Here is a 72,089-nt window from a genome sequence, read left to right as displayed (position 1 = left end):
GGAGAATGTAAAATTCTATTTGTATCCTCCCAGAGTCAGTTAAACACCAATATGATACAAAATGTTATCAAATCGGGGTCCGTGTCCTAATGCATATCAAACTGGATACACACACGCACACATGCGCGCACACACACACACACACACACACACACACACACACATGCGCGAGCGCGCTGCAACCAAAACGAAATGTCACTGTTTGAATGTTTTGCTATTTGCACGCTGCACAATTAAGGCTCATTTTATAACGTTGAGAATCACTGGACTAAATCAATATCATATACCTCATATACATCATAGTATGCATCGCTTGCTGACAAGAACTGATCTCATCAGTAGCCTGCTGCCTAACTAATAACCTGCTTCTGAACCTCCCTACCTCAATATGTAACTGCTATTTTAGAAAAATCGTAAAAATGCGGCACAAATCTTTGAATATATATTCTTTCAGAGCGAACCCATAAAAGATTGAAAAGCTTGAAATATAACTTGATATGCACAGATGACCTATGGATAAGATGGCAGGGATTGCATTTTAGTTTTGTTTTAATTTACACAATAAATGTTAAAATAAAATACTTGTTTATCCTGATCCATGTTTTCCGTGAGCACACATACATATTTTGCATTAGCCTAGCTTCTTCATCCGGCTTCTTCCATGTCATGTTTACTGCTGTTTTCAGTAATTTGAACACCAATATTGAATTGAATTTTAAATGTATTTTATATTTTATTGCGATAGTTACTAGTACTGTACTGTAGTACTGTAATGTTATTACTTTACCCAGTAGAGAGTAAGTACCGGTAAGTAAGGTATTATTTTGCCAAAACAGTAATATTATACCATATTACTTTTTTGTTTTTGTTTTGTTGGCTGCCATTTGAAAACATTTAATTTAAAAGGTCGAGAGAGATTGCTGCATTATTTTATAACCTTTTTGGCAGATTGGCGACTCTTCTTCTTAATATTATTATTCAAAACAATTGGATTCACTTCGTTGTTGTTGTTGTACATCATTTCTTTTGCGCGTGGGAGGGGGGGGTTCTAAAGTAATATGCAATATTATATGATATGTCTTGAGTAATATACATAATAAGTAACATATAACTCTCTTGAGTAATATTGCCCAACACGGCACCTGACCCACTGACCCAGCCAGGCCAGCACAACACCACCAATACTAGACTAATTTTGACTGGACAAGTTTGAGTGAGTTACCACAGTTAGACCACAAGATGGCGCTTGCAGTTCGCAGAGCAATCTGAAACGATCGACTATAGATCTCTGTGATCCTTTCACCTTTGCCATACCTTTGATAGTTTTTCTTTGCTGTTAAATAATTTATTGTTGTATATTAATCCTAGACTAGCAAGCACGTACGTTGCTCATGTTGTCAGGAGATCATCTTACTGTTCTTTTTTTTACACTATGGGTTTTTTAAATCTCATTTCGTGCTTTTGCGGATATGCACTTTTGTTTGTGTCTGTTTTTATTTTCGTGGCATTTATCCGGCTTTGTTTTCTTATAAAACACAGTCATTGGAAGTATGATCACATACCAGGACCACCAAGAGACAGGTAGGCTAGACGTTTATTGTTCTCGCCTTCTTGCTACAAAATACAATAGGCCTACAGTAATCATTTTATTTACATGTGATGTAATACAATTCTCCCTGAACAGTTTTCTCCTCGGACATACGCCAACTATTGTGAGGGAAACGAAAAGCGGCAGAGTAGTACACGACAAATTCCTGGAATGGTGAGAACTAATTTTAAAATAGCTTAATTAATTGACTCTTCGTTGTATTGGTATTAATTAATGTGCGTATATAATTTTGATCCCTGCTCAAAATGTTTATCATAAACCTAACCTAACAAACATAGGCCTACATTTAAATGGTGTCATTCTTTAGTGCCGGATTTGTGCTGAATTGTGCCGTAAATTTCATAATTTGCTGCTGGTATCAATTTTGAGATATATTTTAAGTTTATGTTATGTGATATGGTAGTTTAATTGTGCCCCCTCTCGGCCAGGCTCCGTAATATAATGACAGTCCTTAACATGTCTTGTTGAAGTTGTAGCCTACGTATTACGTAACACACAACATAACAATTTATATCAAAATATCAAAATAGCACAATTGTTAATTGTTGATGGGACAAATTAGAGAACAAACAATATTTTGTTCAATTTGGAGTGGACCCAAGAAATGGGGGGCTCAGCAAACATGGCTATATCTCAAAAATGATACCAGCATGAGATTTACATTACAATTCAGCATAAATCCAGCACTAAAGAATGACACCATTTTATTCGTGTTTCCATCATTGGGGTGCCAAGAAGCCTCTGGAGGAGTCTCTCCAGACATAAAAACAAACAACATTTGGGGCAGAACTTAAGACAATAAATAAAAAATAAAAACAATCAATGAAATGAAAAGCTGCACCCACACAAATTAATACAACTTAGACAAATTGTTGCAATGTTATCTAATAATACTATTGAATATCATTTCATATTTAATAGGATACCATATAGACCACAATGGAAACAAGCCTTTATGCCTATATTGTACCACACTGTAGCCTACTATTTGCAAAGAACTTTTAATAAAGTATTCAATCAATCAAAATGAATGAATGTACCAGCTATACTGTGACCTGACTTCATCTACAACTGATTGTGAACCAGGGACCACCACCCTGACTTATAGAATCAACCTGGGGACCACTGTTGTGTTGTGTTGGGGATATGGGCTAAGATTAGTGTTTTTGTAACACTTGCTACAGTATGCTTCAAATGTGTATACATCCCACTGTTTCTCAACCAATGGTCCACTGAGTACTACTACTTTCCTAATAATACTGACCAGTGGCGTATCTACAATAAGGCGAGGACAGGCGGCCAAATCCATTTCTGCCTGGCCAAAGTCCATACACTGAGAATAAATGGAGGGAGACGACGACAACAACACATCTTGTCTGCCCAACATTCCTAAATTCCTGAAAGCGCCTCTGATACTGACTCAACCAGACTGACTCAACCAGACAAGACAAGAACAAGATTCCTTTACAGGATCTCCTCAAAGGTCAACAAAAACACCTTGAAGACCCTAACGGAAGCCCTCGTACAAGGTTTCTTTGACTATGCATGCACCTCTTGGGTCTTGGTACCACAGCACCTCAAAGGCCCTTAAAACAAGGCTCCAGACTTCCCAAAACAAACTGGTCAGGCTCACCCCCCAAACCCACCTCACCCCTGCCCACTTTGGTAGGCTGGAATGAGTACAGCATCTTGCAATGGCCAATGGGTCTGGTCCACAAGATTCGATACACCACCAAGATACCCATGTACCTGTCTAAATACTTAATGTTAACGAAGTCCACACCCACAACACCAAAGGGAGTGCAAACAGTCTATGAGTGCAACAAACCATGTGCAACCCAGATTCGGCACAAACAAGGGACTAAATTATTTTCGCTCCTATGCCACCAAAATGTGTCATTAAGACATGCAAATCCCTTGACTCCTTCAAAACCGCTCTCAAAGGGCACCTACGGACGGCTGCAATTCGAAACTGGCCCCCTTAAAATCGGTGCACTTCCCCCTCTTGAGATTCTAACTCTAGTTCTTGACCTACAACTTGTGGTAGACTACATCATAAGTCACCCGGTCACTCACTTCACAGTTTCTCAACTAGTGGAAAGAAAATTAATAAAATAAATAAATAAACAAATCAGGGACCACATGCAATACCTCCACGGACCACCAGTGGTCCACGGACCACCTGTTGAAAACCCCCGATCTACAATAAACCACACCAAACACCATGTTTGTGGTGAGGAACTGCCAATGCCATCCCCTGGCATGGACATTTTTAATGGACCTTGCTTTTTAATCACATAATCTCTGCTCTCAGGTCTCAGATCTATGGACCAGTGTGCAGGGTCAATGGTTTGAATGCTGTTTTCCTGCTTGTGACCTGTCCAGAGGCTACCAAGGTAAATAAAACCTTGTTGTGACCTGTCCAGACAGTATACCGAGGTAAATAAAACCTTGTTGTGACCTGTCCAGATGCTACCAAGGTAAATACAGTACAACCTTGTTGTGACCTGTCCAGACAGAGGCTACCAAGGTAAATACAACCTTGGCTGCAGGTTTGCACTGAATTTGCATTGGATTATGAGTGACCTGCTGCTAACACATGAAAAGCAAACACTGAACAGGATTATCAATCATTTATTTTGTTGTTATTTGTATGTAAATCTAAATTTGTCCAGTCTCTCAGGGGGGAGTCCGAGGGACTGGGAGAGGGTGGGTGGGTTACTTTTACTTATTATTGTTTATTGCTGTAGTTTTTTATTTATTTACTGACATTGAATTTGATGATTGCCTTCTGGTTGTTGGTATTAGCTTTTATTTGATGTACATTGATGTATACTGAATAAAATCATTTTAATATAATGTTTCAAAGGCCAAAAACAGTCTTTGGATTGGCCCTCTTTTATTGTTCTTTGTTGCAGGAAATCCTCATGTCCACAAAGTACCCCAAAGATAAGATGGTATACCAGCGGTTGTTCAGTCTGTTTGGGCAGAGGTACAGTAATTTACTAGTCCAGGAACTCTCAAAGACAGCCTTGTTGAAGTATTACAAATAGCACAATTTGAAGAGCAGTGCTGGAACGTTGGTTTCTTCACTCTGCGTCCTAATAAATAATCAGCACTTTGGCTATCAGTGTGTGCGGCCACGCTTTTGTCTTTTTTGTCTTAAGACTTAACTGTTTCTGCCGTGAGCTGGCACCACTATTAAGACTGGTGTGCGTATAGCATCCTCCTGCACAGTGTTGGAACTATCACATATAAATAATTTCCTTAGTTTGTCTTTAAACTGTGTGAGGAAAACAGAATCTTCTCATTTATCTTTTCTGTACTTCTCCTTGTATCCAAATGTATGCTCTGTCACACTACGCAGAATAAATCAGGCTTTACCCTCGACTCTGATCACTATAGTGCTACTGTACATAGAGTGATTCCTGGGTGGGGTCCTGGTCACTATGCCCTGACTGTGGACACTGGGCGCGGAGGGCAACGTTTTAATTGTGTAATAGAGGCGGTTTAGACAACAATGTCATAAATATTGTTGTTACACCACTTATGTTACATAAGTTAGGCAGGTTTGTAGTCATGGCGTGGGCGATAAGAGTTTCTCTGCCTCAGAGCCTGACTATTATATCTCTCCACAAGGTTCCTTGGCAGTGGCCTGGTCACATCACAGAACCATGACCAATGGTACAAACAGCGACGCATTATGGACCCTGCCTTCAGCAGCCTGTAAGACATCTCTGCAATTCACTTAGTTCTGGATACCTGGCTGAAAGTAATGTTTGTAAATGATCTTAAAGATGGGGTGCTGTGATTTTTGTACTTTGTACACACCCCAGGTGTGGTTAGAATATTGAACTATGTCTTCCCTGTGTATTTTTGGTTTCTTCCTGAAAGCTGAAAGCCAATATCATCCCCCTAACCCCTCCCCCTTTATCATGAAAAAGCTTTGTATGCGGCTTCAGTTCAGGTGGATCACCACCCACCACCATGCCGATTACAACATTTGTACCCTCTGTAATTCACATTATACTGATAATTATAATGATGCTGAGCTATTGCTGCTTTTTTTCCTAGATACCTTAGAGGTTTGACAGGCACCTTCAATGACACGGCAGAGAGGTTCATGGATAAACTTGAGGAAGTTGCAGATGGCAAAACAGAAGTCAAGATGCTACATCTAATCAACGGTGTTACCCTTGATGTTATTACTAAGGTAAGGTGCCACATGTATATAATCGGGATTAAACAATATACCGTTTTACGGTATACCATGGTATATTCAAACAGCCACGTTATTTCATGGCAGGGAATCTAGCAAACCTCCTTCAGTTACTACAGCACTCATCTGCGCGATATTGTCGTCGGGAGTTTGTCAGTATCAGAAAATATCACCGCAATTGGTTGTTTTACTAGTGGCTTACAATTTGCAATAATTTTCATTGATCAAAACATTTCCTATAGACTATAGAGCAACAATCTGACATCAATATTGGTAGAGGGCGCTAAATCCACGGGTTCGTGTACATTTTTATTTGCATTCTAATCCCCATAGGGGGATTTTAGGTCGCCTCATATAAGAACTGTGTTATTAATCCCGGCCGTTTCACTCATATGGATATGAAGCAACTGACTGTGAGAAAACGCTCTATTACATTGCCATAATGCCAAATTATACTTCATCCTATGATCCTTTCAACAAGCGTCACTGTACAGTAATTTAAACGTGTTATGACGACGCTCACTCAATGTAATTTCGGAGTCGTACAATGAATAATAAATTCCTTATGTGTGCTCATGAAAAAATGAAGGTTGCGTTTGGGGTGGATTTAGACCTGCTGAAGAAAGCTGAGTCACCATTCCCCAAAGCTATCGAGATGTGCCTCAGCGGGATGGTTTACTATATCCGAGACATGTTTTTTCAGGTATGCATTCACGGTACATTTACCTGAAGTTAATGGAAAAGATAATCATTTATCAGTGTACCATATTCATGAGTTTGAACCCTAAAACGATGGCCTTTCCAGTACAACCCAAAGAACTGGGCATTTGTCAATGAGGTGAGACAGGCATGCCAGTTACTGCGGACAACAGGAGCAAAGTGGATTAACGACAGAAAGGTCGCCATACACAGTGGTGAAGATGTGCCCAAGGACATCCTCACACAGATCATTAAAACTGCTGGCAAAGGTTGCACATCTTTAATTTACATTCAGTACTTCCACATGAAATTAAACATGTTTTTCTTAAAACTAGATTGTGGCTTCTACAGCAGGATAGCATTATTTTACAACCAAGAGCCTAGTGATAAGATTGGATTGTTACGACATTATAGCTGATAATGAAATCCTCTATGGAGGAAATGGTTGGGATTTATACTTCCGTAAACTCGCTTACCTCACCCATTAAAGCTGCAATCCTTAACTTTTATGTCCGATTCCTAACCGGGCATCGAACCCGGGTCTCCTGTACCAGTGCTGAAATTGTAACTGTTATAACAGAAAGCAACTTCATGCAATACCTCTAGTGGTCCTACCTGACCACAGGATCTACATTTCTCAATAGAAGAGCAGGGAGACCACCTTTAACCTCTGAACTTGAGGAGTTAAACAGATTGATCGAAATGTAACATTGTATTCACTAAAGACATTATGGATTGCAGCTTATCTCACTTTGTTTTTCATTACAGAGGAAAGCATGGATAAAGAGGATGAAGAACTGATGATTGACAACTTTGTGACATTTTTCATTGCAGGTGAGTCTATAATACTATAATATTGAATTATCACTTCGCAATGCTGTGAGCTATAGGTGCCGTTTTCGCAATTTTTGAAAATATTTGAAAATTGTATATATATATTTATATTGTAAATTGTATTTATATATATATTTCTTTCTTCAAAAAGTGGCAGTGACTTGGAGGTAGATCGGCCACCATGGAACTGAAACGTTCCTGGCTTGATCCCAGGCTCCTCCTTGTTTCATATATTTGTTTATATTCTTGAGCAAAACAATGCACCCGGGGCGCCTGCTGGCCAGGTGGTCCAGCCGCATGCCACATATAGGCTATGGCCTGACAGCGCATCGTGTGTTCGAGTCCCGTTCATGACGACCTTTGCTGCATGTCTCTCCCATTCTCTCTCTCCCTCTTACCTGTCTATCTTCACTTGATACTATCAATAAAAAGTAAAAACAGAAAATCCAAAAACAAATCTTTAAAAAATCTATTAAAAAAAATGCACCTCTAGCTGCTCGCAGGTGCAGTTTGTGGCCAACTCCGTTGTATGTGTGTGAAGAACGTGTAGAACATTGTAAAGTGCGTGGGTTCTATATTAGTTGACTTAAAATGCACTATATAAATGTATTTACAATTTGAAATTTTGACTATTTTTACCTACAGCATAATGACATCCCTAAAATAGGGTTAAGTGTTAGTCTAATATTATGAATTAAAGTATTACGATTTCATCTTTTTCAGGACAAGAAACAACTGCTAATCAACTTGGCTTTTGCATCATGGAGCTAGGAAGACATCCTGACATACTAGACAAGTAAGAAATAATAATTGAAATGTATTGGGGCAATGTTTAATTTCTGACAGCCATATTCCAATCCCTCCTGCCTGCTCGCTCGCTCCTTCTGCATGTCATGTTGTATGTAGATGCTGCTGTATTTCTCATAAAGTATATGAGCTGTTTGACATGCATTCTATCCCCCACCATGTACAACAAACAGCACAATTGTAAAAAGTAAATGTCAACCCGTTATTTCATTTGTTCCTTCAGTAGCTTTGATCACTGTTACTAAGAATTATTATATATATTACCGAATTATGCCTGCCAAATTAAGGACACCAGGATGTGGTTTAATTGTGTCATTTCTCAGAGTAAAGAAAGAGGTGGATGATGTTATCGGAATGAAGCATGAGATTACCTACGATGACCTGGGCAAACTGACCTACCTCTCACAGGTACATATCACAAATTTACCACCTATACTCTCCCCTTCGTTCCTCTAATAATAGCACTAGTTCATTACCTGTTCTATTTATAGTCAATGAAGAGCATATTTGCACGTCTCAGGATTTGAAGCAATAATTGCCTCACGTCTGTTCCTTACAACTCCCCAGGTACTAAAAGAAACTCTCAGACTATATCCCACAGCTCCAGGGACATCTCGTGACATAATGGAAGACATTGTCATCAATGGAATAACCATTCCTGGAGGTGTCACCTGCTTTGTGAGTCTCTTATCCATTAATGCTAGTTCCTGTAAAGCAGTATGCGTTCAACGGAACGAAGGTTATTGAAGCTAAATGGGTCACTACTGGGCACAGGCCTCTTTCTGATGGGTTCGCTTGGAATGCGACTGAATTAAATACCATCGTTTAAATTATATAGAAAGGTGTCAACTTGATTTCCCTGAAATTTACAGTTCAGTTCCTATGTGGCCGGGAGAATGGAAAGTTTTTTCAAGGATTCACTGACGTTTGATCCGGACAGATTCCACCCAGATGCTCCCAAGTAAGCCATTAGCAATCAAAATGTGTACATGATAAATGTGAGCTACCAATTAAGCAATATTTTATACTTTCTATTAAAATTGTTTTGTGAACAAAATAGACAATCTACAGTATAAACTCACATAACATTGCGATGCAACACATTGTGAGCTAGACTGTCTATTTTTGCAATTATTTGACGTTTTTGAACATTTACCTAGTAATGACATACATAAAATATAGATTTTTTTTAGTCATTATGCCAATTATTTCCTCCCCACACACATGTCTGTGTGTTGTCACTGCTGTTGTATAATCCTACTGACCTACCAGTGAGGGCCCCCCACCAGATTACGTGCAGTAATAATTATCATCCTCCCTGCCCCGAACACGGGCCAGTTGTGTTCGTTTTAGTCACTCGATAAAGCCAGATGCACCATGGTGGATTTGAACACCCAAACTCCATGGTGGTTTGATTGATTGAAGTATTTATTAACAGTATGCAGAATACTGTAGGTACATTTCAAACGAAAGCACAACTCAACAGCAGCTACTTTACTATTGCGCCACGCGAGCACCTCTAGATTGAAAGTGTGATACAGCTCTAGCCTTGGAACAAGACTGTCATATATTCCTTTTTGAGATTTAGTATCCTTCTATACACCCCCATATCACTGTGTCACTTTAGGTAAAAATTCTCTGTACATAACAAGTGTGTATTATCTGTTTTACAAGGCCTTACTACTGCTACTATCCCTTTGCTCTGGGACCACGATCATGTCTGGGACAGAATTTTGCACAGGTGTGGACACACACACACACACACACACACACACACACACACACACACACACACACACACAACCGTACTATACTATAGTATATAGAGGGTATGCGCATGCAAGTGAATGGGAAATCGAGTGGCAAAGTGAGTTTAACGTCGTTTAATGCAATCAGATAGGACTTTTCTGTTTGGATGTATGGGCTATCAAGGCTAGAAATGTAGTTTATTTTGCCACTCAGTAGGCATAACTTCCGGGTATTATGATGATGTCATGCGCATACCCTCTATTGAGAATGTTAAAAGTGTGGGTTTTGTGGTGTGCAAAAGCTTTTAAACAGTGTCATGTTGTTGGTTTCGATCCCATTGGTTTGTTGGCTTTCAGATGGAGGCCAAGCTGGTGATGGCAAAACTGCTGCAGAGATTTGACTTCACCCTGGTTCCTGGACAGTCCTTCGACATCCTGGACAACGCCACCCTCAGGCCTAAGAGTGGAGTACTGTGCACCATCAGTCACAGAAAGGACTAGATCACCGCTTCACAGTACAATGGGGTCTGGGGACCCCCAGCAGTCCTTATAGGGGGTTTCAGGGCGTCTCCTTTTAAATGATTTACAGTTAGTAACCAAATGGACACCATGAGATACATGTATGAGCCTACTTATCAAATAGGGTGTCCTAGAAATGAAAAATGTTGAGAATAACTGCTGTAGTGGAATGCAGGTGTTGTCTCTGTAGTGAGTGGGACAGGCCGTGAAAGGATCTTGGAACTAAAGCACACATGTATACAGTACTGTCCCATTTACTGTAATAATCTGGCACACTTTGTATTTGCTGTTTTCCTGAGAAGAATGTTTTGCTATTTGCACACTGCACAATAAGGCTGGTTTAAAAAGGTTGAGAACCACTGGCCCAAATTAAAGTCATAGAATCAAGCCTCATTTATACATCATAGTAGTATGTATAGTATGTATCACTTGTAGGGATATGGGACAATCGTTATGATTGTTTATTGTGATAAAACTGTGAACTGAACAGTGCAACTATACTTGTATTATGATAGTTACTGTACTGTACTGTACTGTACTGTACTGTACTGTACTGTACTGTACTGTACTGTACTGTCTGGGGTTCTGTACTCTGTACTGTACTGTACTCAGTACTGTACTGAATGTATTTTTTATTATTATATAGGGGGATTATTCATTATGTGAGTTTAAAATATGTTAAAGAAAATATGACATGTACATGTACAAAATCAACTAGAATCGATCAAGAGAATGAGAATATTTTAGGTAATGATTTATGTTACTATTTTTAGCAAACGTTCTCCATAGGGATGCTGGGGATTCAAGTGCTTAACCAAAGTGCCATTTTAAGTTTCAAGCATATGTTGATCATTGCGATAATATCGTTGATCGCAATTATTTTTGCGACAATAATCGTGACCCCATCCCTAATTGCTTGCCGACAAGAACTGATCCTGTCAGTAACTCAGTTTATGGACAGTTAATTTTGCTTACTTATGTTATGTATAATAACTTCTTATTACTACTAAATTAAAAGACTGCAGGGAATTGCCCGGCCTTTACCCATGTTAAATGTCTTCATATTTGGAATTATAGCTACTTATTTTATGAATATTGAATAATGATACTAATACAGTCTTGCACAGTGCACACAACAACTGGAACTTGACAACTTATTACTGTGTGTAAAACCCTATGATAAAACCAGTTTCTTTAGTGAGTTTCCGAAGTTTAACCACAAGATGGCGCTTGCAGTTCGCATAGGAATCTGGCTTTACCTTTGCCAATTGCCATCCATTTGATAACTTGACATTTTGTTGAATCATGTTTGTATTGTGATACAGCAGGGCTTATTGCAACCGCAAGTAATGGAAAGACTCAAAAAGCAAATCACACCGTTCTCTAGTTGTCTCAGGATTTGTTTTACTGTGTTTTTTGTTTTGTTTTGCAATAAACTTAAAATGTTAAATATGAATCTGGTATAGGAATGCTATCCCCGCCCGGGTTGTAATTGGAAAACGAATGTGCTGTGCTATGTTTATTGTTATTTTGGTATATTTTAAGTGCATATGGCCTACATTACATATGATATCTACTAATAAGTGTTATCCTTATCACGTATTAGTAGAGTAGAGTCGCTGTTGCTTTAAGTGGGCCGAGCCACTGCGTTGTGGTGGTTCTGTGCCGAGTGGAATAGTAAGAGAGTGGCGACACGCTTTGATCTCGCCGCAAAGCGGGTGCCTATGGGCTATAGTTCCACACATTGGAACTATCCCATTGAGATAGATTGAGCACTTCCGCATTCCATTTGTTACAATGGGAGTCAACGCTAGTGTCGCCACTCTCTTAATAGATTACTCTGTGTTCTGTGTACCTGCTGCTGAGCACTCCTCTACGTCTTGATTGGACGTCTGGGCTGGAATCCTCTTGAATGATTTCAAACCACAGTGTGTTCGCAGGAGGAGGAGGAGGGAGCTGTTGGCTTGAAGGACTGAATCCTTTTACTAGTCCACCACCACCAGACGGTGAAAGAGGCTTATCCAGCATGGTCGATCGTACAGGCGTTCTGTTGTTTTATGCTGCTGGTGGTGTAGTGTTTCATTTTAAACAAGCCCTTTTTATGTAGAATAAAGATTTTGTTTTTGCACAGGCCGCCTACAGGTTGCTGTGTTCTATTTTCTCGTCATTTGAACGGAGGAATGCCAAGCGAAGACATGTATAGGAGGACGATGATAGGAGCACTGAACATTGGTGTTGACAGGTCTCTGGGCGAGGAGGAACCATGAGCTGATTGGAAACACCTTCTGATTTTTATCGGTATAAAAAAAAACAATCGCATTTTCTTACTACTTTCGGGATGTGAATACTATGTAATACCATGTAAATACTATTTTCTGAACGCATCTTTTTAAACGGAATTTAGCTTTTGATCAAATATCAGTGTGTGTGAGTGTGCGCTCCGCCAGCCAATGCACGGGGTTGCCACAACACCACATTAATATTTGGGTTTTCATCAAAGGCCCCTATAGTGTGGTGGGGTAGGTCTTTAAAACCCCGGACAATCAATGTATCCGTATGTGTTTCAATTCCGCAATTGAGGCTTGGTTAAACGAGGCTTTATAGTTAATTACTTGACGACTTTGAGGAACTGATATCGGCGCAGGATAGCGCAGATCAGGGGAGTCATGCAGGCTAAAAGCCCGTCCGAGGGACCCAGAGATGACTTGGGCAAGCTGGGTGACGAGGACCTCCTGCGGTGCAGCAAAGAGGACCTGGTCAGGACATTACGGAGGGTCGACGGCGAGAAGATGAACCTGATGATCGAGCACGGGAACATGATGAAGGACGTCAACCGGCGGATGCAGGTGCACCTGCACGAGGTACACATGACAACAGTTTTAGATAGTTTTCTTCAGGGGTTTGTTTTTTTATTTTATATAGAAACTGGAACAGTTGAATGATAGAATGCAAGACATCACAGTGTTTTCCCTGGCTAGTAGGCTATGCACTATGCAGTAACATGATTGAAATATTATTTCACAAATTACGATTAAGCCTATGTGATGTTGACAGTGAAATGTAATGCATTGAAAGTTCAATATTGAGAATAGTTGTTAACTTGTTTTGATATAATAAATCACAGTAGGCTATATATAGCACAGTGGTTCACAACCTGTGGGTCCCCACATGATTTTTTTTGGGGAGGGGGTTCCCCCAGATGTCAGTAAAGTGACAATTTAAGGATTTAAGCCCTTTAATCTTAACCCGCTCACGATTTTTGAACAATTTTGCATATTTCTTACATTTCGTACATTTCAGTAAAGTAAAGTTTGTGTGTTCCTGATAACCAGCATTCCACATTAGAGGGCATCACATCATGAGATTTGTAGTTGAGTGATTTCTGAACCATAAAGAGAGACTAAAGTAATTTCAGACATTGTTGACATTTGAGTGGCTGGAATTGTGACAATACTGAAAAGATTCCACAACTTCACATCATCAACAATGGTGGAAAACACATGAAAATATCTTGCTAATCATTGACCTGCATTTTATTTGTATAATCGTTGGCCATTAGATCCGGAGCCTGAAGGAGATAAACCAGAAGCTCCAGGACGACAATCACGAGCTCCGCGAGCTCTGCTGCTTCCTGGACGACGACCGGCAGAAGGGCAAGAAGCTGTCCCGGGAGTGGCAGCGCTTCGGCCGTTTCACGGCCAGCGCCATGTGGAAGGAGGTGGGCACCTACATGCTGAAGCTCAAGGAGCTGGAGGCCAACCAGGACCTGGTGGTGCGGGAGAACTCTGAGCTGAAGGAGATCGTCCTGATGCTGGACGAGGAGAGGAGCGGCGCCGGCTCGCGGAGCTCCATAGACAGTCAGTCCAGCCTAAGCAACCTGAACGGGGGCACCGGCACCGTCAGGGACGTCGGGGACGGTAGTAGCACCTCGAGCACTGGCAGCGGCGGCAGCCCCGACCACCACAATCACAGCCACGGCCACACGCACAACAAGCCCGGCGCGGAGAGCGGTAAGCTGGGCACCATGACGAGGAGGTCCATGGATGATCTGTCGGCGCCTCACCACCACAGGAGCATCCCTAATGGACTCAATGGTAAGTTCACATACAGATATCTTAACACCTGTAGGCCCAATAGGCCACGGCCAGTGATCGTAACTTTGTTATGCATTATTAGGCCACGGACCCCCATTAGACGCGTCCCATGTTCAAGGATACCTGGGGGTCCACTGTGGTGTGAAGACATGTGATGCCGGTCCCATATATACTCTCATCCATGCACACAGGCACAGTCTCAGCTGTTGGCCCAGGTGTGACATTTGAAATTGACACGTTTGTTTATCTCATGTTGAGTTCGAAATGTCAGTTGGAGATGATTGGCAGGGGAGATTTGGCACACTGGAATGTTGTCTGGCGACTGGTCTGGAAGTAATGCGGTGTGTAAGTAACACACCGTGTTGCATTGCAAGTTGTAACATTTATAAAACGTATTTAGTAATGACTAATAAGTGAGTGCGTTTATAAACAAAAGCTTTCAGTGTAGTTGCTGCTGCCCTCGTGTCCCCTGTGTGAGATGTCGGATACATAGTGAGGTTGGTCTTTTGTTTTGTGGTTGTACACTGTCACTGTTGATCTTAAATCTTTTCCATTCTTTGGAATGCAGCACTGGCTCATTGCTTAAAGGACAACTTTATCCATTTTCAACTTATCTTATCTTCATATAATTGGTCCACACTAATGCTCATTATAATAATGGTAACATTTTTTCACGGAGGAGGGCTGTAGACTGTTCAGAAACCCGCCTACCTACCAGTGACATCGTCGAAATCTATTCGTGGAAAGTTAGCATGCTATAATGGAAGCCATTGTTCTCACGTTAATAATAATATAAATACATTTTATAATAAACCTGCCTAATGATGATGTCACTGGTAGTGGTAGGTGGGTTTCTGAAGTGACCGCGGCCCTCCTCTGAGACACAGACCAACTAGGAAAATTGACCGACTGCATGTTGTTATTGTTTTGTCAAGCTGACAATTCTATAAACCCACACCAACAAATGAGTATTTCTGGTAGCACATATACGTGTAGCAGAGTTTTGAGCTTGTAGATCAGCTATTTTGCAATTTTTTAAAACCCCTCTACTATGACCACAATAGGGGCACCAGTGTGCCTTAACTAATGGTGTTTTAAATAAAACAAAACACCACTGGAGCAGAGCCTGTGTGCGGACTTTCTTCATTCACAATAGGGATACCACTTTGAAAGTGGTTAACAAAACATTGGCTGCATAATTGCCAATTAAAAAAAAAAAAGTATAATAATGGCTGATACTGTATGTTAAACACTGCATGAGGATGCTAAACGCACACCAGTCTTAAATAGTGGTGCCAGCTCACGGCAGAAACATCTAAAAAAGACGAAAGAGTGGCCGCACACGCTGATAGCCAAAGTGCCGATTATTTATTAGGACGCAGAGTAGGAACCAACGTTTGATACTGTATGTTAGCCAAAGCCATTATATTGGTCTGGCTGTACAGTACACACACACACACACACACACACACACACACACACACACACACACACACACACACACACACACACAGAGAGAAACATGCTAGATGCCTAATAACCTGCCGCATGGTCATTGGTCATAGATGAAGATCGTACAGTAGGCTGGTCTGTGATGACAACAAACACCATATGCTGATGAAAATAAATGCTACGGATTAGAGTGAGGTCTCAGCTTATCCTCAGTCACTAAGTCTTGATTGGGGTGCTTATGACACACACACACACACACACACACACACACACACACACACACACACACACAAAAGCATGCTTAAGTGGCCTTGTCAATACCTCACTCGCCAAATCAGAGGAATCTGTTGTGATTTAGGTCACTGCTCTTGCGGTTCTTGAGGAAGAGGGCTTATCTTAATTAGTTTTAGATGGGCTCGCAGAAATTGATTTTTGGAGTTGTCCAATGATTATTGTCTTTGTCTTCGGCTGTGGAGGAGCGTGGAGGCCACACGAGCCATGTGTCATTTAAAAGAATCGTATGCACTGCACGGGACCAGAAATCAATGTCCCTGTTTCAGAAGAGAGGGAGAGAGATGAAAACGCTGCAATGGAACAGGAATCTAGCACTCTAAGCCTCAGATTAGCCAGCACATGGACCAATAACTCACCATGATCTGTTGGGTAGGGTGGGAAATAAATAATTCCATGTCATCATGCTAGCAAAACCTCTCATAGGTGGAAGATTTTTAGAGTTTAATTGGCTCTGCAAGAGGCTAGCCATCTATGATGAGAGGTTCTCTGTGTGATGGGAGGTTCCCTGCCTGGAGCTGCTCAGCTCTGGGGCATCTGTGGCAATGTCTGGGCAGTGTCTGGGCATATACTTAAGCAATATTGTGCATGTAGTGCCCCATCACCTCTCTAATCAGCTAGTTGTCTAGACTAGAGGTGTCTTTTTTTGTGACATTGTGTGTCCCTGAAACTCTAGCTCTTGGTGTTCAATCATTGTCAACATTCGGATGGATGCTGTGAACGCACGCAGCTGGAAATGGAAAAGCCCCATTCTCTTGAGATTGGGTTCATTTTGAGGACAAACTACCCTGAGACTGATGCCATCTATGCCTCCCCAGAAAACACAAGCTTTAGCATGAGCAAACAATTTCTGCAGGGGGAATAAGCTTAGCTGGCAAATTGAAACTAACGACTAAAAGACAAAAGAGACTTAAGTGAGTGCACAGGCTGGGCAAACTATGAATACAGCATTACCACAGCACTGTAAGGACACCCACAAACTCCAAAATCAAACCACCATTGCCTCACTCTTGAGTTTTTGGTGAGCTTTTTATTTGTCTGCCATGACTGCCAGTCTGTGTGGAATTCTGTAGGCCAGGCTCCTGCTAGATTGTTCTCACAGGCCCTAATAAAGTCCAAACCCTCTATATTATTGGTCACCAGAGGCTGTAACAAATGAAAGCATAAACTGAGCTTTATTCATTGAACCACACAAGCCCTATTCCAAAATGTGCAAAAAGCATACAACGCATTTCAACGTGGCGCTTTGCGAGCGTAGGGGCTCCTACTTCTGCTGGGGTGACATGTTTTCTACAGAAGCGGTCCTACAGTATGTGGGGTCGAGAAGACTGGCTACACGGCAGCCCAAATGCCAGTGGTTCCCCTGGGTATTTAGCAGGCATACTCAAGAATCGCCGTTTGAGTGCTAAATGAACAGCATCTGTGTGGGTGGATTTCTTTTTTAAATAAAGGCACCAGGCTGTTTGTGATTTGAGGTTTTAATTTCTACTGTATAAACTTCTCCTCACACCTGTAATTCAATGCTTCATTTTTATCGACCATCCTTTTTAGACAGATACACATCCCACCCACACTTTGTTTTTCTTCCCAAAAACGTCCATCTCCCAAGTTCCATGCCTCCCCCCCCCCCCCCCCCCCCACACACACACACACACACACAAGCACACTCAAAGGGAGAGGGATGTTATGCTGAGCTTAACAAAAGACCCTCAAAGTGGCTTGGTAGTGTTTGGGGGAGTGACTGAAATGGTGGTAGGGGGTTGGCTGGGAGGTTGGGGGGGGCCGTATATTGTGCCAGGAGGAGGTTGGGTTTTGGACACATCCCGCTGCACTCTCTTTAATTTTATTTGTTGCGCGTTGACACTGTTGAACGCGCCTTAGCCACACCCCAGCATTTCCGTCCATTGGGCTGTGCACGTGTGTTGCTCATACAGTATGTAATGCTATTGTACGATCTGCCCAGCGTGACTTTAACAAGTGACTCAACACAGCACATAATGCACACAGAGCGCTGCTGTTTTTAATAAGCTACATTAGTTCTTTCTTTCTCGTTCTGTTTCCAGATGTCTCAATGTCTGCATTCACTTTCGGTGGTCCTGGAACCCGATTCCAGTCAAAAGACCCACTGAAATACGATGCTGTCACAGAGGCTTCACTTGCCTTGTAGAGAGAACTGACATCTGGTGTGGCTTGGCCTGAGTATAGCGAGGATATATGATCAGACTAAGTTGCAACTGACTTTTCACATGAAGGGGGAAAATGTCTATTATATCCTATAGTTTAGGAGTACTGTACCCACTGTCCATCAAACGGTAAACACACTTTAGCAGCTATATTTAAGATGGAGTGACAATGATGCCCACAAATCTCCCCACGACCATCACTGTACAATTTGTGAATGAGCTACTGTGAACTACGAGTTGAGCAGCACCATTTCAGTTGAGTAACTAGCCTAACGTGCTGCTTTGACATAATGTAAGACAGATGAGCTGATAAGACTCTCTTTTAAAAAAAAAAAAAGAAGAAAAAAAGGCCTGTTGACCTTAAACAGACCTCACACATTCCCCTGCCTTCTAACTGCCAGAAGCCACAGAGGACAATGTTTCTGCACTGAGGTGTTTGAAATATGCAGCCCGTTCCGCAAAGATTCCTTTCATTCCTTTTGGGGGAAACAAACAAAAAAATCTGACCTGGAATAACCATAACCATATTTTACCACTCATATTGCTTTGGAACAAAAAGAAACGGGGCTGGGACCCATTTGTTCTCCAACCAATTTTTATAAGTCGTGTTTCTCAAGCTGTGGGTTGAGATTCTAAACTTTAAACAAGGCTTTCTATTTTGGTTGTGGACCATAAACAACTTTGGCAGGGTAATGCTGTAATGCGGTAATGAGTCACTCTTGACTTTATGGTTAATACTTGTTTTAGAAACTCTGTGTGGAAGTGGAATTTGCATGTTCTCCCCATGACCCCTAGGGTAGATAGTGGTACCCTCACAAAAAACATGCAGTAATCCTGGTCTCTATACTGCCTCCCCCTGGCCTGTCAGGGCACCTGATGAAGGGGAAAGGAAGTGGTTGGAAATAACGTGTTCCTTCCATGCGCTACGTCCGACCGGAGAAACTCCCCCCTGTCAGGTGAAAAGAAGCGGCTTGGACTCCTCATGCATAGAAGGAAGCATGAGGTCGGTCCATTGCTCTCCCCAGGTTGGCAGAGGGAGTGTAGCGCCCAGGATTACATTACATTACAATTGACACTGGCTGGAAAAAATAAATAAAACTATAGGCACCAGCAAAAGTCTTAACTCATCATCATAACATTTTCAGGATGTTACTATGTAGAATGATTACATACATGCAGCCGTTCGAGAATAAATTAAAACTTCTATAAACCTTGAATCCTCTAATGTATTAAATCAACCTTGATGGCACAATTGAGGCTGTAACACATAAGCATGTACAGCCATATAATATCTCAGTCCAGCTGTCCCGTCATATTTGGCTATAATCCAAATAAGAGGAAAGGAACTATTTACTGTAGGAATGTTGTAGTTAATCCACCCTGCTCACATGAGCTGGTGTGTGTACTGTATGTATGTATGTACTATGTCTACTAGCAGCTATACTGTAGCTTCAGGAAAACCACAAATGTTCTCGCGGGGATAGAATGCTGGTGGTTATTTTGAAGCTATAGCTGTGCTCTCTTTTCAAAATGGCTATTTTAGGATTAGGGCATATAGTTTTCAGGTTGGAAATGGGGTTAGGCTAGTCGGGGTGAGAGTTATGGGAATGAAATGAGTCAATGGAAAGACCAGCATTAATGCGTCTGTCCATGTAAACATGCACGTACAATATGCATGCATGCCACAGGCCAGAGAGTAGTCCATAGTAGTCCAGTGACTTTTGTTGAACACAGGAGACCGTGGGCTAAAATGACACTGATGGATAGCTTGTACAGTAACCCCCCCCCCCCCCCCCCCCCTCTGTCCTATATTATTCTTCTGACTGCGTTACCATGGAGTCTGTCGTTGATATGCAATTCGATGCAATCTCCCTTGGAAAGAAAGTGAAACCAGAGATATGTGTGATGCACAGAACAGAAGAATGAGGTGTAGGGCTTTAGTGTGACACAGGTTAACCATGAATTGGATCTACGTCTGTATATGATATTTTGTTATGACATCAAAGGAAAGGGCTCACAATGACCTTGTGAGAATTGTGCCATGTCCCAGTGTGGATTCCTACATTTAGTCACTCTGTTGAATCAGCCCATAAATCCAACCACGTGGGCACAAATTGGGCTCAAATTAGTCCCAATTAGACTAACTGAGAAGTCATAAAATAGAGTCTGTTTTAACGCTGTGACCTTTACACTTTAGTAGCAGTTTTATTGGCTGTGTACAACGTGTGCATGTTGTAGACCTATGAGGTGCCACAGTGACCTCCCCCCCCCACCACCACCACCACCCAATATGGGGTGGGGAGTTTCACTTTCACAGTGCAACTATGGAATGTTTGTTTTGTTGCTAACATTAGTCAGTAAGTTCGTTAAAAATCGCTGCTTATTTTCATTTGGAGCCCAGGAAAATCTTCTATGTTCCTTCTTGGAAGACCGTGATTTTTCAATATCGCTTACGCCCCGCATAAACAAACAACTAATCAAACACAGCCAGGCAGCCAAAAGTCAGCCTTGGGTTACTCCGTGTTGGCAGTGTTCACAGTTCAAAGGAAACCAGCGGATCAACAGCACAATGCTGCTTTCCTCTCCGCTGTGGTGGAGTCGGTGTCAGCGGGCCAGCGGGGCTAAAAAAGGGCTTCTATCAGGAATAGGATGTTTCTCTTGCTGATATCCTGTTAGTGAACACAATTGAAACAGTCTGTGTCTGTGTCCTAAGGCGCTTGCTGGCTTAGTTTTCATAGACGGAACAGTTTGCCCTTCAGTTAGTTTAGAAAGTTAGTCATAAAACCTCTCACAAAGACCTGAATGAAACAATTTCAATCTGAAAGTTAACTTTCACCAACTTCTAACATGAGGCAGACGTACTTTGTTTCAAATGTCTTTATTGTGAAGCATTAATACAGAGCTTCCTTTTTGCATAAGTCGCATAAGGCAGACATTTGAAATGGCTTATCAGCCAAAAAGGCTTTGCTGATTCTGCCATCTAATTTCTTCCGTCTTTGGAGGAAACCCTGGAAATCCAGTTCATGTTGAATGGATCTACTCTAGTGACTGAGCTGTATCAGGTATTGTGTTGAGAGTTTCCCCAGGGGTGTGGCTGGGATGGGATGGCCTGCCTCTGTTTGTGTTTCTCTTTAACACTTTCTGGGTTGTGTTTCCCAGCACCCTGTCTGCCTGCCTGTGTGAGTCCAGGCCTGGCTGACTGATAATCCAGATAACACACGCACGCATGCACACACACACACACACACACACACACACACACACACACACACAGGACTGCTTTAGAGGGACAGCCACAGGGGTAACTCTTAGCTGTGTATTGTCAATGAAAAGCCAGCCTGTCAGGACGCCCCACATTCCTGGAGAAAACAAATGCAAAAATGGGTCTCTTCGTTTAGTGCAGCCGCAGGAAAACAAATGCATGGAGAGAGAACGAGGAAATGGAACAAAGTGAAGGGGACTACCCCCACCATACCCATCCCTCTCGGACTACTCTCTCTCTCTCTCTCTCTCCCACTATCCGTTCATCATTTCCTTCCTCACAGTTTCCTTTCGTTCCGTCCTTACTCTCTTGGAGACGAGCAGGCTTATCTTTCCCTTCTCCTCCACCTCCCTCCCTCCCTCCGTCTCTGCCTCTGTCCGCTCCCATCACTGTTGTGTGGTCGTCCATCTCTCCATTACCCCCTCCATCGTTCCCTCTCTCTCTCCATCCTGTCTGATCTGCTGTCCGTTCGTGTTCGTTCCCAGCAGCGCACCGTTTGTCCCGACAGAATGAGGTTATACTGTAGATGCTGTAAAATCTAAACGCTTTGCTCCTTTAAGATTGTCACAGCAATAATTTGCAGTCTCTTTCTGCATGCTATATTTGATGGTATATTGGTACCCAAATGTATTAGTTGATCCATAAAGCCTTTTTATAAATATGTCAAACAAAGTCCATTTCTTTCTATAGTTAACTACGCATGTATAACCCTATGCTGCTCCACTTTAGTCAGTGCAGAGTTTATGTTGACCTAGATGTTATAATGTACTCAATGTACTAGTACTGGAGGTGATCACAGCATGGTGAGAGTTGGATAGAACACAGCTTGTGCAGTGGTAATCCGGAGCTGTGCTGTACTGCATGTATGCTGGCAGCTAATTCTATACAAGCTCTTTTGTTTTTTTTTCTCTATGGGCTGCATAGAAATGTTGTCTATCATGTCATTCAAAGGATGTAGGGTCTAGCATGTTATTCAAAGGATGTAGGGACTCTGGCAGTTTGAGTCCCCCCCCCCTCTCTTGTCTCTGTGTGTTTCTCTTTGCCTATATATCTTGTCTGCCTGTCGCCCTCTCTGCCCTCCCCCCTCTCTAAATGCATGCCATTCTTCTGATCACTGGGCAGTGGGCTGCTGCTAAAGGGGCTGGGTCCCTCGGTCGCCCCGGCAACCACAATGATCACTCAGGCGGGCGAGTGCACGGCACCCAGGCTCGGCCTCAGAGTCACTGATGCGGAGGGAAGTGGAGGATGGATGGGGGCTGGAGGGTAGGGTTTGGGCATGGAGGGAAGTGGAGGATGGATGGGGGCTGTAGGGTAGGGTTTGGGCATGGTCGGCCCGCATGGCGGGTGACCCGTGCACAATGATGCCAGCCACAGTGAGGTCAACTGTGCATGTTAGTGCGTGATGTACTGCTTGCTGTCCCCAAATAACATTAACATGTGTTATTATTATTATTATTACTCCTATTATTATTTCAATGATGTCATTGAGCACCTTTCCTTCTCTTCTGTCTGCTCTGTGAATACTTCCCATGAAAGCCGTGTGGTTCACATTGAATACGGGGTGCAAATTAAGTTCACGGACGCAAGATAAAAGATAATGAAGTTAATTAAACGTGGTTGCAGGAGAGACAGCCTGTGGCGTTATTGAAAGACGTTTGAGGTGGCCTACGATTTCCAACCCACTTCCAGTATGCACGCCCTCCTCGTCCTCACACTATATGCATTACCATACTAACTGTCCCCTACTGTAACCAACAATAGTTGATAACCTAAATGTAACCGAAACAACATGCTCCCCCTACTGAGAGTTGAAAGAATCAAAGAGCACTTTGATCACGAAGTCAAATCACTGACACTACAACACACCATCCCACCCAATACATATTTGGCCTCTAATGTCTTAATCTAAACTGAATCGGCTATAAGCTATAGATTGGCCCCCGACCAATCAAATGGCGTAGGGAACCAGGCACCGTGCCTCTGAAGGTTTTCCAAATAACCAATAAGTTAAATAAGTCCAGACACCGGTCCAGAGTGTCTCTCGTCGTGTTGTCCTCTGTTCTGAATCTGATCCTGGACTTTGCTGACCATACAAGATTTTTTTAAGAGTGGCACAGCAAGCCTGGCAGCTACCTTATTGTTATTGATCTACACTTCTACAGTATGTCATTTATGAGATGCAAATAGTTGATGAAGAAGCAAAAAGTGTGTGTGTGTGTGTGTGTGTGTATGTGTGTGTGTGTGTGTACGCACTGACGGACTGCTGTGTTAGTCAGTTTTACCAAGGGGCAAGATGACAAAAACTCTGTAAATTTCAGCATCAGCAATTTGATTCTGTCTGCACAACATGACCTTCACCAGGTGGACAGTGTCCCAGGGGTCGCTAGAAGTCAGCAACTCCTCGACCGACGTCCTCTTCAGAGGCTCCTCTGGAGGCTTAGACAGGGCGAGGGCTCATCTGGACCTTTCTGCCCGTCAGCTGTTTCCCTTTTGGTCATCACTATCATCGGAGACCGGAGTCAGCATGTGGCTGCTTCACCCTGGCTGCATTTTAGACTGCACAGTCTGTCAGCTGTCGCCGACCTTGACTCGAACTGATATCGATTATAGTTTTCTCTGACACTCGGAGTATATAAAAATATATGGGTTGGAAGTCCAAATGCTTCTAGTTTGAGTTCATGCTTTGCATCGCTGAAAGGTTTGAAAAATGGGGATGCCAGGGTCAAAGAGCAGGGTTCTTTTTTTTCTGTGGGAATGGTGCATTTCATTATCTTTGAAGAGTCGATGTGTCTGTAGAAAGGTTGTGCGGCACATACAGCTTTGTTAAATATTGTGATTAGTTGAATAGAATAGATGGTCAAAAGTTCACAAACCAAACCAGAGGTCAAACGTAACCACTGGGCCACTAAAGCACAAGCGGCACAGGAGAAAAGAATGTGAACTATGACTTGCTTGCTGCCCCTCCCAGTTAGATGGATGAGATAATGTGTTTGAGTTTGTGCAGCGATCGGAACATCTGGAGTGAGTTGTCCGAGCCTGAACACTGTTGCTCCATCTTTTGGGAAGTGTTTTCGGAGCGGTTTTAGGTAACCTTGCTCCACTTTACTGACAACTAATTTCCTTTTGCAGGCCAGGCCCAGTGCCGTCGTCTCTCCCCTCTTGTCCGTTGCCAAGTCTGGACTGGGAGACTTTGGGGAGGACGGGGGGGGGGGGGGGGGGGGGGGGGACATGTTTCAGTTTTGCCTTGGGCTGGGCCTCGATGCAGACCTTTTCTCGTCTAAAAGCTTTTGTGTTACTGGAAAAGCCTGGAAAAAAAGCCAGTCGTGTGCTGATTCAGCTGGGAAGAGGGTGGGGGGGGGGGATTCTGTGTACTTGTGCGTAGTACAGCACACGTAGTGTGTGTGCGCGGGAGAGTGATATCAGAGTGTGGGAATGTCAAAGAAATTGTGGCTCTGAAAAAAAATCTGCAGGTCCAGGTTGAGACGTGCGTGCTGGAGTTTTGCTTTGGTTGGCGGAGTGGGGAGGGGGGAGGCATAGAAAGGGGGAGGAGTAGAGGGCAGGGGTACAGCTTTAGTGGTCTGCTGGGGTCTTCATTACAGTGAAGGAGGTTAGGAGTTTGGGAGGTCAAGCTGTGGAGACCCCCGGCCCCCAACCCCTGCACCCCTCTTAGCATCAAGAATGCTGTGGCCATCTGTCTACTACTGTTGTCCGAATCCAAGTTGTGCATTTGTGTCTCGTGACTGTGTGTGTGTCTGTGTGTGTTTGTGTGTGAGAGCGCGAGAGAGGGAGGGAGGGAGATAAATGCCCATTCATTCCCTCTGAACAGAATAGATCAGTTGGGGGTCTTTCTATTATAATGGAAGCCGTGAGTATTGACTGCATAGCAAATGACAAAATTAAAGTTTGGGAGGGGGGGTGTTGGGTTATTCATGCTGTTCATTATTCAGCTGAGAAAAAAAACCCTCCCCTCAGCATTTCACAACATACATACAGCTGTAGGCATTTAGGGTGATATTCTTTAAAACTGCAATCCCAACTCATCTCCTACTATACTCTCTTACCAGGGATTCAAACAAGCGTTGAAATGTCTAATGTAGCCATAGCCGAGAGCTCGTTTGGGAAGGCGAGATTATGAAAGTTATTTTTGTTTTCATTTCAGTTCATTTCGATAATTTCATAGTTATTTTTTTTTAGCCGTTTGGGGATAGACTTCCAAAAATGTGGGGCCCACTTTTGCAAATTGACCGGAAAGTAAACAGTAACGGTTGCCAGGGGAATCCTGGTGGACTGAGGACTTTGTCTGCTCCATTGCCTGATCATCAGTTAGTCAGTTTGAAGCCTGGTTTACTTTATTTATACTTTATCGTTCAGCGATGTCGCTCGTCTACAATCGGCGGTCGGCGGTCTACAAGCCCACAATGTGGCTCGATTGTGAGCTTGAAGATGAGCCGTTTATTGCGAGCTACACCCTCGCACGACCAATTATATATAAAGTAAGCGTTACAGTCATCCGTCTGAGAGGTATTGGAAGTCTTTCAGACTGCTGCCAGCTCTATCTGGTGGTGCTCTGGGACTCTATTAGACACAGCCATTCAAAATGTCTTATCAAGGCACTGTAATCCATGTAGTGTTGGGAGACGTGGGTGGGTTTGTGTGTGTGCGCGTGTGTTCTTGTGAGTGTGTTTGTTTGCACTTGATGCAGCCTACCAACGCGAGGCTAAGTTTGCGTATCATGTCCACAAATGTCCCTCTCTATCTCTGTTGGGAATGAGGTGAGCTCTCAGTAGTCAGTAGACGCCACGGTATGTGAAAGGATATTGCATTTTGTGTCCCTGTTCTGGGGGGCGAACGTTCGTCAGAAATGGCCGATCTACAAGCTCACAAGTTGTGGTATTTTCGGTGAAGATATTTGGGAGAATACCTGGTATGTAGAGCCCCTGGGTCAACCAAGTATAGGGTTATGTCTTCCTGCTTCTGCAAATTATCAACCATTTATGTTTAAATGCATACAAATACAATACCACTGCAAATGTCCAACTTCTCCAATAAATTAAATGATAATGATTAATGAAACATTTCCAGCCTTAAATCATCAAGTTATTCATTTATACCTCTCGTTCATTTGTACGTTCTATGCCAGTCATCAAAATAGCTCGTAATGTGTGTCAAGATGCGATTGTGAGCTTGTAGATCTGCTACTTGTCGACATGTGACATGTCATACGATACGACAAAGTAGACATCGGGCGTAATTTGTCCTATGTGGGCAACAATTTGTGCTCTTGTTATAACAACAGAGGAAGTCAAGTGCATAAGATGAAAGCAGTGTTTTGGTGGTAACGGGTCAAACACATTTGAAACGGAATCACACAAATCTGTGAATATCACTGCTGTTAGGGAGGGGGGGAGCGTGATGTAAACTAAACACGACTCCCTTTGACATTTACAGCCTTTTGCTGGTAATTCAGATCAGAACAAAGAAATAATATCATTTCTGTGCGTATAGTGCTCTCCAGTCTTTCTGTTCCGTGTGGGAGCTCAGCACTATACAATGCAGTGCTGAAAGCCAGAGAATCGACAGAGATGTCATGGCAATAAAATAAACATCTTGAACCTTGACATGCACCAATGTTTATGCGGCAGAATGACACTGGTTGTACAAAGTACAATAGACATTCACCAACTTCGAAGTGTGTGAGTTACCGTAGTTCAGTTTATATGACACACACAGTGACAATCTGGCACCTCTTCCAAACTCCAATAAAACATAGAAACGATTTTAAGGCCACCACATCCCACTTACCCGCGCTTGACTGTAAATCACATCGGCTCAGGTATGCACTGATGACTGAGCGTTTGATCCCTCTGATGTGACTGCGTGGCCATTGTGTAAAGAGCTTAGGTGACGGCCAATAACATGAAAATGCAGGACAGACAGCACTTGTAGAAATGCATTGTGTCGTTTCATTTGCAATGTACTCTACTGTACTCTCAACATTGCAGCGCTAGACTGCAGTCATGGCAGCTATAGTGCTCCTCGGCTCGAGCGCCACGGGACGTCCACGCGGCATTGCTTTTTATTTTGAAGTTAACTTGTGCCCCCCATCCCCCTACAGCCCCCCGTCTTTAACCACTATCGGAGACAGCCATGGGTTTCAGCAGAAGCACAGATCATGTCTGGTCACACGCAGGCTGCCGCTGCTTGTCTCTGGAGCCACTCTGTCTTGCCACAGCGTTGGCTTTTAAGCGCAATGTGATAGATTGATGGATGTTAGGATGGAAGTGAGCGATGATGAAAGAGCACAGAGAAGGATTTGGTTCATGGGAGTTTTTGAAGCGCATGCATGCATGGTATCCATTAGAGGATGACACAAGGAGGCAGAGAATGGAAGAGATGGAATATAGTAGTTTGTTTGCTTTAACCCATTTTGGGCAGGAACCCCTTTTGGTGTTTTAAAGCATTATGTTATACTTCAGCTATTGAAAAATAGATCTACAAGCTCATAGTGCGGCGAGCTTGTAGGTCTGCTATTTTTTTTAATTCGTGAAAATGTGGCGCAAATCTTTGAACAAATTCTTTCAGACTTTCAGGGGTCCCTGGAATAACATATTTTCAGATGGGAGTCGGCCGCCAATTACATATATTTTTGGGGGTTCTTGTCTTCTTGACATGGAAATGTTTGAGAACCACTGACCTAGAAACATGTTTTTTTTTTTAGAAAACTGTCAGGATGTAGAAGACATTTTGTAGAATCGGTCTCGGTCGAAATGGGTTAAAGCTGCTATCCGTAACTTTCCGTGTCTCCGCTCTTCCAAGAAGGCAGCTATTGCACTATAAGCGGTTCTCAAACCTTTTCATGTCAAGGACCCCCAAATTGACACTAATTAGCCCGCGAACCCCCATTTGAAAAGATATGCCTTGAATTGGTTAACCACTTAAACCCTACTGTATGTACTTCGTTGACCAGGGTATCCTAGGGCTCTGCACTTGCTCTGCTTGTTTTTCTTTCCCTCCGTGCCAAATCTTTTAGCTGAAATTACTCGATAAGCTCGCAACGCATTGAAGATTTGGCTATTTTTGCCAAACGTTCACGGCCACAGATCAGGGACTCCACGGTATTCATGGGGTTTAAGATGTTATTCGTCAACATTTTCTTATTGCAACTTTAAATGTGCTGCAAGTGATAGTTTATTCTTAAAAAGCTCTATATTCAGATTCCAGTAATTCCAGTAATGCTATTGTTTGTTCAGTATCCCCATCATCTCCACAGCTCTTTATTAAACAGAAAGCTCATTTTCACATGTGTTAAAAATGTCATCTAATTAGGAAGGAGAGAAAAGTCTCTCACAAAAAAGATTTATCAGCTTCATCAAGCATTTTACGCTCATGTTTTGAGCGTACCGTGATTTCCGACCATTTCTACGTTACGTGTGGCATTCATCTTTTTTTTTTGGCAGCGACTTTGGCCGCACAGTCCGGTCATTTTCACGTCAGCTCTGAGGCTGACTTATCAAGGATCAAAGCTTGTGTATAATATATGTACAGTATTTAGAATGCTTGTCGTCATGCTGAATCAATTATAATTGTCCCAAACCTCAAATAAAATATGTATGTGCCCAACATTTCTCAACATATGCTGCCTCATTGGGCACACTTGCGCTCTCATTTTGTCATTGTTATTTGTAATTTATAATGGGCCACTGTAGGCTACTGTATATTGATAATCATCCAAAATTAGCTATCGCCGTGATACGCACAGATGAAGGCAGGTATGCCACGTTTGATGAATGGCACGAGAGATTGTGCGTACCGAAAAGTCACACTCCTTTAGTCACTTTATTTATCGAAATGTTTGTCTTCCCATTTAGTTTCCCGACCTAAAAGTAATTTTCTCTTAACTAAAAAACTACAGAGATGTGGAAACCCCTGTTACATGGGAATATAGTACCATTTAACACGTATGTTAAGGGAGGAGTTGCAGCACATAAGAAAATATTGAGTCAAACTAGCAAAAATGGAGATGCAGAGATAAAATACTACACACACACACACACACACACACACACACACACACACACACACTCGTTGGGGTGGGGATTTCCAACTCTGAGTATGGTATTAGGGTAAGATGGCCACCTCGGGAATCCAGGAATATGGTCATTCAGAGTTTCTGGGAGTATGTGGGACATACAGTACTACATAGATCTAGCCTGAGTTCTGGGTATCAGATAAAGTCCCTTATTCACCCTCAGAAGGAATCAGCCTCTGCTCACTCACATGCTGAAGGAAGATGACACTCTGACAGCCAATTATATAGCCAGCTCATCTCTCGGCTCCCAGGCACAAATTGCCTCCCTCTTGATGCCGCTTTGCTCAGCTTCTGTTTTCTTTTTTGTTTTCTTTAGAGGGAGTTCAGAAAACGAACACAGAGTCCATCTATTTGCAAATGGATGAAAATCTGTACCGCATTACTTGAAGGGTTGCTTTTTCTTGAAGTGTTGGTTTTAAGTTGTCATAAGCACACTCCACGCTTTAAGTCATGAGAGTCTGATTGATAATATTTGGGTCAGCCACCTATTGCCAATGTTTTGACCAATATTTTGTCAAAAAGATTTCTTTCCTCATTAATTGGGACACAATTAAAGTTTCTATTTCAGAAAATTAATTTTAACATGGTGACATTTTACATTCAACTTAAATAACTAAACATGTTGCCTTAAATTCTTTATTTTAAAGTCTTTCCTTCAAACCTTTGTGGCCAGTCCTAGTATAAGACTAGCCATGGCGTTACAATAATCAATAAGTCTTTCAGCCCACCTGTGATTTGCCTCACACTAACTCAGTGTGTATTTAAGAACCAGACTGGCAGTGAAGCAACTTTGATGAATTCTCTCTCTCTGTCTCAGGGTGCACACCCATTGATGTTCCAGCACTACTGAGTCTCTCTCTCTCTCTCTCTCTCTCTCTGAGGCATGGCCTTGAGTCTGGTGGGGTTTCCATCAAAATGATTTGAATAGACGGATCCAGTAGGATCTCCGCCTGCTGCTCTTTTAAAATCCACGGCACGTAGTTCTGCGTCTGATATGCACCGTGTGAAACCAAGAACTCTCTCTCTCTCTCTTAAGAGGGTTTAAGGGAGTGGGGCAGAGGTGGCGTACACACAGAGGGTATCGCCCTTTTATAAGTATGCGACAGGGCGTCCCGTAAGAGGCAATTAAAGGAAGTACTGTAGAAGTGGGTGCACGCCAGGAGATAACCGGATAGTACGTATAGGCCATATAACTGCATCGCTCCCCGGTGCGATTCTGGATATCGACAAAAGATCACTATCAATATTTTTCTGACCAAATACGGTACCTCAGTATCAATATTGTGATGATATTGTTGTGCCAATGACACTATTGGAGCTTTCACACAATATTATACACTGAGATGTTTGATAGAAAATGACTAATGCCTATAGTCTATATTGTGAAATATCACAATATTAGGATCCCAGATGATATCTATTCTCAACATCAAAATTATATCACTATTTTGCACAGCTGTAATTCCACTCTAGACCCGCCTGTGTAGCGTTTCTTCTGTCTCCTGTGACTCTATTGTCCTGTCTAAATAATGGAGAAAAAACGGACTAAAGTATCATCTTAGAAAAATAATAGCTAAAAGAGAGGCACAGACAGTTGAAAAGTGTCAACTAGAAAGCCGGAAGGCTCAAGGTTGGACACCCAGGAGTCCAGGAATGACTGAGACACTTGTCCTCTGTCTCCCACTTGTTGCTATAGGGCAGGGGTCTTCTACATTTCTAAGGCCAAGGGCCCCTTAGCTGAGAGGAGAGATGAAGCAGGGACCTCCAAATTATTGTACACTACAAGTACACAGATGACTTGACAGCACTGTCAAACAAGACAATTGTGTTAAGATTCATGTTAATTAATTTGTTCACCACTTAAACCCTCAATACTTCGAAAACCTCTTTGCCAAAAATAGCCGATCTACAAGCCGGCTATACAAGTCACAGCGTAGCACAAGGCGTTGTGGGATTGTGGAAAAGGGATGTGAGGGTTAAAGTCAAAGTTTTTCTCTAGTCCTTCCGTGTTATGGAGTGTGCTCTCCTGGCTGCGTGCCAGCCAGGAGTCTCCTGTTGTATCTCTTTCTGTGTATTGCTGCCTCTCTCTAGTCTCTATCCGGCCTTTGACAAGTTTCTCCTGTCACTTTCCGTTCTTTCTCGCTGTGTGACTTCTGTAAACCAGTTGAGTCTTGCAGAAGAAGAGCGTGCAAGCAGAGCTGCATGGGTCTCCCTGCCAAAGGCGGCTTGGGTGCAATGGCATCCTTTTGGTTTGGTAAAAAAAGAAAACGAAATGAGGGCAAGGCCATGCAGCCTCAGTGAAAGCTGAGGTATCTGTATTGTAGGCATGGTTTGATTCAGTTCACCGTACTGAACACTACAGTAAATGCAGGTGCAAGGAAATTACAATTTGCAACACTTGATTCAATGCACAAAAGGAAATGAATATATATATAAATAATATTTAAATAAAATACATGCAGGAATTGTTAGATTTACATAGTCAAATGTAATAATAGTTTATTATGGTTTCCTGTTGATACAATATAAAGATATATATATTTAAGATATAAAGATTGTTAGAGTCTAGATAACCACGAGGCTCTATAGACCATGTATGCTGCTACTTGAGACGGGATCAAAACGATGTCATTGGTTTCCTTGGGTTTCTTTTTGGAAAGTTATGGTTGAGACGAATGAGCTTGTGGTCCATCGTAAACGTCATGTAAAATGAACGCGGCGGCAGCTGCGTCCGTTCCTATTGTGTTGACTTTGACTTTAACGCGGTGTGGTTAACCAGACGCATGGAAAGGGTGACAGATGGAGTTGATATGGAGCCCACCGTCAGGCTGCCGTCATCTGGTGGCGATGTTGGTGGGAGTGTGCAAAGGAAGGAGAAGGGTGGCGAGGACACGAGTAAAGCAGTGAGGAAGAGAGAGAGAGAGATTGAGGAGGATAGAAGGGAAAAGTGGAGGGAGTGGGGAACAGAGAATGAGAAGGAAGGATGAAGTGAAATAACAAAGGTGACTACCGTGCTACAATGCAGACTAATTTGGCCAATCGGGCAAAGGTTAGACTAGGAAAACATTTCCAAGACTCTCATCCTGTGTGGACAGTTGACAGATTGTTTTGTTTTATTAAAAGACAAGAATGTTGTGAACGACAGTTTCATATAATGAAAATGTAAAATGTTTTAGGGTAGTCGTTTGGTGTACACTGTACAGTAGCTTGGTGTACACTGTACAGTAGCTTGCAATATTCCGAAACCCTCTTAGTGATAGTGTCCAGTTCTCCCGATGATTCGGCTGGTTTCCAATAGGGGCAAAAGCGGTGAAAAACTTGGGTATTATATTCCTTAAAAAAAAGAAGATAATGGAGTTGAGAGCTGGTCCAGCGGAAAAAAGAAGGGTGTATGGGATTTTTCTCTATCACTCTATAACTAAACACGGGTGAACTTCACCCGAACACCTGCCTATAGAAAAACAGGGATGTGGGCAGGGAAACAAACCTACCTTCTATGATATAACTGAGCATCATGAAGGTACTGAAAGGACGCGCCCACCTCAGACATCAGCAACATTATGAAAATTTAAAAAAATATATAATTGTCTGGGTGAAAATCACCCGTGTTTAGTGTTCTAGGTAATGCAACGTGTTATAAGCAAGTCGTCTTCGCCAAAGTTCAACTTCCTGTCGTTACTAGATTCCCAGTTAGTGGCCAATCAGAATGCAAGGTCAGCAGAGTGGATAGAGGGGAAGAGGAGAAAGGATGAGCGATGTAGCATTAGCCAGCGAGTCGGACCCAGCTGGAGACTGGCCATCCTAGAATCTATACATCTACTATACATCCTGGCTGTGAGCATTTTAGTCAATAGCAATTGAACCCATCAATGAGCCAAAGCTCTACAGAATGCATTGTAAGCAAATCCATGCATGGTTGTGAGATTCAAAAAATGGGATTGATTCGTGTGATTCCATGACATGTTATTTCACAAGATTTTCATCCTCTTTCTTTACCCAGCTAGCAGCGTGTCCAGGAAAACCATTCATTTTCCTCTGTAACGTAATTTTTTTTGTCGCACAAAGATTTAGAAAGAACATTTAGAAAATAAGAGCGTAAAACGGAAGGGTCCATTTGGTTTCATTTTACGCTCTCAAGAGTTAAATGATTGTTAAACATTTGCATTACTTAATTTACAAGAAGTCTACAAAATGACATTCCAGAGAATGTCAAATAATTGTTATTTTGAGTTATGGTACCAACAACAATACAGTATGGAATTGTGGGAAAGAAATCCAACAGTAACAACATATTTTTCCGTTTTGGGTCGGAGAGTCTAAATGTCATCAAATAATAATAATAAATAATGGGCCTTGATATGAGAGGTTAAAAACCTCTGATCTATAATGACATGAATTGGAGCAATAAAAGATTATTTTACTAATTGATTGAATTGAATAGTTCGATTAACTGTTGCACGCCTAATAGTGTACAATGAAATGTAACGTTGACCGTGTTATTATTATAGTCCTAAATATGAGAAATCAGATGTATGTAGTTGTGATTAGTGAAGGCGTTTAGCTCCTAATAGCCCTTGGGTGGGTGTGGCCCCTCGTGTGAAATTCCTTCTGCGCAGAGCAATAAGATGAACACTGACAGGAACTTGGACGAGAGGTGCTGAAAACAGCATCTTGTCATCATATGTCTGTCTGTCGCAACAAAAACCCGGAGGCAAGTTTCATAAATTCTGCGTCTGTGTGTTTGTGAGCATGTTGCTTTGCTGAACACTAGCGGTCACGTGTGCAAAGATGGGAGCACTCCGAAGAATGTACAAATGGAACCCAATGGACGGCTCCAATTGGGTACCATTTATACACTCTTCTTCTTCTGCAGGTCACTTAAAGAACCACTTCACCACTGTTCAACGTATCTTCATATAATAGGTCCTCACTAATAATCATGATAAAATGGCACAATGTTTTTCTACTCAGTCTGTGTCTCATAGGATTGCATTGCAACTTTTCAGGACTAGAAAGCCTGCAGTTTTTATTGGCTTGTATTCCCCATCGATGATGTCACTGGAAGACGGTTTCTGAACTGCCCACAGCCCTCCTATGAGACACAGACCGAGTAGAAAAGAATTGTGCCATTTCTTTTCATGATTATTAGTGAGGACCCATTATACGAAGATAGGTTGAAAAGTGGTCCTGTAGTGGAAAGTTGCCTGTTCAGTTAAGTATTGGGATATGGATGATTACCTAGATTGATTCTGTGAGATGTGTCATCACAGGCTTCGTGATGGATAATGTGTTGCAGGACGCTAGAATTAGGCTCGCAGAAATATAATTATGAAGGTATGCACTATGCAGACTGGGTGTTGACGATGCATATAAATAAAGCCTCCAAGATTCAGCCAACACAGAAAGACAGAATGTGCTGTGTGTTTAGTTTAACAGCCTTTAATGTATAATTAAAAACCCTTGAATTTGCTGGTCATTCAGAACGCTTCTTTCCGGTCATCCTGTTGTACAGACCGCTGCTCCTAGGCCATAGCCAGGAAGAGAGCCGGCGAGGACATAATCCTTTTGTAACTGTCGCACACACTGGTTGCGTGCATAGACGGATTAACACTCAAGGAGGCCCCTGGGCAATTATATTGTAGCCCCCCCACACCTCCACCCCCCCCCCCCCCCCCCCCCCCCACACACACACACACACACACACACACCCAGCCGGCCCCACACTACCCACAATGGGCACACCAAACGCATTACTGTGTCGATTTTATCATACAGGATACAAAATCTTAAAAATGTTGTTGCTGTAAGTCCCTGTGACATTCTAGCGCCATGTGTCCAGCGAGGTGTTCTTGTACATCATGACTGGTGATGTACTTGTACTTCAAGCCGCCTCATGGTGCTACAGAAACAGGACATGGGCTCCTGAGTCCTGACCTACTCATGGCTCAGAAACCATTGGTTCCCAACTGTACATGCGACTCCGAGCCTGTGCGTACTGCGTAGCCATAGGTCCTCAGACAGGAAGAAGTGTGACTCTGGAACGTCCTGCCTGAGGAGCTCGGGCTTGCTAAATCACCACAAAAAGTACAGAAGGCAGAGGTTTATGGCAGGTGTGGAATTTATTAATATAAATTTCAACGCATCGCGTTCAGGTTTACAGTCACACACAGCACTATACACCAGACCTCCATTTGGTCGCCAGTGCCTCCTCTCTCTCTCCCCGGCTCCATTGGTGATTAACTGTTGACCTCACCTGCCCCTCTCTGCCATGGGACTGTAATTATGTTGCAGTGAGTCACAGTGGCCACCTGGTCACCACTGGCCCATACCCATCCCTGTCAGTCACCACTAATGTGTTCTGACGCACAGACTCCCGCGGGACGGGCCAGCTCAGCCTGCAGACGGAGGGAGGCCACAACGTCTCTGACCCGACTCTTGAGGGAAAACAATGAATTAATAAATAACACGGAAGTCAGATGGGGCTGTAAGATGTTATTCTTGCCTTGAGTATGCAATTTCAAATATGTCTGCCTGGTTGAGCGGCACTTGATTTAGTTCTGCTGATGCTGGAAAAGAGCCTCCACTTGAAGGTGAATGCATCACTTGTAAGATGAGATAAGCATTTCTTGCATTTGACTGACCGCGCCTGCCTGTAAAAATCACACCGTCAGAAATATTGGACGAGCAAGCTGATTAATTCACTCCTCATTAATCAGCGTTGTCATGTTTCACATCAGCTGTGATTGTAGTGTCAATGTTTGATTATGTTTTGCTCGTGTACTGAAAGAAATGTAGATTATCTTGATTGAATTGATTGAACCAGTATGGCCGTATAGTTACAAAAGCTATTCTAAAACTAAATGATTTCGAAAACACAGGACATGATGTTAAGTCCAAAGTGCCTATAGGGACTCTGCAAGGCAGGGGCGTCCTACTCCCTGAGCCATGCTTGCACTTGGCACAAAAAGCTTGTTTCCATTGTGGTCCATTGTACTCAATTCATGGGAGACATCACATTTCTCTTTTGGGTCTCAAACTAAAAGGGTTGTGACCCACTGCTCTAGGGGCAAGATGGTAGGGGATAAAAGTCCAATTATAATTTGAGGACAGCCATGTTTTTTGATGAGGTTGGCGCATGGTAGTAAATGGCAGCAAATCGAAATTATTCACACTTGAGCACTACTTGTTTAGGCTTCCAGAACACTTTCTTTTAAGCCTGGCACCACTTCGCTAGGGTTGACCGGCTTGAGCCCAAATTATGTCCTGCAATGACAGCCAATAGTGTAATTGGATCTCACCATAATAGTATACAATTTACATATAGTGGTTAAAAATAAGATGAACAATATAGCCTATTGTTCATTGAGCCAGGTTGGATACATATGAACTACTGTGTTGAACATTTGTTCATCCACCATGAAACTTGTCTTGATATATTTTTTTCCCGACCATTATTTTCCGATTAACTTGTGGCTACATCTGCTATTCAAAAATAGCAGATGTAGCTACAAGCTTATCGTGCCACGCCGTTTTTGTGTAATTTTGCTACTGATTTAGAAGGCATTTGTAGAATCGGCCTCTGGTCTTACGGGTTAAAACATAGTAGTCCGTCTCTGCATCAGACCCAGGTTGATGCTGATAACTATAGCAGAACACGGCTACGCTTTTAACATACAAACCTCAAGTATTCTATTCCAGTTTCTCGGCAGTTTTCAAACTTTGGAATGCGATGACAGGAGCATGTATCCCATAACTTGGAGCAAGTTCTAAACTTTCCAGTCAAAACAGAAAATCAGCTCGTTTTATAAGTTCAGTAACAGTGTTCCATGTCCCTGTCATCCAAAATTGATGCCTCTACAACACCCAGGCTGTTTAAAAAAAAAACCTGCCTTAGGAGACTTTGGCTCGCTGATTGACTATCAGGACTTATCAAGTCTCACTGTGTCTATGGATCTGGCCTGCTGTATAAAGGACAGTCTTGCATCACCAAGGGAGATAGTACGTGTCAGTTGGCCGTGAGACGATGGGGTGTGAAGGAGGTCTTATATAATGAAATGACCGGTTGATGAGATTCCATTAGGTTTTATGAGGCCTGTGTGTGCATGTACACGTGTGTTGCTAGAGTGCTACTGTATTCTTCATCAGATTGATTTAGGGCAGGTTAACCATCTGGCTATAAAGCCTCTCATCTCACTTGCTAATGGAATTTGTCCCCATCACTCTCCCCTTGGTGCGCGTGCGACCGTGTGTGCGTCCATGCGTGCTTTTGTGTGTGTGTGTGTGTATGTGCTGTGTGCTTTTGTGTGTGTATATACTGTACATGCACGTGTGTGTGTGTACTTTCTCTCCTGTATGCAAGCAACACTAATAAACCTAATGGCTATGAAGTCAAATGGGGGGGGGGGGGGCTATACCTCATAAACGGAGGGGGCCTTTTGCTACTGTTGTGGGTTTATGTCATTAGAACCCTAGTATGATATATCACTATACTGTCGACCAATATTTGAAACCCTTCCCTCCTGCACTAGTCTCTGTGTGAAATACGCTGCCATAATCCACGTAATCATCCAGTGATATCAATTATAATGCTGTATAATTATAGCTTGTTTGACACGGATGAACACTGATCATAAATGTCTGTGGAGTGTCGACTGTATTTTAGGGTGGGAACAAGGGGAAAAAAAATCTTTGTGTGATTTATCATTGCCATGATGAGGGCGGAACAATGTTGACTTTAAATTAAGCCATTTTACATTTCTGCATTTTGGATATTCAGTCCATGCAGACTGCAGAGGAAGATTTGAAAAGTAAAGTTTTTCATTTCACATTGGACAGAAATTTGTCAAGTGAAAGAATCGCTGTCTCCGTTGTGTTCTTGTCTCCGTTGTGTGTCCCCCCCCCCCCCCCCGGCTTAACCCGCCGCGCAAGTCGGAAGCCACGGGTGATTTTTAACCCGCAGCACGGGTGAGTCTTAACCGGCCACGCAGGTCTGACTAACGGGATGTCTGGCTTACGGGCATTGGGCAGTCCCCATCATCACATGATCCCCCCTTTGATTCCGGCTGGAGGCCTGTTTTCACCACTTCCTATCTGATGTCAGATTGTGTCTTTCGACTATCTCACATTATGCTTGGCTCTAGTTTCAATCCCTCTGCCTCTTGTGCATGCCTCTGAATGCTGTCCTCACATGTGAGACATGTGAGAGTTTTTTTTTTAATCATCTTATCAGGCTTCTTTAGTGCCGAAGTAGAGTCAAATGAGCCGGATAAATGGTACAAGATGAGACACCCCGGTAGCACTTTGGCAGGACCAAGACAACAGAGACGCGTTGTTGAGAAGAGCCTATAGCTGCTCTGGGTGCAGCCCGTCTGTCAACAAATGCAGGCATGGATAGGTCCTATTATAATGGCTGTCGGCATGTCAGGACGCGAATGGTATTGTATTGTTGGTCTTCACTTTATTGTAAAATGGTGCGGAAGTATCGCAGCTTGTAGGAAAAAATGTTACCTCAATCACTTCGACTTGACTTTTGCGCACACACGAGACACACCACACAGGTATGGGTGGGGGTCACACTTAAGAACGAATGCATGCCTGCGTAATATCCAAACGAGGGCACACTCTTCTTTCTTTCTTTTTGTCTGTCTGTCTCCATATATTTCTGAAGTTGTATGCATCCTGTCATATCCGCAAGGAATATCAAAACTGTGTGTGTGTGTGTGTGTGTGTGTGTGTGTGTGTGCGTGTGTGTGTCAGCATTGGATATACAGTAGCTCTCAGACTGTTCTGTCTCACGACAAGGGATGAGTGTCTGGGCTCAGAGCCGAAGACATTGGCCACTTCTCCTCATCCAAGTGATTACCAGAGGGTATTTCAGTATTAACCCATTTAGACCTGAGCACGATGCTATAAAATGTTTTCTAAATCCTGACAGTTTTCTGAAAAATCTATGTCAGTGGTTCTCTAAAACTTTCATGTCGAGGACCCCCCAAAAATTATATGTAATTGGCCGCCGACCCCCATCTGAAAATATGTTGTTCCAGGGACCCCCCAGAGGCAAAGATATGAGTTCAAAACATTCGCTCTGAAAGAATATAGTCAAAGATGTGCGCCACATTTTCACGATTTTTCAAAAATAGCAGACGTAGCGCTGCACTCGGTGCCGCGCTTTGAGCTTGTAGATCTGGTATTTTTCAATAGCTTAAAACACCAAAGAGGTTCCCGCCCAGAATGGGTTAAAGGGGAATACCACTCATTTCCCACATTTTACTATGTCATTTATATACCTTAGAGGAGTCCCAACCATTCTGTGCTACATGATTTATAGTTGCCATATTAAGCCATTAAATAAAATCTAAAATGACACGGATGCTTTCCTCGGTTGTAATGCATTGATTAATGCGACTTGTATCCACATTGCACAATCCGTACTGTACAGTATGTGATTTGCCCACATTACATTTACTGTACACCTATTATCTAAAAGACGTCTCCGGGAATAGCCAGATATAAAGTCATGCTCATGATGATTCCTCTTAACTGAATGTACTTTTTATCCATCCTTCCTGTCTGTCATTAAGCCTCATAATAGGAGCGTAATATAATTCCCTTGGCCATTATGTCTGTTTATGTCCTGTCTGCACTGTATCTTTGTCTCTCTGACTCTCCATCTATTCCTCTGTCTCTCTCTCCCTCTCCCCACCACCTCCTCTCCTGTAATGGCCTTTTCATCCTGACCAGTGGGGAGTATCGCGACGTCGCCCCGACTTAACTTCACCCGCGTCTCTTGGACATAGTTGCAGAGGCGAGTCAAAGGCTGCAGAACCCTTTGGTCCGACACAAATCCAATTTTAGCTGCAGTGGAGTGAGATAAGTGTCCGAGAACTTGTCTGAACCACTCTTACATAAGACCACCCCCCCATCCTTTGTAGCAATTACTCTGCCAGTAGCTCTCAAAATTTCTCTTTCATGTCCGTCGTCATTGGTCAAAGCTCTGCCTGGCTTTGACGAATGGAGAGGCTGTTTGTTTACACAAGCTGCCCCTCATTTTCCACCAGTATTTCCCTCCGACAATTATACATATTGGTACCTTTGTCTTTGGCTAATTATAGTGGAAAACATATTATGGTAGAATATTATTAAGGGTGTTTGGGCTGCCGTCGTGATTGTCCCAGGTGATGCGTGGGTGTCTGGATGTTGTGCAGTCACCCAGTATCCTGGATAAAACAGGTCTGTCAAACCCTTGTCTGCACATGTCTTTGTCAACTCACTCTATTCTCGATCTCTTTTTTGCTTTCTCTGACTGGACTCTCTGATTTGCATCAGAACGAACTTGGAGATCAATTCATTTTGTACATAAAGCAGAAATAAAACGACTAGAGGATGATGTCACTGGAAAATAAAGGTCTTGTTTTGTGGTGCTTTGTGGTGGGGGAGAAAAAGCCGTAGTTTCTCGCATAGCAACCACTTGCGTCAGATCCCGCACCGTTGATGGGATTTGCAGAGGCACATAATGGAGGGGTTTGAGTGTATGCTTACGGAGGAACGTACTATGTGTTTACCGCCTAGCTCCTAACAGAGTTGACTCTCGCTTGCATAAGCACAGCACTTGCCAGCTCAGCAGTCCGTCAGCCAGACTTAAAAGCAATGGAGCGCCATGCAGATTTATGCAGATGATGTTGCCATGGGGTTTGCAGTGGTGAAACCGTGGCGACGAGAGGGTGGAGGAATGAGGTTAAACAGTGCCATGGGCTCCGGGAGGAAGCACTCTACCCACAATGCCCTGCAGTGTTTGTTTAGCCACATAGGTTGTGGGTTGTCTGAGGTAAGGGGGGACTCTTTCTTAAGCCTCTCCAGCGAGTATTCCAGAGGCACTGTGTGGGATACTCTCTCAAGGACATCCAGACATTTAGGCGATGGGTCTTATGTAGGTAGTGTGGGTGATTTGTTTCAAAAACGTGATCAAGGGGGTTTAACGTAAATAGCTGTTATGCCTTGACGTTTTCACAAATATTTTGGCTATAGTTAAGAAGGGCAGGAATTAACTCACTAACAAGTTAAATGACTATAATTTCCCCTAACAAAAGCGAGTTTCATCCCACCAACAACTCATCGCCTGGAAATGGTGATACAGTTATGATACTGCAACGTGTTCAAACAAAAGGGATCACAGACGCTTTGCTGTAAAGCCATGTTTGAGCTTTGTCATACTGTACTGTACTGTACACATTTACACAATGTAACGGTCCCACAGTAGTTTGCCACTATCTTTCTATGCAAGCAGAAATCTCTTTCTGGTTGAGAGGAATGTTGTGACACATCTCTGAATCAATCAGGAGTTATGACCATTATTGACCTTCTGTGTCATGGAGAATGAATGTCATTGAATGTGAGATAATGAAAATGTATCAGGAATGCTTGGAATTGGAAAAAAATACTGTAACTGAACAGGCTAGAAGTCTTCCTAATCCTATGAGTTAAACCAATAGCAATTGGGATTCAAACCTTTTTATTTATTTATTTATTCTTCCATCTGTCTGGGTGTCTTTAACAGATTCACTGAAATCGTAGTAGGCTCTGGCTTGTTAAAGCCATCTTAGTGCCTCTAGTCATGCAAGGTGCCATTAGAATCAGACCTGTGTGACCCAGTTTGCGTCCTGTCCTGACCTACTGGTTAAGAAACCCTGCCACAGCTTGTTTGTCTGCTGAGCACTGCGGTGCACAATGTCTCAGAATTCCCCATCTCTGTGTAAAGAACAAAACAAAATGAACAAGGCCTAGAATAGCATCGCCCCACCTGCCTGGCCCCATTTTCATAAAGCTCAAATCTCTTTATCCACCTTCGACCTGGCTGGCGTACCCTGTTCTGGGCATGTCATATATAGGCCAACCTTTTCAGACTAGAGTGAAAGTCAAAATGTCTGTTAATATCAGTCCTCGTCTCATCATCAGTTCTGGGAGCAGGCATGGATCTTGTACTGAATCAGCCATTGTTATCCATTAGCACAGTGTACCACAAACTACTACCATACCCCCTAAAAGCAGAAATGGAAATTCCCTTTGTTTAATAACTTAAACCTTATGTACTGTGTTGACCAGGGTCCCCCAGGGGTCCATACTTCGTCCCCTCCTTTTCCCCCTTCGGAATCAAATGTCTCACAACCAATCTACAAGCTCACACTTGTGATAAATGTACCACAATGGAAACAAACCAACCAAGGCTTTCTGTGTCATGCTTTTTAGAATAGTTTTTGAACTGTTCTGCTGTACTATTTTCAAACTCCAATTAACTTATTTTTAAAGGGGCATTAATTGATAGCATTATAATCATGAATTACCGCAAATCTTACAACTCTCGTTCTAAAGAAACAGAAGGAGTCTATGGTTGCTCCTGCCATTAAATCAACCGATCTGCTATTTTCAACGAATGTTTGCCCATTTTAGCAGAATGTTCACCTATTAAGATGAATAGGATCTCTATAGGGTTCATGTAGTCGAAGAGGATACCAGCACTAGTAAACATTTTGTAGTTGGAGAGGTCATGTGGGACTGTTTGATGCATGGTGGGCAACGGTTAACGTCTATTGTCTGGTAACTGAAGTCTGGCCGGGTATCGATCTGTCTGTCTCACAGCATCCTCTGAGACAATGAGAGAGAGAGGGAGAGAGAGGGGGGGGGGAGGAAATGGAGGTGCAGGGAAGAGAGAGAAGCATCGTTTATTAATAGCGCGTCCAGCAGACACTAACATAGACATGTCTTGTTGTTATCTCACACACCCCATCCAGCCTTTTTCCCGCTGTCTCCTCCACTACTTGTCACCACCCTCACAGGTCAGCTGCTGATGGCTGTGTGTGCCCAAAGGGGAGGGTTATTTTCACTTCATGAGAAAATGCATACGGGGGCACACACACACACACACACACACACACACACACAAGTTGCTTGCGTACAGTATGTGTGCCAGAGATTTATAATGGCGTGAAACTGAAATGGTGAACAGATTTCACAGTCACAGTCACACATCTGGAGCTAATGTCCAGTGGCTTTAATCTAATGTCCAGTGGCTTTAATCTAGACCACATCTGGATTCAATGTCCAGTGGCTTTAATTTAATGTCCAGTGGCTTTAATCTTTTGATTAGGGCAGAAAAATGGCAATCTGTGAACCTGTTATAGGGTTTAATACTATGACGCTGTCAATCCTGGAGTTGGGGCGTTGCGTTTGGTCATCATCCCTTATTCCCTTATTACGCCATGTGTCATACATTTACAGTGAGAGAAAAAATGATAGATTTGTAATATTTGAGAGTGAGGCTTGCTAATGGATTATTGGTATCGGGTTTGGTGGTGTGCTGTCAAACCCAATTATTTGTTTTGATGAATTGAAAATGGAGGACCCTGATGTATGTGTTTTTTCTCAAAAAGTCCAGTTATATAATGGCCAGCAAATTCTGTTCTTTGAACTCATATTTTTCCTCACCTTCCTAACCCTAAGGAATGTGGTGTTGCGTAACAGGCAATTGGAGCCATGCAGCTAGTGTAAGATTTTCCATTCATACAAAAAAAAGTAAACACGTTTTAGTATCTGTAGACGTGTTTTTATCCCCTCCTATATACAGGTTTAATGTTTGTCTTGTCTACACAAACATTAAAAACGCCATTGACAATGGACAGAGTTAAATGCTTGTTTTGTCACTAACACAAACGGTAAATGCCATTAACAATGAGTTTAATGTTTCTTTTGTCTGTCACTGAGCAAATCGGCATATGATGTCGCGATGATGTAAGATGATAAGGGTTGGTGAAGCGCCCCTCACTTCACACGGGTGTGATTTGTAGGTCCACGGTCACATCACACACTACCTCACGCACTACATCACACACTGCAGGGCTAAAAGGGCCACAGAGTTGACCAAATATTTATCCCCCTCAATTAAACAAACTTGACCTGAGCACAACAAAGTGAATTATGCCTCACGGGGTCTATCGTTCCACATAAATGGGATAAGTGCATGTAAACCCCAGCTAGAAACATTTCTGAGCTCTGCGAACCTGGTGAGCTCTGTTTGGCTTTGCGGCTCTGCCATACAAATGTAGCTAATGATTAAAAACTGTGCTCACGTGGTCTCTCACTCACTCACTCTCTCTCTCTCTCTCTCTCACACACACACACACACACACACACACACACACACCCACGCACCCCTTTGAAGTATAATCCATTTGACCCTTTCTCTTTTATCCTTGTCACTCCTGGGATAATGCTGTGCAGTAAAGCATTGCTGATGTCATGTGTGTGTACACATACATTAGATGTGGTTGTAACAGACATGCACACATAAAGGCTCACAATCTGTGCGTACTGTGCATGTGTACTTCATCATTCCATTCACTGGAAAAGCAAACTAACTTTCACACATTTTTAAACATGCCCCCACATCTATGCCCACGCACGCACGCACGCTCACACTCACACACACACACACACACACACACACACACACACACCCAGAGAGAGAGATAGAGCTCGGGCAGGGAGGTGAGGCGTTCTCTCGCTCTCAGAGCAAGTGCCATGTTCTGTCAGACAGGGTTAGCTCCCCTGCAGCTGACGAGACAGACTAGGCTTTGAAGCCCTTCCAGGGGCCTGTGGTTTACGTGCGCGGGTTGCCAGGTTCTGCCATCCCCCTCATTAATGCAGCATGGGTGCCCACTTAACTTGTTCCTCTCTGGTTCCCCAGTTGACTCTCCCTAACATGCCTATGTGACCGAGCAGCAGGCGGCAGAGATGCACGCACGCACACATCTTAATGCATGGCACCATATTCGTTCGTAGGTAACATACATGCAGACACATGGTTTGACATGCATTCCTGTACACAACCACACACACACAAACACAGACATGCACATGCACCAGTGAGTTTGCACCGTGGCATGCAGTGACATGCACAGAATAGATAAACTTGAAACCTGGCACACAAACCACATACCCTTTAGTGTGTGTGTGTGTGTGTGTGTGAGAGAGAACAACAACAACCTGCACACTGCTGTCTGCATCACCACCCACCCACCCTCCTCTACAGCTGTGGAGCATGGACCACATACAGCCGTCACATCAAGGCCCTGGAGCGCTTCCATATTGGAAGCCTTCTTCAGTGCATCCTGGGCCTCGCCTGGCGTGAGCGTGTGCCTCATACTGAGATACTGGCGAAAACAAACTGCAGGCGTATGGAGGCTACAATCGCCCAGCACCAACATCGCCCAGCGCTGGCTTGGACATCCAGAATGCCTCGAGACCGACGTCCCCCCGCAGAGTGCTTTGTGGCCAGTTACACCATGGCCGGCGGCCTGGCAGGGGGGCCGAAGAAGAGGTACAAGGACCAGATGAAGACGTCACTGAAGAAGTGCAGGATTAGACCTGAGGACCTTGAGGCTGCTGCTGCTGCTGACCGTGACTCAGGGTGGCATGCACTGCAGCGCTGCCACGAAGGAACTCACTGGTTGGAGGAGGACGGGACTGCCAGAAGACGGCAACCGAGGCAGCAGAAACACAGGAGGAACACACCCATGACTGCCAGTACCACTACCACCACTACAACCTACACATACTGTATATTTTATTTAACCAGTAAAAAACACATTGAGACGGAGTCTCTTTTACAAGTGTGAACTGGCCAAGAGGCAGAAACAAAATTGCACTTCAATGCTACATAGTACATGTACGTGTGTGTGTGTGTGTGTGTGTGTGTGTGTGTGTGTCTGTGTGTGTCTGTGTACACTTTGTTTGCACCAGGCACTGACGAGGTTTCTCTGACAACGGCAGAGCTGGAGCTGCAATTAAATGCTTCCTATCAGTAAAACCACATCAGATCCTTTCCTCACCTGACTTCTTCTGAATGCATGCCTCCTTTCTCTAAGCAATATATTTTTTACTTTAATCTGCTTTCTCTAAGCAATATATTTTTTACTTTAATCTGCTTTTCTCTAAGCAATATATTTTTTACTTTAATCCGTTTTATTTGTCCTCATTGCCTTTCTCCCACGCTCTCTCTGCCTGCTGTGTAAAGCCTTATTTATACTCTTTCGTCGTACGACGGTTGTGCTGTGAGCTTGTTGCTCTGCTGTTTTGGCGGAATTAGTAAATCAGACTATTCTTAAAGCTGTCCCCCAACCAATGCTTCTTTCAGAGATAGGAATTCCTGTTGCATGTACAGTGTGCGACCCCACCCTCCCATCATACTGCATGGTGCAGTTCCAGTCTTCCAGTATGTTCTCTGAAAAGTTGTTCTAATTCTCTTTGATGAAGACTTTATTGTCTGACGGAGGGACTTTCTGTAGCCAGAGGTCAGATTGCATGGAATGTACTGCTTGCTAGCTTGGCTGCTGACACAGAGAGAGAGAGAGAGAGAGAGAGACGTTTAGAGATTGTTTAGACTGTTTCTCCTCTTTCTTCAACATCTTGAGGTAATTGACCCAACCTCCTGCTTTGAGAACACACACACACACACACACACACACACACACACACACGCACCCAGGCATGTGCACACACACTAGGTATAAACACACTTAGTACCATTCTCTTGCATGCATGCACACACACACACACACACACACACACACACGTTCACGCATGAAACAGTCACACATGGGTTTCAAAATCCCCACCCTGCGCCTCTCAGTTTCTTTCTCTCACTCTCTCTCGCGTGCACACACACACACAGCTTACACAGCCCCCACGCACAACCCACACAACACACGCGCACACCCTGACTTATGCATGCTGCACATAACATGCTCATTCACACACATCACTGAGAGAATATCCATGTCTTGGTGCTGAAGCGCTGCAGAACATCTGTAAAGGGGAGATGAAAGCTTTTAAGCCCGGCCAGGAAAAATAAAACGCAGAGCCGTTTGAACGCACCACCGGCCTCTCAACAACCATGAGCTCCCACTCCAAAAGCATCAGGGGAATGCCAAAGCCACGTCCTTTATAAACCATACACAACATCTTCAGTCTTCAGTGCTCTGAGAGATTACAAATGGAACAAAAACGGACCCTTAAAGTATAGATATTATTATGCTTAAGTTTCGAGTGTGCAGAGTAGAGGGTGAGGGCGGACGGAAGACCCTGTCCCACAGGCAGGGGGGTCCGCTCTGTGCAGGAGTCCGTCAGGCCAACTACCGGAGCTTAGAGACACATTTGGTTCCATTTGTACACTCGGAGTTGCAAATACTGAGGATTTTACTCTGTACTCTCTCACTAAAGCTGCTTTGATACAGTCTACTCTGCATGGAAAAGCTTGATTCTTATACCGAGTTAGGCTCCCTTTACTGTATGGGGGTGGTCATAGCTTGAGGATGGTCGTCTAGCTATATGGGTAGTAAGACTGATAATCAGAACTTCAGAAGGTCACCAGTTCGCCTCCTGGCCTGCCCAGCATACTGTACATTTTGAAGTGTCCCCTGTAAGACACCTAGACCCTAACGGCTCTCCTCAAGTGCCTCTGAGCCCCCTTCAGCTTGGTGAAGCTGAAACTGAATCTCCCATGGAACAAATTCCTCTAAATACCTTCTTTGGCTAAAGTTAGAAAAGCGCAACTATGTCATTTTGAGACAAGCCAGTCAGAAGAAGTAGGGGTATACACATCACCACAGAAAAAGACTACTGTACGGAAGTAGTGAATATCGAAGACAACGTTTTAAACTTGTAGTTGCTGAGTTGTAGGCGTGAAATGAATCGAGCATGCCCTATTTCTTACCTAAAGTGTATCCTTTACAAACAAGCTGCCAGAGATGAGCACTGAGTGTCTGTTTACCTCCTCCCAATCTGGAACAGCTACTCGCTTTGATCTGCCTGGACCACCGGAGCTCACACCGGAGCACAGCTCACTTATTTACCAGGGTGCCAAGTTGCCAACCATGACACGTGCAGTAGTAGCAGTACACACTCAATTTAGTTAATTTTTGCAAATGTGTGTGTGTGTGTGTGTGTGTGTGTGTGTGTGTGTGAACATTCGCTCGATGCTGCTGGTTTGAATTCAGCGTAACGACTTAAATTGGGAGAAATAGGGGCAGGGGGGGGCCGGGGGGTATAATTGGCTACTCTAAATTTAGAAGAGAGGGCAACAAAAGTATGTTTTGGTCAGTTTGAGGTCTTACGGTTATTGCCATGGTGTGGGCATCTGGTGAAACTGATAAGCCCTGCCCCGGTCTTGTGCAGTGCCCCCCAACACACACGCACACACACACACACACACACACACACCACTCCATGCTGGGAGTGGTGGTATTAGAGGTAATGTAAGGGCAGGGTTGGAAACTGGGGTAATGGAAGATGTAAGTTGAAAAGTTTAAGAAAGTGAGAGGTCGAAGCGTAGAAAGTGTCCGAGACAAGAGCGGCAGAGAGAGAAATGTCAAAGTCTTGTTAAGAAGGTAGCAATGGGCAGTGTGGGTGGGGCGAGATAGAAGTAGAGGAGACGGAATGGGAGTAATAAAAAGGTTAAGCAGAGCTCACACTACAGTAGATTTAAAATTCTAACCGATTTTTAAACCTCACACTTGAGGAGAATCTCGACAGATTCTCAAGGTTCAATGTAGGTGTGTTGTGCATAAGAGTAAATCAAAATTTTGTTCGGCTTCACCGCTTCAGACAATGTAGTAGGTAATAATACTAAAGAGAAAAATGTGCACAAAAAAGAGTCAGTTCTATACTAATTGGATAATAAAAATAGAATATACGTAATGCGTTGCATATTACCGTATATATTTGCATATATACCATTTAAATATTAGGAACAGTGTTTAAAGGTGCATAAAAAGAGGACTAAGTACAATTATTTATTTTTCTGAGCAAGAAATGCAGAGTAGTCTTTATAATCTGAAATATGCACACAACCAGTGCCTGCCAAATCTTGCCTAATCCTGCCAAATCTTCCAGGCAGGGGGGAGGAGAGGACTGCTGCGATGATGGATATCATTCATTAGTCCAGGGCTTTTTGTCCCCCAAATATGAATCTCGTATCAAATGAGTCTGACCACACTGATATGAAAATATGCTTTGGCATGAATTAGATTTTCATAATGAACACACCAGGTTTTTTTTTTTTTTTACACTCTTGTAGCACTTTGGTATTTGCTTCAAAATGTAAAGTGTGTTATAAATCAAATGTATTATTATTTTTCATGTATTGTTGTGCTGTGGGTATGCTGCAGACGGTGAGCGGAGAGGAGAGTGAGTAGTGTGGAAGTGGGTCACAGTGGCCCTGACGTGATATAAAGTGACGTGGGCGCTCGGAGAGAGGGACGGGCCCACGCCACTGTCTGTCTGCGACTCTGCGTCATGTTTTGTCTCGCTCGGTCACACGCACACACACACACACACACACACACACACACACACACACACGCATGCCTACACAGTGTTCACTGTATTCACAGTGCGATCCGTGCAAAACGTGCGCATCATGGGCACACAGTCACACACACTCTTTCGCGTGCACACGTCACCTCATTTCATTGGATAAACAACACTTGCACAGTGGTAAAAATAGCTCACCAGATTGTGCGAGGACAAGGTCCCCCCTTCTCTCTGTCTCATCCCCCCTCTCTCTCTCTCCTTTCTTTGGGGATGATTGTATACTGAATTGAAAATATCTACTTTTTGCATGCACAGTAAAGTAGATTTACAGGTTTACATAAAAACACAATAGAAGCAACAATAAAACAAGGAGCACCAAGAAGTAGTCGACTGTGAGGTATGATTTAGGGTCAAATGGATAATTATAAAATGCTGTGTGCTACACGGGCAGACTGGCTTCAAAAAGTGACTGATTAATTTATTTTATGGCAACAGGGACATTTTTCCTCTCCCTTTGCCAAGGGGATTCTGTATGTTTCCCTTGAGGGCAGTAGCTGAAAGTGCTGATTTAAGAGGGATGGCTGCAATCGTCTGCTTTACCATGGTGATAGGACAGTTGGGTTTGTTTGCAGCCTGTAATTGTACTTCCCACTTGAATTACTTTGGAAAGATTTGTGTTTTTGAACTTTCGACACTAAGGTAGTACAAGGAACCAGGATGCAAAGTTAAAAGTGAAGTGACAGTACTTTAAATTAGGGATTGGTGTTCTCTCTTTAAAGAGCATTAGCTGACCTCAACATTCCTTAGTTCCTGCATAGCAGGAAGAGTCTTTTTCTGGGCGTTTTTGTAGACTCATTAGTTGGGCATTGTTAATGTGCCCCCCCCAGCCCCATGTGTCTGTGTAGTCATTTGTTTCTGTCGTGCTTCCCTGTTGAGAGTGTGCATACAGTACATTGGTGTATGAACTTAAGCAAAACCACTTAATCACATGTTATGAAGTGATGTAACATCCATCTCTCGCTCCCTCCTGACACATCAACAGCTTGAAGGAATGGAAAAGGAGATGGGGTAGTGTGGAGAAAACTGTTGCCACATATTGCTCAGAGCGGTTGGATGTCCTCTGTTTGGTCCAACGCAGGCATTCGCTGGACTGGTGGTGAGCCTGGGACATGGAGGTGTGTCATTTTGATTCTCTTCCGGATCTAGAGCACTCTTTATTTTATTTTATTAAATTGGCTGATAAGGTGCTGAGAGGAGCTTCATATGACTTGTGGGATTGAGGATTCCGCACCTCTTGGAGCAATATGGAATAATAAATACACCAAGAAATATTTCCATGACTCCTTTCCCATTCATAAAGCAGTGGTGGGCGTTTCTCTTCACTTGCTTTCTCTCTCCGTCAGTCCTGAGTGTATATAGACCTGTCGGTTCTCTGTCGGACCACGGTGGACTCATGGCTGAGGAACCTTCATTCTTAATCGGCTTGAGGTCTGGCTGCAGGTCAGTCCAACAGATTGATCCAGATTAGAGGGTCACAGGACAGGGAGAGAGGATTATCAGCCCGGGTCACTGAATCTCTCCCTCCATCTACAGTAGCTGGCCAGAACAATCATCTCTGTGCAGCCCAGAGCCCACTGTCCAGCACTGTGTCTGCCACCAGCTCCCCTCCTCTCTTGGAGTCTGATGGAAAATGTGGACCCACTGACGCTGTAGGCTGGACAAATTGTCCAAAGTTGCCACACTTTAATCGGCTTTAATTTACAATTAAAGTCTGGTCCATAGAAAGTGTATTATCCCTGATCCTGCATCAGCTTGGTGAGATCTGCATTCACGGAACTGCAGGGCCAGGGTGCAACTACCATAGTGCCCGGGACTGATTGTGTATCAATGAGAGAGTCTAATCCAGGCTGGCCGTGAGTGACCGATAATGTGAAATGGTGGCGGTGCTGCAGAATAGCACCCCCTGGCTACAGCATATGGAATAACTAGGTTCTAGGCTAATGAATGGAGCGGCCTGTTGTACTGGTTTGAGTGGGTTATGTAATAAATAAGTAAACAAATTGTTTTGTGTGTGTGTGTGTGTGTGTGTGTGTGTGTGTGTGTGTGTGTGTGTGTGGTAGGCATTGAGAGTGCACATGCTTGGACTGGTGTGTGTTTGAGTGACCGTTTCAGTCCATCTCTGTTTATTTTTTCTTTGCATGTGTGATATTTCTACAGGCAGCAACTTCACCTCTGTATCATCCCAACCAACCAGACACCCTTCAGACTTTCTCCTCACACACTCAGCCCACTACTGTCTGTGAAACTGTCTCCCCAATCACACCTCTATCGCTGCACTTTAATGTACAATAACAAAACTGTGTGCCCCAAGGTTGGTGGGTGTGTGGGGACCGTGTGCGTGCGTCTGACAAGCTGTCTCTCGATACACTTCTGCTTTGATCTAGTAAATTAAACGTGCTTCTTTTAGAGAACTCTCTGCTGCTCTCCAGCACAGTGAAATCGCACCTCCGTGTTCTCCCACTCACGTCCCCGATCTGACCTCGCCAAAGTTGATTCAAGTTCATGTCGTGTGCCCCCCTTTGAATATTTTGAAGCATAAATGTCATATCAAACATTTGACCTAGAAAGTAGTTATTTACTGTAACAACTTTGGCTTTTATGTTTATTTTATGTTTATGTTCATTTATTTGATATGGACATAACAATCACATTGCTCATTGCACAATTGTACAACTTGTAGATGCATCGTTTACAGTGTGTTTTCACCACTTTACCATCCATATTAGAGACATCCACTCTTAGGTGACACAAACCGTAGGACTGGGCGATACGGATAAGATCTAATAGACTGACTCAATATCGATCTCATTTACACGATGATGAGATTCATGGTTTGTGAGGATTTTTTTTGACCCAATCCAGCCGTGTTTGGTGGTATTGTGATTCATAAAAGGAGCAGGGCGTTTATAATGTGCAATTGATCCATGTCGGTGTTGCTGTGTATGGCTTTACATTGCTGTGTAAATAATAGCCACATGATTCTGTGGCTGAAATGATCACACGATGCTCAGAAAGAAATTATCTTTAGCTGAAACATCAGCAAACTACTCTACTGCACATATACTGCATTAAGTATTTTACATAGCAGACTTTGATGTTTGGTTGACTGGAGTGTGCTTTCATAACGGGGTTTTTCAAAGAGCGTGTCTGTCAACTGTCTTCTGAGTGCTGTGGGGGTCATTTTGCTCCATCGGTCCTGTCTGACTGTATTACCCTTCATGGTCTTTAAAATCCAAATCTCTCTTGTCTCTCTCTCTCTCTCTCTCTCCCAGATTCCTCTTCCAACTACATCAGACAGCTGGAGACGAAAGTGCGCATTCTAGAGGATGACAACAATAAGCTTCTCTCTCAGGTGAGGTCATGTGGCGGACATGCATTCACCAGCACGTACAGTTAACCCATTCTGACCTGAGATCAGATTCATACGAGGTTTCCACTGGACACACACTGGTCTGATGAACCCATTCTGACCTGAGATCAGATTCTAAAAATGTCAGTCGTTCTTCGAATTTTTCAAAAATAGCAGACCTACAAGCTCGTAGCGCGCCACTCGGTGGCGCGCTATGAGCTTGTAGATCTGCTATTTTTCAATAGGTAAAGCATAACATGATGCTAACACCAAAATGGGTGCCCGGTCAGAATGGGTTAACTAGCACTCACATACTGAGTAATTCAGTTCCAAAATATCAGTGCATGAGTTGCCAAGACATTCAATAAACCACCCAGACAAAAGAATATAAAGCCTGTCCCAACGCTCTGTATATCTACCCTCTCGTACCGCCCACTCTTCACAGCGTAGAGGCGTCATCATCGGAAAAGAAACACAATAATATGATACAATGGCGACGGCTACGAGACCCAACGGTCTCTCTGCGACTGCCTCTTCTTCATAGCGGGGCTGCGCACTGTGTGTTTACCCGATGTTTAATTCATGGGGAGCCAGTAAGCTTCCAGTAAGGAGCCTTAACGTTGGACCCCGAGGCGGATTGTCAGAGCGGCGCTGAGAGGAGGAGGAGGACGAGGAAAGGAAAGGAGAGACAAAATGAGTAAAGCGTAAAGCGACAGTCACAGCGGAGGTTGTGGGAATGGAGGGGAGAAGGTGACACCTCCAGTTCACCCGGAGGTCACGTCTCGAGGTGTTGTTTGTATATGGAGTTAGTATGAACAGAATGATGATGACCAGGGACATGTATATGGAGTGTAAACGATGATCATTTCATTGACAAGGTTCCCTATTTAGATTGTGATTTATTTGGCCTCTATTGAAATGTATTCATACGTTTATATTATGAGACAGTATAAATACTGAGTTAGAAACAGAGGTTGTACCTCAACAATGGGATTTCACAGTGGAGTGCTGATCCCAAAATGCAGTACATCAAAAACGGGAATCAAAATCCCCAAAACACAGCACATCCCAAAGTCAATGGTGGACGCAGTACGGCGAACGTAGCCAATTAGTCTGGAAGTACTCACATTTCATATGTTTTATTAATGGCACAACAAGACGCTCGCTTCGGCCAAGAGCCTTCATCAGGGCAATAACATCACGTACTGTAGATTCAACTCAATTTGAAGTATATAACATGTGCTAGAATTGTCTCTCTTGTACAGTAACTATTTGATAAATATTGTTTTCATTACTCTTGAGTCTTATGTGACTGAACTGCTATCAACTCAGATGCAGTTACATGGATTAGTGTTAGTAAGCCTTTTGTATGTCTTTTATTATGCTTTTTCTTTTTGCCCAATTATCGCTTAGCAGATCCATGAGTAGGCAAAGGTGCATGTGGGCGGGCACCACTGACACGAAACCCCAAGTGATCCAAGTAATTATCTCCAAAGTGCTGCAATTAGGAGCTACACCTTGTCTTATAGTGCGTTAATGTCAGGTATCTAATATTAGCCACAGTTTTGGAGATGACACTGCTTTTAAAGTCATAGCTTGACTGATTTTTTTTTTTTTTAATAACTTTCGTAGGCAGGCACCGAAAAGCCAGCTGTGATACCCAGCAGTGTGATACACTTAAAATGATTAGCAGCTCCACGCTGGGAAAGGCACGAAAAAGTCTGTGTAGTGAAAAGGTGTTACAGAGAGGCATCTTTAAAATAATACAACATCAACTCTGACCTCAGTAGTGTACTTTTTTTTAAATTTACAGTAATTTAAGAGACCTTTGCCTCTAACTATCACGTGTTACACATGCATATACTGTCATCCACAATGTTTTCCTTTTCAGCATAGTTTTGCTCATGTCACGGTCTGGGTATAACCAGTAATAGATAATAAGTCCAATAACAGACCAACACACAACACCATGTTTCTCTCTCCACAGGCTTATAGCCGGTATAGCTTATCACAGATACCATCCAAGAAGGTAACTCTCTCCTGTGTTTTATGCCACTGATCTTCTGACTTTTCTCGGAACGCTATACTCTGCTGAGCTCAATGGGACCTGCCCTCTTCTTTTCCTTGTCCTGTTAAGTCTGTATGTCTTTCCGGTGATGGGACTTTCACAGCTTGCCGCAAGAAGACGCGGACAGTGTTTTTTTTTAATCCACTGCTAAGCATGCAAAATAAACAAATGCACAAGGGTGGCACCGGCTGTGTGTGGCCTCGTCCTGGCACTGTGCCTTCTATTTGTTCCCAGCGCTGTTCTGCAGAGCACAGCACAGCGGGGCGGCTTGGTGCAAGGTAGCTTGTAGGTGAATGAACGCTACATTGTGCTTTGGTGCATGAGCGGCACTCGCTTGTCCAGGCTTGTCAGGACGTCTGGTGTGCTGAATAATTTAAGGTACTTGTGGGGCGATAGGTAGATCCCAGCATCCATTATGCATGGCGGACAACTGGCACGACGGTGTGTAATTGAAGAATGTAGGAATTTATGAAATATTTATGAATGTTATCTCGTCATTTTTTGTCATTCAGAAATGTTATGTTTGTCTGACTTGTTCAGGGCAAGACTTGAAATGAAGTTATCAGAGCCTGCTCTGGTTCATTTAATTGGGTCATACAAATGGTGAATTTGTTAGAATACTCTTACTGTAGTGTGATATGATGTGTACGTTGCGCAGAAATACTATTTTTCCTTTTATGCGGTAGATTATTCCCACGTCACTGTTATGCAACAGCCTGCTTACTGGTGCGTCTCAGTACTCAGGTGGTTTACAGACGGATTATCTGCCTCGGTGGACCTATATATTACCTAACAGCCCACGTGGTGGAACTTGGCCTTCCAGGGAAGCCTGTGGTGACCATGAAGGAAACAATAGCAGTTTATCAGACGAATGTTGACCCTGCATACCAGGCAGCTCGTCTGATTGGTTAGGGAAGAAAATCATAAAAGGAAACTATGGACCAATGAAAAACACATAAACACACATGGCCATGAACACAGAGTTTGAAGTGCGTTGAAATGTGTAGCACTTGGTGTGCCAGATCTATGGTACTCTATCAACAACAAGAGGGTGCTCGGCATGACTCACATAAGTTAATGATTTATATGACCGATTACCTCCCATCCCTTAACTGAAGCCACATTGACCTTCGCTGAAACTAGATCTTAAAATGGTCGAGGGACAGATGAACAATGACTGAATTATTGACTAAGGTACAGTATCGGATACCTTATGAAGTCAGAAACGTATTTGAACATGGATCTCTGCCTCTTGATGTATCATTTGTTACAGATTTTACACAGATCCCCCTTTCTTTGGTGGCGAGCTAAACTGTGAAATACAGAAGTACAATTCATAAAGGACTGGAGGGCTCCTGCAACATACTTTACCTCTATGCTCCAAACGTTTATCCAACAAACACACTACACTATATCACATTATGTCTCTTTAAACGACTTAAAGGAACATACCACTGGTCTGGCATGTTTACCCATGTTGACTATAACTCACCATATACTTGACATGAATTCACAACATTCTCCAAAAGCATACTGTGAGTTTGTTTGATTTCTGAGGATAGCGATTTCACTACAGTATGAAACATCAACCTGCAGTGATCCTCTACTTACAACATACTACATTTCACTTTGCTCGGAGTCGGTATGCTGTGTTGAAAAGTCTAGCCAAAAATGGTCCCTGGAGATGCGTTAAGATTCATTTACGGGGGGGGGGGAAGGTTATTGTCCATGACATCTTAAGCCTAGTATGAATGGTTTGTGATGAGATGACATCATTTGAAGCCCAATTTATTCTTTGTTGTGTCACCAAGTGATGGCTAACCTCCTTGCAACGCGTTGCCTCCCAACAAGAGCGCTGTGACCGCGAACGACGACATTGTACAGTCCTTTAATGCCACCAGACCAGACAGGCGGGTCACGGGGAGAGTAGCACCTGTATACTGTACTATAGGGAGGCTCTCCAGCATGGGACTACCTCTACCCCACAGTCCATCAAACCAGGGCTGTCCAGAAGGTGCTGAAGAAGTGCCCTCGACTCGTTTGTCACGGCCGCGTCCCCGGACCCCTCATAACTCAGACAGGAAATGGTGTGTGACGTCCACGGCTCCTTCCCGTCAGTGCCCAGAACATTGTGATGGATGGATGGACGTAGGGGCCGGCGCGCTTTAGCCATGAGGAGAGCAGAGGGCCAACTGCCAGCCTGTCTGGCAGACAAATAACACTGTTTGTCTCCATCAGTGTCCAAGGTCAGCTCAGGAAGTTAGCAGACAAGTTTGGCCAGGAGTGTCTTGTTTGTTTAGTAGTTTTTTTTTATTTTAAGTCTCAATTAGTAGGTGATGGCAAGGTTGTAAAGACAGACAGTCCTGGCATGATTCATAGACGCAATTTTGTCTTGGTTTTCTATGTTGTCTACTGTGTTTCAACCAGTAAGATAGCCTCAGCAAATTACCTTTTAATTCCCTAGAGTCTAGACTCTAGGGAATTATTATTATGCTTTCACATGCTATCCGCTGGGTGAACTTAATCTTGTGACGCTGTCGTTTGCACACACACACAACCGTACAGTAACAGAGCCTAGTGTGTTCAACCCGACTACTAAACCCAGGCTGCCTGCAGAAAGAACACAGCGATTGCAGCCTGATTTATACTTAAATATTAAGCATATAGCTGGTGAGAAGATGGATCGGTAACGCTAAAGAAAAGATCAGTGAGGTGCCAACGGAAGGATGAGAAAAGGTTGGAGAGCGGAACAATGGGAGAAGCAATCGAAGCAGTGACGTGTGCAAAGGCAGGGGGCAATGTTGTAGCTTTTAGACTACAGTCCTCACAGACACACCCACCCACCCACCCACCCACAGATATCATTGGGTTATTTATAGCCCAATCTCTTCCAGGCATCACGTGTGCTTGCCACGCGCGCATAGCAGCCCACGCGCACAGTGCACGCTAGTATACGTACGTGACATGAGAAATGTCATAAGGATCTGCGCGCGGTGTTGCTGTGTCACTGCCTATACGGGAGGGAGCGAGGCTACATGTTGCCCCCCAGGGACACGACGTGCTCTTCTGGCTGCAAATAAGGCTGGATCTCAGGGACACTGTCAACTGAATTCAGTCCATGACCCCACGACATGATAACAGTCCAGTGCGGTGCAATTGAATTAGCTCGATGAAGATCAGCGCAGTGGTTCTCAGAACCTTTTTCTTTTATGTCAACGACCCACAAATGAACATGTATTTGACCATTGATGTGTGTGTGTGTGTGTGTGTGTGTGTACTCAGCAGTGTAACACAGGCGACCTGCGCGCCCTGAGGAAGGGGACGACCCTCTACCATTCGGAGTCCCAGCTGTCCTCTCTGCCCCAACGCCAGGACAGCATGCACATGGTGAGACATGCATGCACGTCATCTCACACACACACACACACACACACACACACATGCCATCATTAACAGCACAGCTCCAAGTTCTAGTTTCGCAATTATAGGGCTGAAGTGAACACGCACACATGAACACACACACACACACACACACACACACACACACACACACACACACACACACTCTAATGGTTATGCATCAATGATGAGCACCTGGGATGTTGTTCTGCATACTGTATGCATCCTCTATAATAGACGGGTCAAGTTGTAACGATAAGTGGCAAAAAGCAAACCACGGTCTCTCTACCGACAAACGCGTTGCCAGTGCGTTTTGTGATAAAAGTGTTTCCATATACTGTAACGCATGTTTTCATCTTTTCATTCATTTTGATTTCAGTTTTCACATCCTATACAATCATATTAAACAACTGTTCTGTTTCCTTGCAGCTGTATGTAATACTTGAAAAATGCTATTATGCACAATTGCACATACATGCAAGCTCATGCACAGATACACTGTTGCATGTAAACAAACAGAGACAGATGTTTATACACATGCACCATGGCTATGTCAACACACACACACACACACACACACACACACACACACACACACACACACACACACTACAACAGTAGCCAGGAGTTCATAGGGCGCAGCTGTGCTTCCCCCCCGGCTTGTGCACAGTGGAATCAAGTCAAGTCGGTTCTAATTCACTTTATTTCTAACTCTCCAATTACACCTCCACAGGCTGCCAGCCAGGCTCTCTGTCTCTCCTACGCACGGCAGGAAGTCTAGTGAAACGCACACACGCACAAACAGAGACGGAACGAGAGGGAGAGGGAGATATACGGGAGAAAGACTTAAGGGCAGTGGGTGGGTGGGTGGAGGAGCAGGGATGAAGAGGAGAGAGACAGCGAGGGGAGGAGAGGGGGGGGGCGGGGGGGACGTATAAGGGCACAAAAGAAGGGCGAGAAATTGAAGGAGACAGAAGAGCGAGAGAAAGAGTAACTAAAGCCAGAGAGAGAAATTGAAAGCGTGTGAGTCTCCGCTTCTCTTCCTCCAGGCTTATGGCCCTCCCTAGCCCCCGGAGCCCGTTTGAACTGAATCCCACTATGAAAGTAATTATCCTCTCGGATCCACGGCCACCCCTCTGACCCTGCCCGCGTCCGGGGAGGAGAGGCCGGGTAATTGTTTTCTGACTTGTTTAAAGGAGGTGATGCCACCGCCCGGAGGACTCGTTCGCCTCCTACCACAAGTAAATCAATATTGTGTTTTTTAATCACAGGCCTGGCCCACGCAACGTCGTAAGCCCAGAGAGTCAAACACTCCTGCGCTAAAGCGTGTTCAGATCGTTCACCGTTTCCGATGAGGCTTGTGAACTTTGGCCACAAGGTGTGGGGTGTGGGTCTGTTCAACGTGGAGGGCGTTTAAGCCTCAGTTATACTTGGTTGCGTGCCAGTGTTGTGCTCAGTAAAATAGTACATCTGCAAGCTCACAACGCATCCACGAATGTGACCCGCCGTGAGCTCGCATATCTGCTGTTTACGACATGAAACACCCAGTGTGCAACTAAGTATAAATCAGGTTTTATGCTCCGTGCTCACCTCCCTGCTTCGAACGTCATCCGTCACTGTGATTCACGAGTGCAACGCGGGGGTTGCGACTTGGACTTTGCTGAACGTCCTGTTCCTTCATCAGAGCTAGTGGCAACCGAACAGTTGATTAAAGATGATGATTTATATTGAGGTACATCTACAGTGCATGCCATGACATTCTGTTGTTGGCAAACCAGTCTAGTATGTGTTTAATACAGACAGCTTTGATGCTGACATTTTGACGCAAATGGTATAAAAAAAAAGCAAAGAGAGAGAGAGAGAAGAAAAGATCATGTTTCTTTCAAAGAGATAAAATGTGAGCTTCGAAATGTATTACTGTGTGATTTAACTGGCATTTGTGGGTAATTTGTCTAAAATGGACTATTGATTCATTGTATTGACAGCCAAGATTAGAAAAACACCATTTCCACTGATAATCATTGCTTGCAATAGTAAAATAGTAAAAATCGTTTAGTGGGTTTGGTTAACAAATGTACGTTCATAGGTTCGGTATTTGTAGTGTAATTATTTCAAGTTATAATATATCAATTATGGTCCATGGATGAAATATTCCTTGAGTTGGCAAATTAATTCCATATACATTGCAAATATTAGCTTAGATTCTATTTGATCTCTCAGGATGATTAGAAACCAATGCACCTCCTCCAGCTCTGACCCATTTGCTGTCCCCATGGAAACCTGTTCATGATTATGGGATGTGTGATGATTGATCGTCTGCTTTCTGATGTGGCCTGAGTTCATCCATGCATGAGAGATGGCCCTTGTTGAGAGAGAGAGGGAGGGAGAGAGAGAGGGAGAGAGGGAGAGATCAACAAACAAACCGAGCCGCCTGCTTGATGCTCATAAACACTTGAGTATCACTGTGTGCTGTTATGACAAGTTTTGACAAGGTTTACCTCTTGGAAGGTCTAAATCGGGGTCCATTTTATTCAGGGGACACCATCCCCGACATTGTACTGCGTACGTACGTAGCCTGGAGCCGTCCGAATGCTTGTTCTGTACTTCACAGGCCGGCCGCACCGGGAATAAACCGGTAATCCTATCGTCTGTTGCTCGTGGGACTGTTTGCATAGAGTTTTCAAATCATCAGACGGACCGGCAGCGATTTACATACTTTTACTCCTAGTTAGTTCAGTAACTCACACTGTAGCTGCTGGAGACTGCTGTACTTTAGATACATGCTGTGTGTGCTCATATATAACGAAGGGCTTGGTGGTCAGGTAAACATGCTGTGTGTGCTCATATATAACGAAGGGCTTGGTGGTCAGGTAAACATGCTGTGTGTGCTCATATTTAACGAAGGGCTTTGTGGTTATATCAGGTAAATTGTTGGTTATGAACCGTTAATTTTCTCTGACATGTACTCTTCCACCAGGATGTCTACATCAGCACGGTTGGGTGGAAACTGCCCCCCCCCCCCCCTCCTTCCTGCTGTACTTGAATGCCCCTTGCTGTATGTTAACTCTATTTTTACAGCGGTTTGAAAAGGTTATCAGGTGTTTACTGATAATAAGGAAACAGTGACTGGACAAGGTGTAGACGGGCTATAATCATAAGGAAACAAACAGTGACTGGACAAGGTGTAGACGGGCTATAATCATAAATATCTTGTGGGTTACTACAATAACGTATGACCCACTATGTGGTGTTTGGGTGAATATCAAGTTGGCAAAGGTCCAGCACATTTGACTTGAGTTATTTTCCACAGTGTTATTTGACCGGATGGGTCCAGACTAGGCCCTAGAACTGGGACCTGCATGGGCCTGTGTGGGAGGCGGAACAAGTGCATGGCTAGTGAGCAGACAGAATTGAAGGCAGGCTAACGGAGCCATGAAACTGTGTCTAATGCACTGGTCTTGATGCCAGGTCACCCTGAATGGAGCCATTGTATGTGCCCCCCACCCCAAGTTCTCTGTGTACCTCCAACAGAGAGCCACTGTCTGTCTGGAACTCACCAGGGAAGGGGTGTAGAGATGAGACCCCTCCTCCCCGGGGTCCATTGACGGGCTCACTGCTTCCATCGTAACAGGTTAAATCACATAGAACTGGTGGCACGTCGCAAACATACGTGAAACTAGAAAACTAGAAAGGCACTCCGAGAGATGCTATGGCTGCGCCACATGCTCTGTTAAGTGTCATTCTAACCCTTGTGGCCCTTGTGTAAGCGTGGGCATAAACTTTGACCTTGGTGCTGTGACCTTGACCTTTGGCAGATTTGGGGAAACAAACAGAAAATGAACAGTACAGGTCCTGACCTACGTACTCCAATTTGAGGTTTTTAATTCAGATAAAATTGTACAAGTTATGGCTGTAACAGACAACAAGCAAACAAACAAACAAACGGGGGGGGGGGGGGGGGGGGGGGGGGGTGTCAAGGGCCCCCAAATTGACACTAATTAGGCAGCGGACCCCCATTTGAAGAGATATTCATTTTTACGGCTCTAGCAGTGATTCTCAACCTGTTTTAATTTCAAGGACCCCCAGTTTTACATAAATTAGGCTACGGACCCCAATTTATATTGTAAAATCAATGTTAATTTAACTATATTTGTTAATTTGTATACTCGGACCCATAAGGGTCCATTTGGTTCCAAACTATCCTTTTGCTGGGGAACCCCTGGAACTCCCTCAAGGACCCCTGGGGTTCCCCGGACCCCACTTTGGGAACCACTGGTATATAGAGACTGTTTAATCGTGACACGTGTCTGTATGTCTCTGCATACTTTCTCATTAACACTGTTAGCATGCCTATAAAACAACACATCCTGGTGGTGACATTATCTCTCTCTCTCTCTCTCTCTGCTCAGGGCACAGGGCGGCTGCCCACCAGTGAGTCCTCTCCTGCCACAGGTTACCTGTCCTGTGTCCAGAAGCCTGAGGCAGTGGTGCACGCCATGAAGGTATGATCGTGGGAGGGAGAGATTTGAGAGCACTATACTGCAAGTGGTCTGACAAGTGGTTTTAGCAAATCTGCAAGCATTGCGATGCAACACATTGTGAGCTCAGAGTCGATCTACAAGCTTACAAGAGGCTGACGGAGCTGATCTGCAAGCTCACGGTCACAACACTAATTTTTGAATAGCTGCAGTGCAAAGTAACTATTAAGTAAATTACATTTGCCTCTTATGTAGTGGAGCAGAAGTCTTAATTTCCCAAAATGGAAATTAAAATGGAGTAAAGTAAATTTACTTCAAGAGTACAGACAGTACTTGTGTAAATGTCCATCACTGATCATTACCATTCTGGTCGCTAACTACTACTATGGTCGCATGCTCACTGCACCTCTCTATTTAAGGGGTAACCGGAATGCTCGCCTTAAAACCCGCTCGCCCTCATTTTTTCCCACTGACCTCACGCCGAGAGACTCGATGGGGAGGTTCTTGTATTCTTGTATATTTGTTTTACTGAGAATAGGGTTCGAAATAAGTTTAGGGTTAGGCATAGTATCACTGGGGTTAAATTTAGGTATAGGGTTAGATTTTGGCACTGTTTTACTGAGGTTAGGGTTAGGAATAAGGTTATATTTTAAGCATAGTTTAAATGGGTTACGTTTAGGAATACCAGGCTGAACAGTTGCGCCGGCTGTACAACTGTGTTTTAAGGCGAGCATTCCACTATTAATTTAAGGTTGTCCACTAGTTATGCCATTTGCCTCACCATAATGGCCCTTAATGTCTACCCTGGCCGTAATGTGCGGTTTTGTCACAATGTGCGTAATGTGCGGTTTTGTCACAATGTGCGTAATGTGCGGTTTTGTCACATACTCATACCTGAACTTTGAACTTCTATGAATAATATGTTGGTGGGAATTTTCAGTGCAACGGGTTGAGAACAGTTCACACTTCACACATTATAATGATGTAGTCTTCACGTCGCTCACGTGCGGTCAGTGACATGAATACTGTGTTTTATATATACTCATGTACAAAAAGTTATTTTAGACACCGAATTATGTCTCTAAAAATATATTTTACACAATTTGTCAAAATGGATTTACCGGTCCACCAATTTTTTTATATTTTGAAACGGGTTTGAGGTTATGCACATTACTTACTTTCTGTCCACCGAATTTAGTATATTTTGAAACAGGTTTGAGGTTACATTACTTACTTTCTGTAAAGAGATGTGTCGATGAGTGACTACAAATCCTAATCCTGTGTCTCCATGGCCAGGTGCTAGAGGTCCACGAGAAGATGGACATGCAGGTTCCTGAGGACTATGAGGAGGATCTCAGTGAGAAGGAGAAAGCCATCGTTCGAGAGATGTGCAACGTAAGTACAGACCTCAGCCTCCCCTAGTTTTAATTATCTTGTCTCCTAAGCTTTCCTAAGCTGTTCTTTTATTTATTTTTCTTCAGATGCTTTCCAAAGCATATCTTTGACACAGTTGCCAATGGTTAAAGAACATTTGAAAAGCCATCCTTAGTGCTGTAGGTGTAAAGCCATGACACGTGTCTGGAAAGTGAGGGGGAAAGGACCTAGTCGGGGCATATGAAATGGGTGGATGGATGGATGAATTATTTGATTTTGAACTAAATTTACTTGATGGCATCAATCCAATGCAAAAAGAGGTACATAAATAATGCTAAATAAAAATTGTTAGTAGCAGCACACAGTAGGTACCAATAATAAAAACTGTGAAAACTATGACTTTTTGTGCAACAAAGTAGTAGCAAAAGCAACACTTACAACTACCGGTATGTTGTAATTATTTAAACTGTTCTCATCCGAAGAGGCCATAGATGGAATAATCGCAAAGAAATTAATCGACCGTTGCAGCCTTAGAGAATTTGGCCAGGTATCCTCAACAATTATGAGTTCAGGTAAATCGGCATACTGTAAATAACACTTTGAAGACCTCTGCTGTCTTGGTGTCAGGAATGCGCCGTTTCATGAAGAAGGCTACGACGAAGTCACATTCAGCTCTGCAAGTCTGTAGGTCGATCTGTCCTTCGTTCAAATCAGATTACAGGCAACATTTCGAGGTCACCATCGTTTAATAAGAAAGCCACGTTTGGGGCAGGCAAGGAACAACACTTGTGGTAGCAGTGGTCTGTAAGCCCCCCACACACCCAAAGCACTTGTGCCGCTGAGGGAGCTGTAATTGGAGGTCCTACTAACGAGAGCCTGGTAGTTGAGCTGTCAGAGCAATTACACTGAAGAGGCAGGGAAAAGAGCACCCTCCTCCTCCCCCTCTATACAACCCCTTCCTCCATTCTTTTCCCCCTCCATCCATCCACCCACTCCCCTCCCCTGTCCCTCTGTCATCTCTGTGGAGCTGAAAGGGACCGGTCCCTGGATAAAAGGTTTACTGATTAGAGAGCGCGAGAGAGAAAGGGAGAGAGAGAGAGAGAGATGGGCTATCAGGAGGTATGCAACAGGCCTGGAATCTCTGGAGCACGCCACAATGGCACCTCTGTAATATCACTGGGGTCTCCCCTGGGGCCCCACTTCTTTCACAGAGACCTTGGTGCACGGAGGCCAGAGGACAGAGTCCTTTTCTTTTTATAGCATTTGTTCCACTTTATTTAGATAGGACAGTGTAGAGAGACGGGAAACCTAGGGCAGAGAGAGAGGGGGGGGGGGGGTATGCGAGTCACGATCATGGGAATCTGATTCAAACTTTGAGTCTTTGCGATTCACAAGGTGTACACATGGTGCATTCAGGGCCGTGTTAACATCAGAATGGGCCCTATAGGCAAAGCCCGATCTTCGGCCTTTTACAAGTTTGGATCGTTAAACTGCAGTTTACAGCAGCATAATTACAGACAGACACAGTGTTAACTGATTGAGCCACCAGGCACCCCCAGAGCTCTGTCTTAGCTTAAAGTAAAAACAAAACAAAAAAACATTAAGTATTTCTGTCTTGGAGAAGATTTCTGCCTGGCTTTATTATTTGGGTCTTATTCTCATCTACTGTATTTCACCACCCTTCACTCTCCATCTATATCTCTCTCTCACTCTCTCTCCTCCTGGCCGCAGGTGGTGTGGAGAAAGCTGGGCGATGCAGCGGGATCAAAGCCATCCATAAGACAGCACCTCTCCGGGAACCAGTTCAAAGGGCCTCTGTAGCACGGCAACCAGAGAGAGAGGGAGCAGGATCTATTTACCGGAATCCACCTCATATTACTGCCTACACTACCCAACATGCCATGCTCTCTATACGGCCCACAACACCCAGCAGCACTCCTTCCTTCACACTGCACATTAAGACTGGACAAGATAAAGGCCCAGGAATCCACACCACTCTACATAATACACCTTTCTTTTGAACTGAAAAAGTGTTGACAATTGGCAGCTAGTTTCACTGATTTGCCACTTTCATCATTTTGATTTTGGGGGGTCTTTGGGGCTACAGAATGATAATCTCTCCCAACAGTCAGAGAAACCCATCATACACAAGCTATGAATACACAACAGATATACTGTAGTCCTTAAGATTCTAGCTATCATGTTACTTTGAGCTAGCGCTGTTCCATGATCTCATCCATATAACTCATGAGGTCAGTGGGTCTCTCATGTTAAGGCAACACTGTGGCAGTGTAGTGATGTCGGAGAAGGTTTCGTAGCGCCTCCTATTAGACAACCTAGCCCTTCTGCCACCCACCTCGCCCCCTAGTGGTCAATGAGTATAACTAGCATTAGCATTGGAAAGTGTTAACTAAAGTGGAACCCACTGTGACCCTAGCGCCTTTTGCTCATGAGACGAGTCTATTAATACTGCAGTTGAGAGATCACTGTTAACTTGTGTATATTATGTATAAAACCATAGCACTACTTTGATGTTATTGTTGATTTTACTCATCTATTTTGTATTCTAGCGTGGCCATGTGATCAAAATATGTTTAGTTTGAAAAGCACATACACAACCGGACCATGAACAGGGTTTCTATGTTTTTTTGTTTTTTTTTCCTGTTTTGTAATGACATCTTTTGCTTGATTTTCAAATGACTTTAATACAAATTGTCTTTCTCTTTGTAACTACAAATCATGGTCATCCCAAACTAAACCATCTCGATGAGACATTTTTAGGGACAGTTCTTTTGTGTTTTCGTTCATGAATCGTCAAATTAACTAAAACTGTATGCCGTGTGCATGCTCGACAATCATGTTCTCAGGTTGGGAGGGATACAGCTTTACCTTCGCCCATCTGTGACTGGATGTGTGTGTGTGTGTGTGTGTGTATTACTATTCTTGTGAGGACCACTATAATTATACTATAATACTATAATTTCAGAAATGGACATTGGCAGGACCATTTTCCTGGTCATCATCATCACAAGATAAGTGGTTGTTTTTATAAGGGGATTTTTAGAATTGGGTTTAAAAAATATCAGACTTTTAGAGGTTAGGTTTGGGGTATGATTTCATTCACATGATTGATCACTTTTAGAGGTTAGTTTTGGGGTATGATTTCATTCACATTTTTAGAGGTTAGTTTTAGGGTCTGGGGTATGATTTCATTCACCTGATTGATCACTTTTTCCTTGCACTTTTTGACCAGGTTTTCTTTACATCACTATTAGTCATCACTTTATGAAAATGGCACGGAAGTACAGTAGGTACAGTATGTTCTAAAAGGATAACAAGAAATGTCCCGGGGACTTGTTTCCATTGCGGTTTAAAAGACTTTTCCCTGTTTTAGTGTTGGTGCAATGTCACACACTGGAAAATTGCAGATCTACAGGCTCACAAGGTGTCACAACAAGACTGCATGTTGCAAATTGTGAGGTCTTGTAGATCTATTTTTCGAGTTTCAATGCTGTCCTAAAATGATGTCCTAACGAGTATAGTAATGCAAACGTATGTGTGCGTGTGCGCGTGCTTAACAGTGGTCATGGAACTGTAGTGTCTGCCTGTGTTTTCTCTCTTAACCCATTCTGAACGGGAACCCGTTTTGGTGTTAGCATCATGTCATGCTTTAGCTATTGAAAAATAGCAGATCTACAAGCTCATAGCGCGCCACCGAGTGGCGCGCTACGAGCTTGTAGGTCTGCTATTTTTGAAAAATCGAAGAACGACTGTGACATTTTTAGAATCTGATCTCAGGTCAGAATGGGTTAATCAGACCAGTGTGTGTCCAGTGGAAACCTACGTATGAATCTGATCTCAGGTCAGAATGGGTTAAATCTTGGTTGGAACATGGTTACAGACCGCATGAATACATTTGCTGCATCCATACACGATGGGTCTAAAACGTGCTCATGATTCATCTTGTCTAGTTCATTTTAGTTATAAAATTATTGTTCATTTTAGTTAACGGTTAAAATAACGGTTAAACCACTTTAACCGATATTTTAGGCATGCCATTAAATCTTTTCAAAAATGGCAGATCTACAGTAGATCTGTTAGATCTGTTATATTTGAATAGCAGAAGTATGAAATAGGGCTTAAGTGAATAATGGTAGATTGGATTTTAGTAAATTGGATATATTTCTTTTATTACAAATTCAATTCAAGTGTAGTAATTTGTAATGATGCCATGTTATGGATCCAGCAGCTGTGTTTCAGCAGGGCATGTTCATGAAAGATTCATATTTCTGTTTGTTTATAAAAATGTGCGAGATATGTCTTCCCTTAGATGTCTTCGGGAGAATAAACTAACATTCTAAATGTATATTCCTTGATGTCAAAATGAACAAGTACTGTTAGTCAAAAGTATTTATTGTCCGTTTCAAATAGCGATTGGGAGGGCTAATACCTCATTTATAGTCCATTGCATGACTGGCAGTTGCCGAAAGAATAAATTCTCTTTGGCAAGCGACGCCAACGTGCAATAGTGTATAAATCAAGCTTATTGGGCTGTTTGGGGGGAGGGGTGGGGGGGTGGGGTGCTAATTAATTGATGGTTTAAAGCTCTCCCATTTCCTGTTTTAAGTTGTTCCAAATTAGAACATTTTTGTGAGGCTGCCTTCCAGCCAGGCGCCTCCACTAACTCCCTCAAATAGTGGGTCTAAAAAGCTAAAAGTACACAATACATATCCTGAGAGTTCAATTAAAGGGATAGTTCATTCCTAGAATTACTTTATAGATTACTCACCCCATTGAAACTTGAATTCATGGATATTCTTTTTTGTTTTTGTCACATTCCTATGCTATCAAATAATTGGCTTAGGAATGCAACAAAAACTATATCCATGAATTCCATCCATGAGGTGAGTAATCGATAGGAAAAAAAATGGTAAACTTAACTATCCTCTGAGAGTGTACAAATGTTACCAAATGGGGGTCCATTTGGTAACATTTGTACACTCTTGGAGTTGCAAAATGATAAATTAACAACGAGGATGTTATTGTGTATATTGTCAAAGTGTCCTTTTTTCTAGGAACTGATTTGAAGCCATGATACAAATGTTTGATTACTTTAAATGGCATTTGATTTGAGATGTGCCACATTTTTTCCTGCATGTTTTGATTTGGAACCTGTTTTTTTTTTGTTTTTTTAATGTCTCTAGTACATTTTGTTTTTCTGTATATGTATGAAAACCAGGATACAGAATCCTAGAATCTACAGCATAAATGTAAATTCCTGTAGTAACTAGAATGACTGTGTCACTTCTTTTTGACAAGAATCACTGATATCGGATGGATATTGGTCTGAAAATAATTAAAACATGAAATATGCCACTTTTAGCAAAGAAAAAAACAAATTGGGAGAAAATAATAAACAGTTGTTTATGATATATTGAAGTGCTGTCTTTCAATAACTAACATTGGCTTTAGATCATGATCAGACCATGCTACTGACCATGATACTGACATGACGATCATAATGACATGCCACTGACATTGATACTGGTTTTCGACGATAACAATTCAGCTGCAATGCATTGTCAATGGTCAGACATATTTCCCTTTGAAATGTTTCATACTTTTTGAAATATAGTGCTTTCAAGTTTGAGAAATGTATAATGGGAGTCACTGGCAGATTTTGGCACATCAAAAATTCATTCAAAGGAAATGTTTTGTAGTTTTTTTTTAGTTCTTTAACTTAAAGTTTGGAGTATCTAGTATGTAGGACTAGTAGCGTGACAAAGTTTGTTCTATTGCCATTGCCAATGCATTGGGAGTTTACGTTAAATAACTACAAAACATTTCAAAGTAAAAAGTTCCAGCATGTGTCTCCACAGTAACCTGAATTATAAAAAGGTTTTGCATTGTTGGTGCATAGGGCTTGCCCTGTACAGTACAGTGAAAAGTATTTTTGGTGAGATGCGAAAATACTTTTCGCTGTGCTGTACTGTACATTGACAATACATTGAATCTCATCTCATCTCAAATGCAAAGCACGAAGACCTCTGTCAAAGGCTTCTCAAATGCCAGGATTGAGTTATATGCTGACCAGATAGGGATATTCGGGTGTGGTGGAGGTAGGACTGCTGTTTCCTCAGATCTTTCAGAGGGCAACTGGTCATTTCAATAAGTACTGCTAGTGCTAAGCCATCAGGGACATCTTGCTAGAGGGTGACATCTGTCTGACATCGGTCATCTGTTGACATGGTGTCCTGGTATGGACCATAGCTACACTTCGAACCAGAAGCTTGGATAGTACTTATTACTACCAGGGCGTTTTTTTGCTCTGCAACACCATGCCTTTACTTGCATGTGAATTATTTTGTTTTGACGGTACTTGTACTACTGTTCTACTTTTTTGTCTAATTAAATAGGCTATTCATTTAATCACGCAAACTGCATTAACTAACAGAGATATACTAACCAAGCTATCCATGTCAACATGCTCCATAGGAGTCTCAATAACAGGTATAAGTAACGTTTAATGTTTAGTGATGTTTAATGTAGCAGAAGAGGCAATTCATTGAACAGAGTTTTGCACAATTTTAATGTCCCAGATCGATTGAAATATGAATCTACTGCTGACCACACCTCCATGATAATTTTCAATGAGCAGTGTTTAGTATAAATATAAGTTCCCGATTGATAGCCCATATCGTACGGCAAACTATGGCACGCCGTTTTTCATCATTTTTGAGGATTTGAAAAAAATGAAAAAAACGATGGGTTATAGCCCATGTTTTTTGAAATTTTGAAAAAAAAAGTTAGCCTCGTTTCTCATCATTTTGGACCGTGGGCTATAGCCCATATCGTACGGCATACTATGGCACGCCGTTTTTCATCATTTTTGAGGATTTGAAAAAAATGAAAAAATAAAAAAAACGATATAAAAAATGAATGGTTAGAAGCTGTTTTTCAACAACCAAAAGTGTCAAATAATGTTTTAGGAGCTGTTTCTCAATAACCAAAAGTGTAAAATAATGTTCTAGGAGCTGTTTCTCAACAACCAAAGTGTCAAATAATGGTTAGAAGCTGTTTTTCAACAACCAAAAGTGTCAAATAATGTTTTAGGAGCTGTTTCTCAATAACCAAAAGTGTAAAATAATGTTCTAGGAGCTGTTTCTCAACAACCAAAGTGTCAAATAATGGTTA

At 43.1% G+C, this 72,089-nt stretch overlaps 2 protein-coding genes across 5 annotated transcripts in view; both read left to right on the top strand.

Moving 5' to 3' along the window:
* Positions 1–10,642, top strand: part of LOC308334677 (uncharacterized protein) — a 20,586-nt gene extending 9,944 nt beyond the window's left edge. Inside the window, exons 16-30 of the mRNA XM_080791482.1 lie at positions 1,324–1,581; positions 1,685–1,762; positions 3,924–4,005; positions 4,528–4,601; positions 5,249–5,335; positions 5,684–5,822; positions 6,418–6,531; positions 6,634–6,796; positions 7,296–7,361; positions 8,085–8,157; positions 8,492–8,576; positions 8,736–8,846; positions 9,041–9,129; positions 9,843–9,909; positions 10,274–10,642. Of these exons, the coding sequence (XP_080647608.1) occupies positions 1,324–1,581; positions 1,685–1,762; positions 3,924–4,005; positions 4,528–4,601; positions 5,249–5,335; positions 5,684–5,822; positions 6,418–6,531; positions 6,634–6,796; positions 7,296–7,361; positions 8,085–8,157; positions 8,492–8,576; positions 8,736–8,846; positions 9,041–9,129; positions 9,843–9,909; positions 10,274–10,417 (1,630 nt within the window). The 3' untranslated portion in view covers positions 10,418–10,642. The remainder of the gene's footprint in view (positions 1–1,323; positions 1,582–1,684; positions 1,763–3,923; positions 4,006–4,527; positions 4,602–5,248; positions 5,336–5,683; positions 5,823–6,417; positions 6,532–6,633; positions 6,797–7,295; positions 7,362–8,084; positions 8,158–8,491; positions 8,577–8,735; positions 8,847–9,040; positions 9,130–9,842; positions 9,910–10,273) is intronic.
* A 1,807-nt stretch (positions 10,643–12,449) lies between these two features.
* Positions 12,450–70,327, top strand: ccdc85cb (coiled-coil domain containing 85C, b). 4 transcript variants are annotated; one of them, XM_080791685.1, is made up of 8 exons: positions 12,450–13,296; positions 13,995–14,529; positions 53,500–53,579; positions 55,564–55,605; positions 58,930–59,031; positions 63,453–63,545; positions 64,818–64,916; positions 66,627–70,327. In XM_080791685.1, the coding sequence occupies exons 1-8, from the start codon at positions 13,102–13,104 to the stop codon at positions 66,714–66,716; spliced, it is 1,236 nt and encodes a 411-aa protein (XP_080647811.1). In that variant the 5' UTR covers positions 12,450–13,101; the 3' UTR covers positions 66,717–70,327. The 4 variants fall into 4 exon arrangements, with proteins under 4 accessions (XP_080647811.1, XP_080647810.1, XP_080647813.1 ...); XM_080791684.1 differs by having other exon boundaries at positions 58,927–59,031; XM_080791687.1 differs by lacking the exon at positions 55,564–55,605.
* Positions 70,328–72,089: the final 1,762 nt, after the last annotated feature.

Source organism: Protomyctophum bolini, assembly GCF_963924005.1.
Source record: "Protomyctophum bolini genome assembly, chromosome: 19".
In the NCBI taxonomy this organism is placed as follows: domain Eukaryota; kingdom Metazoa; phylum Chordata; class Actinopteri; order Myctophiformes; family Myctophidae; genus Protomyctophum; species Protomyctophum bolini.
This window is presented reverse-complemented; position numbering and strand designations above follow the sequence as displayed.

What these genes read in the sequence shown, in the direction of transcription:
- ccdc85cb (XM_080791684.1), top strand. Translation starts at nt 13,102, where the DNA reads ATGCAGGCTAAAAGCCCGTCCGAGGGACCCAGAGATGACTTGGGCAAG. An exon ending in ACAATAAGCTTCTCTCTCAG is followed by an intron (nt 53,580 to 55,563) that starts GTGAGGTCATGT and finishes CTCTCTCCACAG; the next exon opens with GCTTATAGCCGGTATAGCTT. An exon ending in TCGTTCGAGAGATGTGCAAC is followed by an intron (nt 64,917 to 66,626) that starts GTAAGTACAGAC and finishes TCCTGGCCGCAG; the next exon opens with GTGGTGTGGAGAAAGCTGGG.